Source organism: Mauremys mutica, chromosome 16, assembly GCF_020497125.1.
Source record: "Mauremys mutica isolate MM-2020 ecotype Southern chromosome 16, ASM2049712v1, whole genome shotgun sequence".
Taxonomy (NCBI): domain Eukaryota; kingdom Metazoa; phylum Chordata; order Testudines; family Geoemydidae; genus Mauremys; species Mauremys mutica.
In genome coordinates, this window is record NC_059087.1 from 33,618,505 (window position 1) to 33,684,874 (window position 66,370).

The following is a 66,370-nucleotide window of genomic DNA, read 5'->3' on the forward strand; positions in this document are numbered from 1 at the left end:
CTCGGTGCGGCCTTGAATGCTGGCTGGGGGTATCCAGACCGGGGAGCTCCAGCAGCAGAACACTGAATCTCACCCAGGATTACAGATGACACAACTCCTCACTGATCTGGATTGCACCCCAGCATGTGAAAATGGCCTAGGTTGGTAGTGACATTTCTTGAGACATGCAGAGTCTTGCTCCTATATCACCAGGTGTAATAACAATAACAGGAAAGGCTGAATATGGAAAACTGATTGTTCAGCTTGCTTTTGACCTGCATCATATTTTGCAATATATTCCAAATAAGGAAATTAACGTGCAACGTATGTGTCATTGTTTGGGGTTTTAAGCTTTAAAAGGCTTGTGTGATTTTTAGCTCAGGGGGACAGTATTCCAATAGCTGTTGCCCCCTGCGCACTTTTAACCAAGAAAAGAGCCTCAGGCTGAGCTGATTCAAAATCAATCGTGTGGTCATTTTCCACAACAACTTCAAGTGGTCCCTGTGATGGAATGTAAATGTCTTCTTCCCACCTTCCCCCTGCAGGAGACTGGCTGTTTGACCAGCTGTTTGCCTTGCTGTCTCTGAGGAACTGGTCTGTGGGTGTTCCCCAGAATTGTAACTTTTTCAGTAATATCATACAGTAAAATCTCATAACTTTACATACAGTGTTACTACACGTTTTAACAGGAGGATAATATTCAGTAGGTTATGCGTTTTCAAATGATACCTCACAAGCCATACTGTGTACAAAATTGATCATAATTTTCTAGATGAGGGGTATAGACTGACACAGTGTCTGTGTGTGTGTTCCCAGCAGATATGTGGGTATTTCAATCCCTCATAAGCACAGTGTTCGGCATCTTCAAGGACCTGGGGAACTGGTCCTGGGAATTCACTGGTTTACCAAGTGTGACACTGTATGGAATTGTGAGACACTTTGGTATTAATAATAAAATAATAATATAATCTGATAAAATTGCAATGAATTGTGCTAGATATGCCATGTAAGGTGTCAGTGAAAATCTTATGATTTGCCAAGTATGATACTTTTGTTTCTACGTTTGTATCACCTTTGTATTGTGAGTTATAGATATGTAGGGTATATCTGTATTTCCAGACTTGTGCAGTGTTTCTGGGTGACACCCCCAGACATATTGGCATCAACACTGCCTAGCCTGTTTGATGGCCCATTCAGGGTCATCATCTGTACAATGAGCCCATGGAAAGGACCAAGAGGATACACCTATTGAGTCAGCAAGACATGCCGGGGTATGCCTGTGTAATGAGAACTCCAAGGCTTTTCCATGCCACGTGCTGTGAAGCTTGTGTTTGGGACACAGGAAGTACGGGCCACATGGCAAAAGGAATGTAAAGGGCAGCTGCATCATCTCCATTTGTCTTCAATCCCCCTTCCTACTTCTGGAGCAACTTCTCTACAAACTGAACCCTGGAACAAAGGACTGAATGACCCATCCAAGCTATGGATGCGTTCCAGACGGACTTTCAAGCCAGCAACTCACCAATACTGCTAAGAACCTGATATATCCATTTTGGAATGTATCTGACTGCGTTCCCATTTAACTTCTTTCTGTCTTTCTTTCGTTTAAACCTTTAGTTTAGATGCTAAAGGATTGTCTGGAAGGATGGAATTTTGGGTAATATCCAAACCTATACTGACCTGGTGATGTGGCTGACCCTTTGGGGTCAGAGGAACACTTTGTTTATGTGAGCAGAGTTTTTAAATAACCTCTCACTGTACTGGACCTAGTTGCTGATTGGGAGTCAGAGAACAGGGATGCAATAAAGGGGGCTGTGTGATTTCTTTTTTCAGCTTCTCGATAACCCGTGTGGGGGATCAGAAGCACAGTTGGTGACTGGTCGGTGAGTTTAACTTTAGTGTTAACCAGCAGTTTTGGGAGCATCTGCTCTCCCTTTTTCAGCCTGCCCTAACTTTGGCATTTTCAGTGAGAACTGCCCCTGGCCCACCAGGTCACATTAAGCACTGAAGTTAAATTAATAGAATGTTTTTTTATGACCAAGTCTTATGAAATCAACTGAACTCCTTTGTTTTCTTTCATCTGAGCAGGGTTTCTAGTTTTCCAACTTGATGTGATCTCCCAGCTGGAACAAGGGGAAGAGCCATGGGTCCCAGACCTCCAGGGTTCAGAGGAAAGAGAGATCCTGAGATCTTCCTGCACAGGTGAGGAAACATTAAACCACCTCAGAATCTGTAAGTGCCTGAAGGAAACATCTGGGATGCCCTACAAAGCCCTTGGGGAGGTCTCTCAGTTCATTATTGTCCCTTGCAGGGGTCATATCCTCAGGGTACATATAGTTCATGGCTTCCTATAGATCCTAGCAGACACCAGGCAGTAGCTTCCTCCCTTCCCCCTGCGTATTTGGATGGGATGTGAAGGCTGAATTCATCCCCCTCCTCTCTCCTATTTGGGGGAAGAGTTTGGGGGAGTTCAGCTCCTGATTTTTATTTGACCTGTCTTCAGCACTTGTTTTTGTTTGGTCTTTCCCTTTCCATCCCTGTTTGAGGTTTCTGTCTCTGTCACAGCAGGTGATGCAATGGCATGTGAGAAAGAGGAGCAGAATTCTCAGCCTGAAAATGTCGAGCCAGTGGGTAAAAACAGAGCATTATCGCAAAGATCGAAAAGGAATGTGTCCAGGAGTCATGAGCAGGGAAAATCCTGGGAGATTCAGCACAGACCAAAAACAGATCAAGGAAACCAGCCAGGGAAGAAAGTGGATAAATGTATTTCCTGTTGGGGAACTCAGAAGGTCCTCATGGAAACCACAACACAGCAGGATATCCTCAGGCGAAAGAGAAAAAATACATGCAGGGAGTGTGGAAAAACCTTCTCTCACAGCTCAGCCCTTTCTGTACATCAGAGAATCCACACAGGGGACAGGCCCTATGAATGCCGTGAGTGTGGGAAAACCTTCAATCGCAGTTCGCACCTCATTAGTCATCAAACAATCCACAGAGGAGAGAGGCCCTACGAATGCCGTGAGTGTGGGAAATGCCTCACTAGCAGCTCAGACCTTTCTAGACATCAGAGAATCCACACAGGGGAAAGGCCCTTTGAATGCCGTGAGTGTAGGAAAACCTTCAATCGCAGCTCAGACCTTTCTAGACATCAGAGAATCCACACAGGGGAGAGGCCGTTTGAATGCCGTGAGTGTGGGAAATGCCTCACTAGCAGCTCAGACCTTTCTAGACATCAGAGAATCCACACAGGGGAAAGGCCCTTTGAATGCCGTGAGTGTAGGAAAACCTTCAATCGCAGCTCAGACCTTTCTAGACATCAGAGAATCCACACAGGGGAAAGGCCCTATGAATGCCGTGAGTGTAGGAAAACCTTCAATCGCAGTTCGCACCTTATTAGGCATCAGAGAATCCACACAGGGGACAGACCCTACAAATGCAGTGAGTGTGGGAAAAACTTCAGTCGTAGCTCAACCCATGTTAGCCATCAGAGAATATGCAAGTGAGATAAATGTTGTAAAAATCTCTAGGGCTATCAAGACTTTCTTTTCTTTAATACTTTTCCTGATTCCCACATAGTAACTTTTCAAGCTCTTTGAACTGTGTGCAGCACCGTTATCCCTCAGCTTGTCCAGATGAGTGGCCCATTTTTGCCTTTTGCAGTTCGCCCTCTTTTGAGATGGACCTATTTGTCCTTTCTATTGTCCCACAAGTAATTGGAGTGTGCCCTTCCTATGAGGAACCAGGGAGTGTTACATTTATACCATTCCTCCACTGAGTCACCAGTGATACAGATTGTATCCTTGCCAATTGTTCTCACGTTGCTCTGGGTTGTGCTGAAGAGCAGATATATTGGGAATTTTTCAAATTATATGTAAATGAAGAGGAGCAGGGGCGGGAAAACAGTATAATTTCAGCTTCTGTGACTCTGGAAGGAGATGGGGTGACTCAGAGATTCCCTCCTTCCCCATCACTGCAGAACTGTTACCTTTTGCCTGAGCCAGGCAGAGTTTATCTTCGTCACAGTCTATCCATCCACTTCTCAAAGTGTCATGTGATGAAGCATTCTCCGTTGTCTGTGCTTGCAGATGATGTTTTGACTTCTTTAATCCTATATCAGAGTCGCTATGACTGGAGATGAAAGTGTCAAAGTCCTGGGAGGGGAATTCAAATGGATCCCAAATACAGTGTGATCATTTAGAGTTTAAATCCCAGGTTCCATCTATTGTAAAGCCACTTCTGGCAAGAGGGCTGTTTTTCCCTCATTATGGGGATGCTACGATACTAAAAAATTTGTAAATAACATAACTGACTATGGAGACAGGGATGAGTGAAGCAGGTTTGAATGGATCAGAGGAGAATGTGATGGGAGACTCTCTTGTCCCGATTCTGAATAATCAGATGTAACCTGCTCTGGAATTTCACTTGACACTTTCTTTGTCATGTATTGTCTCTCTGTGATGTGGGTTTCTATCTTTCCTGAAGGCTGTTTGGTCACCCAATTGGATATTAGTTCAGTTTGATAGGATGTAGCTCAGATTTATTGAAGAATTTAAGACAATGACCCTTTGCTAAAGTTACCAATTAAAATGAAATTATAGGTGAAGTTATTGGTTAAAGAGTAAGAGACTGTGTGATAATCTGAATTATTTTGGAAAACTGAAAGTTGTCTTGGTTTTGTGTTTTGTTAGTCATACAGGAAATGATGGCTAATCTTGAAAAGTTAATTTGATTTAATTTACCCTGATTCCTCAACTGTTGCTACAGCTCTAGTACCCATCAATCCAAAGACTGAGAGAAATGGAGAGTTCCAACCATTGTCCTTTTAGTATCTTATTGTTCCTCTCTCTGTTTTTTTTGTGCTGGCCTTTCTATTCTATCACTTTCTGCCTTTGTTTAGTTGGTAACAGTTGGTTTCCATCACTCACGTTTGTTTGTTTAAATCTCTATCCGTTGTTAAATAAATTTTTTGCTTGTTTGATAACTGTACTCAGGTGCTGTGTGAGATACAGTAGCAATGGTCCACAGTAAAACTAGTAACCTGGGATACTTGGGGAAGAGAGGATCTGGGATTTCACCGGGTATCTGGTGATCCAGGCTGGACCCCAGAGGGGGACACATTGAAGGAACTCAAGGGTTAAGGTGGGTGCTGTAGCTCAGAGGAGGGTCCTTGAGTTCCAGCAGGCTGGTGAGTTTGGTCACTAACATCCAGCTGCCAAATGCAAAACTCCCTCTTCCTTGTGGCAGGTGGCAACAAGGAGACTCACAGTCCTCAGCACCCTGAGAAGGGTCACAATGTGTCTCTATGTTGAGCCACCTGTCAAGTTCACACAGGGAAAGCTCCCGATAGCACAAAACTCTGCCCTATGAAATCATGGAACATGTGCTCTTTGCTCTGTGAAAGCATGTAAAGAATCCAAGCGCTGGAGGACGGGGTTTGGGTCCAGAGTGACCTAGACAAATTGGAGGGTTGGGCCAAAAGAAATCTGAGGAGGTTCAACAAGGAGAATTGCAGAGTCCTGCACTTAGGACGGAAGGATCCTATGCACTGCCACAGACTGGGGACTCACTGAGTGAGGGGGGTTTGATAGCAGCCTTCAACTACCTGAAAGAGCAGCAGTGTGGGCTTTCTCCTGGCCACTTTTGCTGGGCTGGGCAGGCAGCCTGGAGGCCTTTCTAGAAGAGCATTGGGAACGGAGTTAGAAAAACCAATGTGAAAACCAGAACCTCAGGTTTAGACTCATTCATTTATAATATTAAATCTTCAATTCTAGTGTCACAGTCAATACAATTGCTTCAGCCTGATAGTTGCCCAAAGGGAAACTTAACGTCTCTCCAAGGAGAGTGGGGAGAAAGCACTTTTCAGAGTCCAAGAGAGACAAGGCGGGTGAGGGTAAGAGCTTGCAGAGGACCAACCTCTGTTGGTGAAAGAGACAAGCTGTGCAGCTAACCCAGCACCCTTCTTCAGGTCTGTGTAGCCTGGAAGGTCGTCTCTTCCATAACCAGCAGTTAGAACATAAGAACAGCCACACTGAGTCAGACCAGTTCATCTAGCCCACTCTCCCGAAAGTGGCCAATGCCTGGCGCCCCAGAGGACCCCTGGGACCAACATGGATACACCACCACAAACAAGGTTAAAAGTCAATGCACAGGGGAGAAGGATCTTGTGTTTCATTCCTTATGTCCTAGTCCCATCATGTGGCCATTTCCTTTTCTTCCTTTCTGTTAAAAGCTTTGGTATTTTGCACAGAAACATTATTTCCCCAGGAGAGACCCAGGAGTGGCAGCTGCATTCCAGTACCAAACAGTCACTGGAAGGGGGCAGACAAAGGCCTTTAGGACGAGGCGTCCGTCACTGTCAAAAGATCATCTCCCTCCTGCAGGTCACTGGCAGCCTGAATTTGTTCCTTATCCTCCCAGAGTCTGGGGGCTGGAATCAGCACTACCCAGCCCCGCAGTATGTAGCAGGAACAAACACAAACCTGGTCTTTAACACAAGCTTCCTTCTCAGGGAAGATTTTTCTGTGATTGAAGTTGAGCTTCAGTTCCCCTCTCCTGGGGCGGGGCTGGTGTGGGGCCAGCTCCCAGTGAGATCTGTTTTCACCTTTGCCCCCTTTCAGTCACTCTGGGATCCTAACTCTGCTCCCAGCTGTCAGGCAGCTTCCAGCCCATCCACCCTGCTCATTAACTCTGTGGTCATATGTCACTCCCTCTGCCAGCACTCACAGCTTGCAGGAAAGCTACTCCTGCCAGATGCATTGGTATAGTGGTGTGCAGGGATGCTTTCTAAGCACTTCATCTGGGTTTGATTCCCAGTCAATGCAATAATGGCTTTTCTCTTTTGTTGTTTCCTCATCTGGAAGTGGTACAATTTCAGTCACATTGTGTTACAATCACATTATCTATAGAATGAAACAATAAATGTGTCAAAGTCCAGCAGGTCATACAGGATGGAGGCATACAAGGGGCTGGAATGTGTCATCTGAGAAAGACAGAACACTTGGAAACCTGCATCTCCCGTCCCCTGGCCTTGCGTGTTATGATTCCAGCTGTGTGAGCTGTTTGTAGGATGTTCCAGCATGATGGGGAAATGAAGTTTTGAGTCAGTTTTTGCTCCTGCAGATTCCTTTGCTGTTACAATTATAATGACATGAACAAAAGGGAGGAAAAATAAACAAATGCCAAGTTGCAATACAGGTGGGGAAAAGGACGATCAGGTTAAGCCAAACACGTCAAAATAAAAATTAATACAAAAAAGGGGAGGGGGGAAGAGATCAGGTATGTGGAGATCCCCTTGATATTTCAACGCACATTGTTAGAATCAAAGTTCAGACTTGACACTGGAAAACCTGCAACTACCTGTCTCTCTCAACACCTGTGATGAGCAAGATGGAGTTGGGACACCTGTTCTGCTTCAATCATTTATTGTCTCTCTGTTCTCTCCTTCTTCTCCCCCCAATTCCTCATCTCCAATGTCTCTGCCTCTCTCCTCTTGCTCCCTCTCCCCTGCCCTTTCCAGGAACTCACAGTCTACAGCATTTAGGACAAGCCAGAGCTCCCATGTTCTGCACATGAGCCTGTGTCAGAGGACATGTGACCCCGTCAGAACCAGTCACCGGATCAATATGTCCCTTTATGGGCAACTTCTCTGCCTACTCTGCAATTTACACACACCCCCACTGAAGGGGGTGTGGTACAGCTCTGACTGAGAGGCCTCACAGGAGAAACTTCAGCCCAAAGACAAATTTGTGTGAAATGCTGAGAAGTGAAGAGCCCCCTTCCCCTCCCCCCAAATCCCCAGAACTCTAGAGTCACCCCCATGGCACCAGCACAGGGAACCCAGTGAGATGGGGTTACAGAATACAAGGGGGAGGGAGCAGGGGAGAGAGGTGACAGGGAGTCTCTCTCTTTCCTTCTCTCTTCACTTTCTGTTCTTCTCTTTCCTTCCAGGAACTGCAGTCACAGCAGGGAGGGGTTTGTCTCTTTATTAGGGATCCCTCTGTGTCACGGACGCTGCAAAAGTCATAGATTCTGTGGCTTCTGCAGTGGCCTCTGCGGCTGACTCCGTGGCTGCCCCAGCAGCTGGCCTGGGGGCAGCTTGAGCAGTGGTTCCAAGTGTGGCAGCAGCAGCCACAGCTCAGTGGCTCCTGGCACCTGTCCCGAGGTGGCCGGAGCAGGGCTGGCCTCTGGGGCTCCCCTCACCTGGCAGCATCTGGAGTGGCCGTGGGTCCCCAGGGCTTCTCCCCCCGTACATGGTGCCACGGGCCCCCTGGACTCCCTGCGCCCACAGCTGGTGCCACGGACCCCCTGGGCCTCCCTCCCCAAGATTCAATGAGGGGTATTTATGGTATAAGTCATGGCCGGGTCATGGGCAATGAGCTTTTGGGTTTTGCCCGTGATCTGTCCATGACATTTACTAAAAATACCTGCGATTAAATCTTCACCTTCCTCATTATCGATCAAATAAATCGAAACGCCTCCACCTGCAAGTGGATTTAGCCCAGGACCCTCAGAGTCAGCAGCTGTTACACCCCCACTGAGCTCTCTGGTCAGGTGTCCTAGCGCTGGAAGCCTCCTGTTTAGATCCTAAAATAGCATTTTTGCACCAATGGGGCTGAAATTTTGGACTGGACATTGTAGCTCCACCGTTCTTTTACTGAATTGCTTCAAAACAGCAAGTCAAGAAAGTCTCCTAAGTGCCAGGCTCTCTGCCTTGGAAACAGCTGCCCCTGCTCTGCAGGAGTCTGTGCGTTCCACACAGCAACGTACACACCTGCCCCACACTGAATGGGGGTCAGACAGTGACAGGGTTGGTAACACAAATACTTCAGACTATTAACTCCAGGTCCCTTCCTTTCTTTAACCCAGGATGTGCCAGTCAACTGGTAACCATGGTGTTATCTTCACCTTAAAATACCGACAGGACATTTTCAGTGAGCCCTGCACCCCATGCCCTGCCTGCAGCCAGCCCCTGTCTGCAGCCAGCCCTGCACCCTCTGCCCTGCCCCCACCAGCTGCATCCTCCCTGCCTTGCCTGCAGCCAGCCCCACACCCCCTGCCCTGCCCGCAGCCAGCCCCACACCCCCTGCCCTGCCTGCAGCCAGCCCCACACCCCCTGCCCACAGCCAGCCCCTGCCACAACCCCTGCCCTGTCTCCAGCTAACTCCTGCCGCACCCCCTGTGGCCCTGCCCAAAGCCAGCCAGCCCCCACACACCCCCAGCCGTGGACACCCTGCCCTGTCTCCAGCCAACTCCTGCCACACACCCCTGCCTGAAGCCAGACAGCCTGCCCCACACACCCCTGTCTCCAGCCAGCCCCGCACCCCTTGCCCTGCCTGCAACCAGACCCTACCTCCAATCAGCCTCTGCCCTGCCTCCAGCCAGCCCCATGGCCACTGGTGCCATGCAGTTCCCAGGGCAGTAACCCTGCACACCTGCTTCAATGAGGGGGGCAGGGAGCAGCTGGGACCCACACATGTGCACACCCAAGGGTGACCAGACAGCAAGTGTGAAAAATCAGGACAGAGGGTGGGGGGTAACCTATTACCTAATCCTAGGTAAGAAAAAGACCCCAAAATTGGGACTGTCCCTATAAAATTGGGACAGCTGGTCACCCTAGCACACCCCCAGGACTCCAGAGTTCCATTGCTGGGTTTCCTATTGGTTCCACTGCTGGTTGGTTTCCTTTTCCTGGGGGACTCTGGGCAAGTTGCTCCCTGCTCTAGGGCTCCGTCCCCAGCAGGCAAATGGGGATTTTGTACCTTCCCGCTATTGGAAAGTGCTGGGAGAATCCCCCAGCCAAAGCTGCTCTGACAGCGCTAAGCAGCATCTGACCATTCAAGGTCAGAGCGCACTGCCCAGGAGGAGGAGTGTAGAGAGAGGGGCCCAGCCATGGGGTTTGGCTCAAGAAGACCAAGTCTCCAATTTGTTAAGGGCGTTTTGAATTCCAGTCCTGTGCTCCAAAGTGCTTGGTGTCAGTTGCACATTTTAGAACGATACTCTCCACTCCACTTTCCAAATCATCATTCATACTGTTTACCCACCTCCACTAGGCCTGGAACCTTGCCAAAGAAGGAAAGAGGATTGGTTTGGAATGATTTGTTCTTGACAAATCCATGATCCCTCGTGCTAAGAACCAAATTATCCTGTAGGTGCTGCTGACAAACTGAGTGTTTAAGAATCTATTCCAGTATCTCTCCAGCTATGGAAGTGAGGCTGGCTAGTCTGTAAGGCCCAGGGGTCTCTTTGTTCCCCTTTGAAAGATAGATCCTGTCTTGTTCATGGATGGGAAGATGTTCTTTTTCAGGGCTCTCAGACGAGAACTGGGGCACAATACTTGGTTTGTTAAGGCCACAAAAATGGAGGCAGGAACCTCTTCTCTCCTGCTGGCAAAGAACCCCAGGTACCGAAAAGACAGGGACTCACACCCCTGAACGGGATTTAGAAAAGGCAGTGGTTAAAAAGTTTGGCCCCGACCATTTCTTGTTTCCACAGACTAGACATTTTAGCAAACTTTAGAATTCCTTGGTGCTAAACACCGTGAAACTCTCCTTTCTCCTTCACAGAGGGCTTTAACGCCCCTTCTCTCACTCAGGCTCACGACTGCCCAGAGTTCAAGAACTGTCCCTGTTCCCATTGGACAGATGGGGAGGAGCCTGAGCTATAGAGAAGGGAAGTGACCTGTCACCAGATGGATCAGACTGAACAGGTTTCAGACCTCGAGGAGGCTCTTACCTTCTAAACAGGGATGGCAGTTTTCTAGTAAAATCACTAAAAGGGAAGGAGAAAACTCAAAAGAGGTTCCTCCTGGCGCTCACGTCCGTGAACCTGAATACTCTCTCAGTCCTCAAAGAGAGACCTGGAGAAGGAGAAGGAGACCTGGAGAAGGAGACTTGCTGCAGCAAAGCCACAGGGGTCTCTGAGGTTTCCCCTGCCCCTCGCCCCTGTCCTGCCTGGCTGATGTCAGCATCTCTCTGTGAGGTCACCACCTCCCCACCAATAGGCTCAGGTCCTGCAAAAGGCCTTTGTGATGTCAGTGCCACACCCCCTCCCTTGCTGGGCTAATGTCCTGCCCCTGGCCAGGCACTTTGCAGGTTTGAGCTACTCCCTGTGGATCACCCCACTCAAGGAGCGTTTGTTCTAGGCAGCAAGCCAGCTAGACAGGAAAACATCAGACGCTGCTCCCAATGCTACACTCAGTTTTTCAGAAATTAGTCGACTTTATGGCCAGAAGAGACCATTAGAGCATCTAATCTGACCCCCTGCATATCACAGGCTTCCTGTAGGACACAAGATCTATTTTTGGGGGAAAACACATTCTAGAAAGGCATCTTGTCTTCATGAAATGACATCAGGAGATGGAGAATCCACCACTTTCCTTGGTAGCTTGTTCCTGTGGTGAATTATCCTGACTGTTAAATATTTGTGCCTTAGTTATAATATGAATTTGTCTCTTTTCACCTTCCAGCCATTGGGTCTTGTTAGGCCTTTCTCTGCTCGATTCAAGAGCCCTTTAATACCCAATCTTTTCTCTCCATTAAGGCACTTCAACACTTTAATGAAGTCACCTTTCAATCTTCTTTTGATAAGCTAAACAGGTTGAGCTCTTTCAATAGCTCACTAGAAGGCATTTTTCTCCAGCCCTCAGAACATTTGGTGGCTCTTTGCTGCCCCAGTTCCAATTTCACATCTTTTTCAAAGGAGGACACCAAAACTGGAGGCTATTCCAGTATCAGTCTCACTGATGCCGTGTCACCTCCTGTGACATTATTGACATAATCTGTAACCGTATAGATTACCGTTGCGACCGCTGTCCTATTTGTAGCCAATATTGTAGAAAGGTTGTAGCGTAAGGGGTCTATGGAGAGGTTCTGATTGGCTGATTATAATTCTGCTATTTCTAGATGTGTATCATTTTTATAGTTGACATTATGAATTCCTGCTCATTTCCCCACTGGCTGGAGCATGGCTAGAGTGTGTCTGTGGTTAATGATGTTGCTATAGATTGTTCAATTCCTGCCTTGGCAATTCAGACAGTCCCTTTTCCCAACATAGCTCCAGCACATCATTAGTTCCAATAACAGGGGCAGCTTTTCTCTGGGGCACTGAGATTTTTTGGGGAGTTGGTGGCTCCTTTCTTTCCTCACCCTGGAGTAAACTCATAAGAACATAAGAACATAAGAAAGGCCGTACCGGGTCAGACCAAAGGTCCATCTAGCCCAGTATCTGTCTACCGACAGTGGCCAATGCCAGGTGCTCCAGAGGGAGTGAACCTAACAGGCAATGATCAAGTGATCTCTCTCCTGCCATCCATCTCCATCCTCTGACGAACAGAGGCTAGGGACACCATTCTTACCCATCCTGCTAATAGCCATCTATGGACTTAGCCACCATGAATTTATCCAGTCCCCTTTTAAACATTGTTATAGTCCTAGCCTTCACAACCTCCTCAGGTAAGGAGTTCCACAATTGACTGTGCGCTGCGTGAAGAAGAACTTCCTTTTATTTGTTTTAAACCTGCTGCCTATTAATTTCATTTGGTGACCCCTAGTTCTTGTATTATGGGAATAAGTAAATAACTTTTCCTTATCCACTTTCTCAACATCACTCATGATTTTATATACCTCTATCATATCCCACCTTAGTCTTCTCTTTGCCAACCTTAGTCTTCTCTTTTCCAACTCAGCTTTTTATTCCATGGTTCATGTTTTATGGAATAACAACATCAGCATGAAGAAAGAGGAGAGTGAATATCTCACTGCCAGGGCTGAAGGTGGCCACGTCCCCTCTGTCTGACCTTTGCCATTGCAGGAGAGAAGGTTTCAATGGAATCGAATGCCCTGGCTCAGACAAGAGACACAGGGAGGTTTTGCTGTTCATGGATCCATGCAAAGGAAATTGTGTCTCTGTGTGAAACTGAGGAGGGACATGAAATGCCCACAGGGTAGCGCAATGCCCTAAGCTAAGGCAGGAGGGTGAAGGAATCGGGCTGAGGAATGACTGACGTGGACTCACCTGGGATTGAAATGACATTTGTTTCTGACAGGCAGTGAGAAACTGACATTAATTCAGATGCGGGGTTGAGGCTTCTTTAGCTCCTTGTAGAACTTGAACTTGATTTCCCAGAAGGGAGAAAGGGAAAGTCTGGGCTGCCTTGAGTCCCTGGCTGGGTCTCCTGGGCAGTGGAAAACATCCCTTGTTTGGCCCTGCCAAGGGGATCGTGGAGGCTGAGACGCCCCTCGGCTTGGATCAAAGCAGGAGTTGGATGGAATTTATCACACAACCCTCCCTGCTCCCCAGAGCCCCACGGGGAGAAGCTAGAGAAGGGGGAGTCATTCCTCCCCTGCGCTCCCAGAAGAGCTGCTAGCAGGGCCGCCCAGAGGCGGGGTCAAGTGGGGCAATTTGCCCCAGGCCCTGGGTCTTGCAGGGGCCCCCACAAGCAGGAGCGTAGCTAGGGAGGAGCAGGGGGGGCTGCTGCTCCCCCACTGAGCACATTCCCCCAAAGTGGCCCCTTAGTAGGAATTTGGAATAAGGTGGAAAGATCTGGAATTTCCCCACACACACACACACACCTCCTGGGGTGGCAGGGGGTGCAGGTGGAGGGGCAGAGCCCAGGGCTGGGGTGGTGGTGGGGGGTGTCGGTGGGAGAGCAGTAGGGGGGAAAGGGCGGAGCCAAGAGCTGGGGCAGCATAGGGTATGTGGGGGGCAGAGCCCAGGGCTGGGGTGGCAGGGAGGTGCAGTGGGGAGCCCAGGGCTTGGGTGGGGGCAGCCAAAATTTTTTTTTGCTTGGGACGGCAAAAAACCTAGAGCTGGCCCTGCCTCCACGCACTGTGAGGTAGGTAGGAGCAGATCATTATTATCCCTACTTGAAAGAGGGAGAAGCTAAGGCTGAGAAAGGAGAACTGACTTGTCTGAGGTCACACAGCCAGTCAGTGGCAGAGTTGGGAATAGGACCCAAGAGCCCTGATTTTCAAACTAACAATCGGATCTTGAATTTCAGACATTGAATGACCTGAATAAAATGCTCTCAGATGAGCTCCAGACCAACAACAGTGCACAGGAATTATTCAGCAAGTATTTGAGGAGAATCATGTTAGAGAGAATCATGAACTGCTCAGAGACCATTAATGCAGAGAAGCAGCAAAATTTGTCAAACATAGAACTGGTTCTGACTTATTTCCTTGGTCTTGAAAGAGAACAAGGACCTGAGTCTCCTCCCTGTCAATAACCCCCTGCTCAGCCAATCAGGGTAGAGACTGAGGACGGGAGGCTGAGGGTTCTCACCAGAGAGCCCAAAGGATGGCCCAGGTCATTGGTGGGGATCAAATAAAATTCAGAATAAAATTCTGCCTCCTTAAGCTCGTGTTTTCCATGCCTAGAATTCAACTCTCACCAGATGGATCAGACTGAACAGGTTTCAAACCTCAAGGAGGTTACCTTCTAAACAGGGACTGCTGTTTCCTAGTAAAATCACTAAAAGGGAAGGAGAAAACTCAAAAGAGGTTCCTCCTGGCGCTCACGTCCGTGAACCCAAATACTCCCTCAGTCCTCAAAGAGAGACCTGGAGAAGGAGACTTGCTGACGCAAAGCCACAGGGGTCTCTGTGGTTGTGAAATTGGAGCTGGGGCAGCAAAGAGCCACCAAAGGTTCTGAGGGCTGGAGAAAACTGCCTTCTAGTGAGCTATTGAAAGAGCTCAACCTGTTTAGCTTATCAAAAGAAGATTGAAAGGTGACTTCATTAAAGTGTTGAAGTGCCTTAATGGAGAGAAAAGATTGGGTATTAAAGGGCTCTTGAATCGAGCAGAGAAAGGCCTAACAAGACCCAATGGCTGGAAGGTGAAAAGAGACAAATTCATATTACAACAAAGGCACAAATATTCAACAGCGAGGATGATTCACCACAGGAACAAGCTACCAAGGAAAGTGGTGGATTCTCCATCTCCTGATGTCATTTCATGAAGACAAGATGCCTTTCTATAATGTATTTGCCCCCAAAGTAGCTATTGTGCTATACAGGAGGCCTGTGATATGCAGGGGGTCAGATTAGATGCTCTAATGGTCTCTTCTGGCCATAAAGTCGACTAATTTCTGAAAAACTGAGTGTAGCATTGGGAGCAGCGTCTGCTGTTTCCCTGTCTAGCCGGCTTGCTGCCTAGAACGAACGCTCCTTGAGTTGGGTGATCCACAGGGAGTAGCTCAAACCTGCAAAGTGCCTGGCCAGGGGCAGGACATTAGCCCAGCAAGGGAGGGGGTGTGGCAGTGACATCACAAAGGCCTTTTTGCAGGACCTCAGACTATTGGTCCAAGGCGGTGGGGAGGTGGTGACCTCACAGAGAGATGCTGACATCAGCCAGGCAGGACAGGGGCGAGGGGCCAGGGAAACCTCAGAGACCCCTGTGGCTTTGCTCCAGCAAGTCTCCTTCTCCAGGTCTCCCTTTGAGGACTGAGAGAGTATTCGGGTTCACGGACGTGCGCCAGGAGGAACCTCTTTCGAGTTTCTTCCTTCCTTTTTAGTGATTTTACTAGAAAACAGCCGTTTAGAAGGTAAGAGCCTCCTGGAGGTGTGAAACCTGTTCAGTCTGATCCATCTGGTGACAGTTGAATTCTAGGCATGGAAAACACGAGCTTAAGGAGGCAGAATTTTATTTTGCACCTGGGATTTTGTCTCTTAGAATCACTGGGGACATAAGGGTTTGTCCTTTTTGATTCACCTCTTGCTCCATCCACTGTCTGATCCCTCTTTTCTCTTCGTCTCTTGCTTCCTTTGTCCTTTCTCCTGTTCCCCTCCCAAAATCAGGTTTTTTTCTCCCGCTGATAACAGCTCACGTTAACTGATCACTCTCGTTATAGTGTGTATGGCAACACCCATTTTTTTCACGTTCTCTGTGTGTATATATCTTTTCCTACTGAATTTTTAACTGCATGCATCCGATGAAGTGAGTTTTAGCCCACAAAAGCTTATGCTCAAATACATTTGTTAGGCTTTGGCTACACTTACACTTCAAAGCGCTGCCGCGGCAGCGCTTTGAAGCGCTAAGTGTAGTCAAAGCACCAGCGCTGGGAGAAAACTCTCCCAGCGCTGTCCGTACTCCACATCCCTGTGGGGAATAACGGACAGCGCTGGGAGCGCGGCTCCCAGCGCTGGGGCTCTGACTACACTGGCGCTTTGTAGCGCCGCAATTTGCAGCGCTGCAGAGGGTGTGTTTTCACACCCTGCTGCAGCGCTGCAAATTTGTAAGTGTAGCCAAGCCCTATGTCTCTAAGGTGCCACATGTTCTCTTTGTTCTTTTTGCAGATAAATTAATGGAGGTTAAGTCCATCAATGGATATTAGCCAGGATGGGTAAGGAATGGTGTCCCTAGCCTCTGTTTGTCAGAGAGTGGAGATGGATGGCAGGAGAGAGATCACTTGATCATTTCCGGTTAGGTTCACTCCCTCTTGGGCACCTGGCATTGGTTATTGTTGGCAGATAGGATATGGGGTTGGATGGACCTTTGGTCTGACCCAGTATGGCCATTCTTATGTTCTTATGAAGGGAAGGGCACAGCCCTGTGACAGAGTTTCTGTAGTGTAGTGGTTATCACATTTGCCTAACACGCAAAAGGTCCCTGGTTCAAAGCCAGGCAGAAACAGGCTTGCTTCCTTTTCTCAGCTCCTAGTGGCCTGTCCCTGCTGTTGTAGGAACAGCAGTGATTTCTATGCTCAAAAGGTCTGTTATACTTCCCCTCCCCCTCGCTTTTGTCTCCTCTCCCTCTCTGAATGCCTGTGAAGTGGCTTTCCCCCTCCCCCTCCCCCTCCCCCTCCCTCCTGCAATGCTTGTGGGATGAAGGGGCTGGCTGAAGATCAGAAGAGCTTCCAGGTACCAAGATGTCTGGACTCTCATTAGGCAGCACTCACACACCCAGAGCATGGACCCTGCATGGACACTGGCTGAGGTGGAGTGTGACCCACCGGATGCAGCCAAGTCATCTCTAGTCGCAGGCCATGAGGTTCAGGTCTTTAAAAGGGGAAGGGGCCCTGTGCTCAGCTGTGCTTTCACAATGCTGCCTAATGAGAGTCCCAGACACCTTGTCTATCTAGGAGCTCTTCTGATCTTCAACCAGCTGTTCAACCAGCTCATTCATCCCACAAGCATTGCAGGAGGGGAGGGGGAAAGCCACTTCACAGGCATTCAGAGAGGGAGAGGAGATGGGGTGGGGGGTATGGGGTGGGGGGAGTGTAACAGACCTTTTGGGCATACAGGTTATATGGAGCACACAGATCACTGCTGCTCCTACAACAGGGTAAGTTCTCAAGCAGCATGTTTCTTACTTTGCCCATCTGCCAATTTTGATAATTATGGATGGAAATATTTTGCCATTGGGTTGTGCGTTTACACAGAAATTGACAATTACCAACAAATATGTAATTCTTCCAGTCCTGCCTAGTCTGCAGTTGATGGGTTTAGAGGGACACATTCACTCTTCCAGGTCCCCATGCCAGGCCTGTGCTCTCAACTTCCCACACTGCTGGGATCCTTCCCTGGTCTCCGCTCAGACCTCTGCCCCCCACCCCCACTTCTGGGATCCCCTCCCCACGCTGTCTAACTCCCCTGCTGGCAGGATCCCTTCCTGTTTCTTTCATTTCCTGTCTCCACTCTGGGCAAAAGCTCTGCACTGTTCCCACACCAGAAGTTGAACCCAGGTCCCATGGATGAAAACCAGGAATCCTGACCACTAGACCATATGGGACTATTGGTGCATCTGACGAAGTGGGGATTCACCCACGAAAGCTCCTGCTCCAATACGTCTGTTAGTCTATAAGGTGCCACAGGACTCTTTGCTGCTGTTATTACTACAACTCTCTAAGCCAACCCCTCGTGAGCGCAGCAGGGACTAGCGTGACCGGATGTCCCAATTTTTGGGCCTTTTTATATAGGCTCCTATTACCCCCACTCCCTGTCCCGATTTTTCACATTTGCTGTCTGGTCACCCTAGCAGGGGTTGCACACAGGGCTGCATTAACCCTTCAGGTGCTGAGGTTTCCCTCACTCCATTCCCAGTGCCTGTGATGAGGAAAGAGACATCAGGGCTCCCAGGTGCTGCACAGACCATGAATGAGATCGGGACCCCATATTGTGCTAGGTGCTGTACACACCCTGGCCAACACTGGGACACCCCGGGGGTTCCCCTCCATTTATCTGAGCCTCTGCTGCCCAACTGCTTCTGACTCCATCTGGATCACCCAGGAGCCTTTCCTTTCCACCTTTCCAAACAGTCCTTCTTTCCCTGCCCCCTAATTCTGCTTTCACACCCTGGGCCCATCTCCTCCCTTCGTTCCCTCCACCCCAGGTGATTAGAGATGGAGGCAACTTCAGCCACTGGAGACAGACCCAGCGAGCGCTGCAGCCCTCCCGGGGGGGTGTTTGCAGACACAGGAAGGGAGCGGCAGGTGCTGGGAAGAAGGAAACAGGAGAACAAATCCCGGGGGGGGCAGCTCCTGGGGGCGGGGCTCTGGCACAGCCCGGGGGCGGGGTAGCTCCTGGGGGCGGGGCTGTGGCACAGCCCGGGGGCGGGGCAGCTCCTGGGGGCGGGGCTCTGGCACAGCCCGGGGGCGGGGCAGCTCCTGGGGGCGGGGCTCTGGCACAGCCCGGGGGCGGGGCAGCTCCTGGGGGCGGGGCTCTGGCACAGCCCGGGGGCGGGGCAGCTCCTGGGGGCGGGGCTCTGGCACAGCCCGGGGGCGGGGCAGCTCCTGGGGGCGGAGCTCTGGCACAGCCCAGGGGCGGGGCAGCTCCTGGGGGTGGGGCTCTGGCACAGCCCGGGGGCGGGGCATCTCCTAGGGGCGGGGCTCTGGCACAGTCCGGGGGCGGGGCAGCTCCTGGAGGCGGGGCTCTGGCACAGCCCGGGGGCGGGGCAGCTCCTGGGGGCGGGGCTCTGGCACAGCCTGGGGGCGGGGCAGCTCCTGGGGGCGGGACTCTGGCACAGCCCGGGGGCGGGGCAGCTCCTGGGGGCGGGGCTCTGGCACAGCCAGGGGATGGGGCAGCTCCTGGGGGCGGGGCTTTAGCTCAGGCCGGGGGCGGGGCAGCTCCTAGGGGCGGGGCTCTGGCACAGTCCGGGGGCGGGGCAGCTCCTGGGGGCGGGGCTCTGGCACAGCCCGGGGGCGGGGCAGCTCCTGGGGGCGGGGCTCTGACACAGTCCGGGGGCGGGGCAGCTCCTGGGGGCGGGGCTCTGGCACATTGTGACGCAGGAGCCCGGGCTCAGCAGCTGCTCCCTGGTGGCCACGTGCTGCCAGCAGCGCTGGAGCCGCCCGGGCCGGAGCGGAGCCGCTGTTCTCAGCTGCAGCAGGAGCTGCCCCCGGCCCCGCTGGGCTCCAGGTGGGGACAGAGCCTGGGGCCCGGTGCTCCCCGGGGTGCGGCTGGCGGGGCGGGAGGGGAGAGGCCGGAGCTGCAGGCGGGGAAGGGCGGGGGGGCAGGCGGGGGGTTGATCGGTCTCTGGGCACCAGGGGAGCCCCGGGGCAGAGTGTGTGTGTGAGTGTCCCGGGCCCAGGCGTGCGCAGGGGGGGAGCCCGGCACCCCAATGCCCTGAGCCCCGGCTGGGGAGGCTGCTCCCCCCCCGTGGGGGCTCCGGGGGGAGGGGGGTGGCTGCGGCGGCTGCAGGCGGGTGCTCGGCCCCCCCGGGAATGACCCGCTGCCGGCAGCTTGTGGTGCCTCCTCCGCTGAGCTTTTCCCCGGGGGCGGCCTGGGCGCAGCTGCGATCAGCTGTTTGCTGGGCAGGCTCCACTCTGCTGCTACCCCCCCGCTCCTGGGGGAGTGAGTGAGACCCCCCGAAACAGCTCCAGGGGTTGGTGGGGGGGCCCAGCAGCAGCAGACCCCCCCGCCCGCTCCCCTGGGGCTGCCCCGCCCCGCTCGGGCTGGTGTCTCTGCCAGGGCCCCCGTGTGAATCGCTGCTCCCTGCCCGCCAGGCTCGGCTCCGGCCACAACAGCAGCGGGTGCCCCGGGGAGCCCAGTTGGGCTGGGGCAGGGGGAGGGTGGGGGGAGGAGAAGCCCAGACCCCAGCAGGAGCTGCCCTGGGCGGGGGATGGAGTGGGAGAGGAGCCACCCTGGGGCAGGGAGGAGAACCCCGGACCCTGGCAGAAGATGTGGGGCTGAAGTCCCCGGCTCGGGAGCCCCAGCCACCTTAGTGGCAAAAGTTGCAGGGCCCAAGCCCTGACCCCCCTCTGTGTGGAGCTGGCCTGAGCCCCTCTCGCTCCCATCCCCCCTGTGGAGCTGGCTCCCGCTCTCCGGCTGTGCAGAAATTCAGCCCAAATTTCCTCATGTTGGTATCTCCATTCCCCCCCATCACCCAGCCATGGATGGATTTAGCCCAGGAGGCAGGTCAGTGTTGGCCCCATTGGGCAGATGGGATCTAGGGCACAACGAGGTGAAGTGACTTTCCCAAGGCTAAACAAGGAGTCTGTGGCAGAGCAGAGACTCAAACCCAGAACACCTGAGCCTGAGTCCTGTGGCCTAACCACTAGGCAACCTTCCCCCTGAAGGAGAGGGAACCTCCTCTGCCACTTTGAGTGTGTGGGTGGGAGCAGCCACTAGACAGAGCTGCCAGGAGGTGGGGAGGGGGGTTGGATAGTTGTGGGGGGTGATTAGCGGTTGGGGAGGCCTGTGGAGGGGGCGGTCAGGGAACAAGGAGCAGGGGGGTTGGATGGGTTGAGGGTTCGGGGGGTGGGGGTGGAGCGGGGTCAGGGCAGGCAGGCAGCAGAGGGAGTTGGATGGGTCGGGAGTTCTGGGGGTCCTGTAAGGGGCGAGGAGCAGTTGGATGGGGCGTGGGAGTCCCGGGGGTCTGTCTGGGGGTGGGGGTGTGGATAAGGGTCAGGACGACAGGTAGGGTCCTAGGGAGGCAGTTACAGTGGGGGGGGTTCAGGAGGGGGCAGTCAGGGGACAAGGAGCAGGGGGGTTGGGGGTTCTGAGGGGGGCAGGAAGTGGGAGGCAGTGGATGGGGTGGGGCTGGGGGGGGCTCCCTGGGTGCACACCCTAATGAAATGTGCTGCACACGCCTATGGCCACGGGGGGGGAGCCACTTGCATCCTTTCCCTGTTTGTGCCATTTCTTTCCGTCTCATAACCTGAGAAGAATTCTCTCTGGTTCTTCCCCTTCTCTCTCCCCTCCCCACATATGGCTAGAAAATCCAAGGAGATTCCCTCGTTTTCCCTAAAATTATTGACTCTCTAGTCTCTTATTTTGCCCTATTTTCTCTGTAATTCTTAAATTCTCCTCAGCTTTGGGATGTGAACCCAGCCTGTTTATCTGCACCAATTTGTCCTTGGATAGGTGGGAATTTGCTGTCCTGTGTCACTCCCCTCAGCATGGGTGGGGGTTAGTAGGTGCTGGCTGGGGGAGCTCAGCAGAGACTGGGCACAGAGGCAGGAGGGTGGGGCCTCCCCGACATCAGCAACCCCCCCTCCCCCCTGCACAGCACAGGAGGCTCCTGGGAGCAGCTTGGCCGGGGGCAGCTCCAAGTGGGGGGGGCAGGGCTGCAGGAAGAGCTGCAGGGGCAGACAGCTGAAGAGAAGTGGGGGGAGGAGGGACAGGACACCCCTGCTGGAGGAACCCCCTCAGCAAGGCCCCCCTGGACCGTCATGTCGTCTGCCCCCCACTGAGTCTGGCCCCGTCCAGCTCTTCACAATGGGAACAGCGCTGGGCTCCCTGCCAGCGAGCTCTCCCTGCACCTGCCAGGGCCTCCATCTCCTGTGCCCGTCTGTGGCTAGTAGGGGGGGATGGATCTGCTGGGAGAGACAAGGGGCTCTCGCTTCGTCCCCTCCCCCTGGTGTTTCCTGGCTGCTCTGAGTGGTGTGGAGGTGGGACTCTGACTGTGAGCCACCCAGAGCTCCCATTTGATTGGCTCCTCTCCCCCATGAGTGTGGGGCTGTGAGTGGGGCAGCAGGTCCTGAGTGTTGGACTCTTGCTCTTTCAGGGGCCGGTGACCTTCGAGGAGGTGGCTGTGCATTTCACCAGGGGAGAGGGGGCTCTGCTGGACCCCACTCAGAGAGCCCTCTACTGGGATGTCATGCAGGAGAACTATGAGAACGTGACCTCCCTGGGTAAGGAGTTCTGTTACCTTGGTCATTACAAGCTGTGGGGTCTCTAAAGAACCTGAGCAGTAATAACTTTATACCTTTATTCATACAAGTTTTGACAAGTTTCCTTGCCCCCACTTTTTTGCCTCATCTCCCACCCACTAGAATAATTTTTAGACATTTGTCATCAGTCATTTTGAAATTGCATTTAATGTGTCCTTATTGGCTACATTAATAACTGTCGCTTTCATGCCTTTTCCTCATTTTAAGAGGAAAATATACCTCCTGTAGAATTCTAAATTGAGTAAAGAGGTGTGTGACCGATGCGTGGCTTGTGTGACAGTCAGATGAGCTCCTGGTTTGACAGAAGAGTGTATAATGTTGCCATTCATGACCCCATGGGTGAAGGGATAAGAGAGCCATGGGAGGGGAGGAGTAGCTAATTCTGGGGTGCCAGGACATGGGGAGGGCATGTGCAGGGTTAGAGCTAAGAAGCAGCAGGGACGGAGGAGGTTGTGAGAGACGAGGAGGGAACACAAGAAGCTCCCAAGGTGCCGGGAGGTGATGCCGGCTGAGAGTAATGGGAAGAAGGGGAGGGGAGTGTGGAGGAAGGGCACCCAGGAAGTGGGCTGGGTGGGTCAGTGGGAGGGAGGAGAGGTTTGGGGATCTAGAGCACTGGGGGATCCCAGAGCTTTAACCTCGAATCCCTACCCAAGCCTTGTTGCTTTAGAACCCACACTCCAGTTTTATTTCTGTTCTGTTTCACTTATATACATGTTTTCCCCAAATATTATTATTTTAACTCTTGACCTCCCTCTCCCGCTCATTACCCCCCTCCCCACATAACCTCCCCATCTCTGAGCACAGAGACCCCGGCCACCGACCCTGAGTCCTTGCTGCATCCTCCCTCCCAGAGCACAAATGGGCACTTTGTTGAGGATGTCACAGGGTGGTGACGTAGCCTGTACAGTTTTTACACCGATAAGATGACGTGTTGGGGGTACAGCTCCCCCTTGTACATGGCTACGCAAAGTTAATGGAGAAGATGAAATCTGGTGAAACACACAGACACTTGATTTCATAGAGGCAGTTATAACTGAAATCATAGGCAGGGATCAATCCACATAACGTACCCGCTGCTGAATCCGCTGGACCGGCGGCCCTCCCGCAGGCAAGTCGCCGAAGGCTGCCTGACTGCCCCCCTCACAGAGACCATCCGGGCGGCCCCCACGGCTTGCCATCCCGGGCACGCGCTTGCCTCTCCTTTTTCACCAGGGTTTGAGGATTGCAGCTTGTCCTCCACTGTGTTCACTGGACTAACGTCCAGCTCCTGTGCGTTGCTTTCTCTCCAAGGGCTGTGAGCAGTGTGTGTGAGAGAGAGGTGGGAATTTTGGTGATACTTGTATGATGCCAATACACATCATAGTTTCCCTCTGTGGTTGGTATTGCCATGATTCTAAAAAGCAGGAGACATGAGGTGTTTTGTCACGTAGCTGTTATGGAGTGATATGAATGGGTCATTAAGGACAGGCTGGGACCAACCTACATCAATGGAATACCCAACAGAGACAAGGGAATGATTATCACCTGTCCATGGGAGGATCTCTGTGGGATTCAAGGACGGGCTAGTTTGCTGTGAGCTGTGATGAGAAGCTGACCTTGATTAGCTCTCATCCGCCAGTAGGCAGTAAACAGAATAATAAATCAAAAGGTTGCATGGAATGGCAATTATCCAAGGAAGTTTCAGCTGTGCTTGTGTGTATTTTATTAACCAATTAGCAACTGCTTGATTGCTTGATATAATTGTATATAAGAGCATGCTGGAAATGAATAAAGTACTCTCTGCTTATGATCACATGGGTTGTCAGACTCTGTCCATGCTCTCCTGCGACGCAACAAATGGTGACCCCGACGTGATTGAATGAGGATAGTGTTGGTGGCCTGAACAGAAAAGAAGAAAAGGAGGCGCACCTGAGTCTCAGTGTTGAGCGGCTAGGAGCCGCAGGGCGTCCGAAAAGAAGGGCGCACCTGAGCTCAGTGTCGAGTGGCGGCCGCAGGGCGTCCGAAAGGAAGGGCGCACCTGAGCTCAGTGTCGAGCGGCGGCCGCAGGGCGTCCGAAAAGAAGGGCGCACCTGAGCTCAGTGTCGAGCGGCGGCCGCAGGGCGTCTGAAAAGAAGGGCGCACCTGAGCTCAGTGTCGAGCGGCGGCCGCAGGGCGTCCGAAAGGAAGGGCGCACCTGAGTTCAGTGTTGAGCGGCTAGGAGCCGCAGGACGCCCGAAAAGAGGGGCGCACCTGAGCTCAGTGTCGAGCGGCAAGCCGCAGGGCGTCTGAAAAGGGAGGCACACCCCAGCCCAGAGGTGAGCAGCTACCATGGGAACCGCTGTATCAGCGGAAGAAAGGACGGTGCATGGATATCTGATACACATCGCGGAGCGGCAGGGAGAGAAGCTCCCCTCTGATACGGTATCCCGTCTGCTGCGGTGGGGATGGAGAAGGGGACTTTCTGTTCAATCAAGTACAATATTTGATAAAACTGTTTGGGAGCGACTAGGCTCTGAGCTTTGGAAGTCGGTGGCTCAGGGCGATAAGGAGGCCTTCTCCCTGAGTCCAGTATGGCATAAGGCGAAGGAGATAGTAGAAACTCTCGCGGTCGAGGCAGAAGTGCAGGCGGCCCTTTCTGAGCTCTGCCGCCCAACGCCCGGAATGCCTTCTGTGTTGCCGGTTGGAGACCCCTTCCCTATGGATGCAATGCAGAGTGGGGTAACTGAGACACCTGTGAAGACAGAGGTAGAAGATACTGTGTTTACCTTGGAATCAGAGCACACTGAAGCGGTTGCAGCTGAGGCCCCCATGCAGAATGATGTAGGAGATGAGCCATCTAACCTAGTATCAGAATGCCCAGGGGCAGTTGTAAATGGGGCCCCTCTACAGAGCGACATATGTCCTCAAGAACTGCCTGTGTGTGGAAAGGGAGACGAAGAGGAGCCTATGGAAGCAAAACAAACATTTCTACTGACTGCGACAAGTTCAAATGACAATCAGCAAGAGATTTTAGCTGTGCAGCTGGCAGATACTGGCTCACCCATTTTTAGTATTGAAAGCTCTGAGGCTCAAAAAGCATTTGTGCCTGTCACAGCTGCAGCGATTGAATTATTGCAGGAACTGTAACGCCTATGGGAACCTCAGCTGACACTTTGAAGCCTTTAGAAGCAGTGCCTGAAAAATTATTTCCTGAACTAGTCCAAGATATTACCACTGCTCATTTGGGATTTGAGGCTGCACATAGTAGGAGTGAAGAACCTGCAATTGTGTCAGTATCAGAGATGTCTGCTGCAATGGTGGATGGAATGACTGAAAGAGCAACAAGATGTACACAACCTGGGCCCCTGGAGGATAGTTGCTTGTTTGCTATGCTAGGATTTTTTCTGTTTGATCCTCCCTGAATGATTTATTAATTGAGATAAAATTTTGCTTTGCCTGGACCCATGATTCTTACTGCAAAAGACCCCTTCACATCAGGAGAATTTTCCTACTGATGATTGGCTTATTTAATTTTTTTTTTAGCTCCATTGTGTTATTGGAATTTTTTTTGTGTGTGTTTTGATAATTTCCCCCGTAAAAGTTGAACCATGACGGTGGTGGAAAAGAAGAAAAAACACTTATGTTGTTGATATTGCCAAAGTCCAGAAATTCCTGACTAAAAAGACATTGAGAACTGACCCTGGTGAAGAAACAAAGAATTGTACACTGGCAGGAAGAAATTTGGGACTCCTGCTGAGAAATGTGATGTTAATTGGATTTTGGGATTTATTTTACAGGCTGCGCCCTGTGTTTTGGATAAATTTTTTAGCATATATTGCCCTCCCTAATTGGATTGTACTGATATTACCCCCCCCATTACTAACCCCAGTTTTTTAGAGTTTAATTGTTTTTTGTTTTTAAAGTTTGAGAAAACTCAGCCAAAAGGTTTGTTGAGTATTCTCAAGGGGGGAGTTGTGGGTTATTTAGGCATAAATTTAGGTAATTTGGGAGGATGGCTTTGAATTTATGTGATCCAAAGCATCTTTATATAAAGTGCTTTTGTTAGCCTTATTAGATTTTTGTAGATTTTGTGTTATGTGCTGATTATTGGTTGTTGTAGACTGCTTGATACTAGATGTAGCCTATATTTAAAATAGGCTGAATGCAGATGTTGTAATTAAAGTTATATGCATGAGAATGTAGCCCCCATGGTGGGAAAGTACAGATAATTGCTCGCAGTAGAGACTAGAAGGGTGGGGGCTAGTTAAGAAGTACACCCTCCTAGCTAAATTGATAGTGGAATAAGTTGGTGTTCATGTAAGGAACGGTTTAGTTAGAGGAAAAAAGGATCGGGCCCAAGCAGGCAGGCAACAGATAGGGACCTTGGAGAGGAAAAAAGGATCGGGCCCAAGCGGGCAGGCTACAGATAAAGGCTTGGAATGCAGCTTGGGATTTTTTGAGGGTGTAGTGGATAGGAAAGGGATTTAAGTTTAAGCTTGGGATTTCAATTTCAGGAGGATGTTTGGAATGGTGTTTTGAGTTAATTAGTGGCTGTTGGAAAATAAGCTAGTGATTTTTTAGAGAAGTGAGAAGTTAATTTTGTGGTTGCTAGAGGGAATAGCAGCTGAATTTTGTAAAGATGCTAGAGAAAAGTTTTTGATGTTTTTGTAAATGAATTTAGGCAAAGAAATTAGTTTACAATTGTTTGGCTATGAATAATTTTGTTGCATTAGCGGCAGAATGTATATAGTGCTATGTATTTGAGCTTGTAGTAGGTTTTATAGGCATGTATGTGGTAAGGAATTTTGAGCTGTGCCTAGCTTTGTATTTAGAAGCACGCTGGGAAGCCATTGCATATGTAAATGCTTTTATTGATGTATGCTTGATTTATAGAGGTATTTGTATGCTTTTAGTAATAATTGATTGCCCAGTAGGAGTAGACCTGTTTTTTGTTTTTTAGATATTAAAGAAAATTGATGTTAGCTGCATAGCATTTGATATACCATGCATTTATTTATAGAGTCAAATTTATGTTATGTGTTTTATGTTTCGTTTTGTGGTGTTTGTTTGTTTGTTTTCTGGCCAGAATTGTTTTTTGCGTTTTATGTGGTTTATGTTGTGTTTTGTTTTTTTTTTAGGACCCCCCGCTCCCTCAGTGTCAGTTTGATCGCCTGACATCTGAGGGATGATTTGGTAATAGAAGTTTGCCACAAGTTGGTGTGCTATAGAGAAGGGGGGAATCCTGCAGAATTTATACCATTTATTTGTTTTACCCTTGTTGGTTTATGTTTGTTTTGTTTGGTGTTGGTGGTGTTATATGTTGAGAATTGCATGGTTATAGGTGAGTTTTGTAGCATGAGATATATTATTTTTTTTGTTTTGTTTTGCATGTCTTTTGCTATAAAGTTTGGAGTAGTTTTTTGGATGTTTTTAATTTTTTTTTGTGTGTTTAAGAATAGGGGGGAGATGTTCGGTTGCATCTTCCCTATGCTGCCTTGGTGGAAAATTACAGCAGCGTGGTTACAAGAATAGAGGGATGAGATAAAGTTGTTATGAGAAAGTAGGGGAATGCCAGGTGGCCTAGCTGAGATTGTTTTCAAGGTCCCAGGTGGATTCCGGCGAAGTGGGTCCGGCCTTGGCTGATTTTGGCGCAGAGTGCCATAAATACAACGGCCTTCTGCCTGCTGCCCCATGTTGCTGCAGTGGAAGCCCTTATTTGGAAACCTGTTTTGTGGGTGTTTGCACCTTGGTGGAACCCTCCTGGTCCCTTGGGCCACTTGCATTACCTGGAGGAGGGATGTAATAGGTGAGAGCAGGGCACTGCGGAAGATATTGTTACGGTTTAGTTAGGCAGCTGGTGTTCAGATTTGTTTTTTAGTTTTGCTTTGTAATAGATTGAAGTAATGTGATGCTATGAACTGGGAATGTTTTGCTATGCCTTCCTTTTTTTTTTATTTTGAGGAAAGGGGGGAAGTGTGGGATTCAAGGACGGGCTAGTTTGCTGTGAGCTGTGATGAGAAGCTGACCTTGATTAGCTCTCATCCGCCAGTAGGCAGTAAACAGAATAATAAATCAAAAGGTTGCATGGAATGGCAATTATCCAAGGAAGTTTCAGCTGTGCTTGTGTGTATCTTATTAACCAATTAGCAACTGCTTGATTGCTTGATATAATTGTATATAAGAGCATGCTGGAAATGAATAAAGTACTCTCTGCTTATGATCACATGGGTTGTCAGACTCTGTCCATGCTCTCCTGCGACGCAACAGATCTCCGCTTGGCTGAGTGAAGCATACATGGATTCGTTACATTTTTGGGAGCAGGAATAACTGGGCTCATAGAAGTCACACTGGGAGCTCTACTGGAGCAAAGACAAATGGACAGGTGCAGTTAAAGGAAACCAAAGCGTTTTCTACAGCAGCTTGGCTCAAGGGCATTGGCCAATATGGACTGTATTGTCGTCTTCGCTTCCCTGTGCTAATCTAAGGACTTTCCAGTGCTGTGTTTCGGTTCATTAATGAATCCTGCTATGTTTTAACAGTCTGCCCAGTGCCACATTAAAAACTTGCTCTGTGCATTGACTGAGGAACAGTCTCTGAAGAGGAGTGTCGTTCAGCTGGACCTGCTGGCAGAGCTCACAGGTTGAAGTAAGAGTGTTGAAGCCAGAGGCTTCCCAAGCACTGTTTAAAAGCCCAGGCATTGCACAGATCCCATGGATCCATGACAGTGCCAGTGTGCCTAATGGGGAAAGGATATAAAACAAGACAAGGATCTAAATGCATATTTTGCATGGTCCCCTCATCAGTGCTCATGGGAATCCCTGATCATTTCCAAAGTGTATTAAAATCTTCCTTAAAAGCTTACCTCTTACTTATCAGGTCATGTCAGTTATGTTAGAGGCCTCCCGCTTCCCTGGTTCTTGTCACGCAGACAGCAAGCAGCAAAAGACCAGAAGTCTGAAGCGCAGACAATGCCACGTTTATTGGGGTTAGTTTCTAAGCAAGCATAATACACCAATAAGGGGGGGAGGGATAGCTCAGTGGTTTGAGCATTGGCCTGCTAAACCCAGGGTTGTGAGTTCAATCCTTAAGGAGGCCACTTAGGGATCTGGGGCAAAAATTGGTCCTGCTAGTGAAGGCAGGGGGCTGGACTCAAGGACCTTTCAAGGTCCCTTCCAGTTCTAGGAGATTGGTATATCTCCAATTATTACCTATTATTATTACCTATATTCCGAAGTCCTTCACACCAGTCGGGCTTATCTCTGTACGCCCATAGAGTCTGTTCCCCAGTGTTTCCTTCCCAGCTCTGATGCCACAGAGCCTTGCCTGTGTTCCTGTTCCACGTTCCCCCCGTTAACAAACATGATTCCAATTTCCCTTCCCCCTCCTGTTTATAGAGTAATATTCTCAGCTATACCTTAACCAATCATTGTACTGAAATTTAATGAACCAATTCTAACAGATTGTAACATAATTCTCTAACCAATTATATCCCACTACCCTAATTAACTTACGCCTAGCAAAACTCATTATACAGCAGAGAGAAGCAATTAGAGAACCAGCCAGATTAACAATAGAAAATTGTGGGACATAAAGAAAAAGCAATACAGAAAAGAGTTTCACAACCGCAACCATTGAGAAGTGATTTCTTGCCAGACAGAATGCTGTCAAACTAAGTTTTCTTTAACCATCTTAAGATCTGTTTCTTTATATGGTGGTGATGGGCACTATCAGGACAGGATCGACTTCCTAACAGCCCAATAGCACCTTATTTCAGTGTGACTGGTTTGTGATGTGAGGATGTGACCCTTCGCTTCCCAAGACCCTTATGGCTGCCCTTGCTGCTTAGCCAAAGGCCTTAGCCTAAGAACAAGACCTCAGACTATCCTAGTGAGAGACGGCCCATACACAGGCAGACAGTGATTTTGATTCTTTGTTTTTATACCCCTGTAACTAGCTAAGTGATAAAAATACACCTAAGTTCTTAAAGTCTAGGCTTTACAGACAGACCTGAATATCTCTATTCTAACAGTGGGTTCTACCCTTTCCCCCATTCTGTCTGTCTTGTCTATTCAGATTGTAAATTCTTCAGGGCATGGGCCATCTACTATTCTGTGTTTGTACTTGGCCGAGCACAATGGGGACTCACTGTTAGTTCGTTCTTAGGCACTAAGGTAATGAATATGATTAACAACTCTCCTGCCACTTTGAGCCAAGGAAGCTGGCCTTGGGATGTTACTGCTTAAAAATGAGCTGGGGGTAAAACCATGGACTATTCCTTGTGACAAGTATCCCACAAATTCCACTCACCTCCCTTGTTTTCTTTGCCTGGAGTAGGGCTTCCAGATTCCACACCTGATGTGATCTCGCAGCTGGAACGAGAGGAAAAGCTGTGGATCCCAGATCTCCAGGGCTCTGAGAAAGAAGTCCTCCCGAGAGCTGCCTGCACGGGTAAGGAATTGGTTAAATCAGCTCAAAAACTGTCTGTGATTTCAGGAAACATTTGGGATGCCCTACAAAGACCCTATGAGCTCTCCAAATTCAGGATTGTTCCCTGCAGGTGTGGAATCATTAGGCAGATGTGACTCATGGCTTCCCACCTATGCTCTGACAAGTGGCAGCAGGTCCCTGCCCAATGTAGCTTTCCCCAGAGTGTTCTGGTGAAAATCAGCACCTGATAGGTTTGATCTCTCCCACACATATTTTGGTTTGTTCATCCCTTTTACCATTCCTCTCTCTGAGATTTCCTTTCTCTTTGGTGCAGGGAGTGACCTATATCTGGATTCGCTCAGTCTCCCATCAGGTGATGGGATGGTGAGTGAAAATAAGGACCAGAAACCCCAGCAGGAAGATGCTGAGCAAGTAGAAACACATGGAACGTTATCAGGAAGACCCAAAGGGAACGTTTCCGGGAGTTGTGCACTCCCAGAAAAAGAAACAGCCTGTGAGACTCAGCAGAGGTCAGAAGAAAACTTAAGTAGCCTCTCAGACCTTATTCCACACGAGAGAATCAACTTGGAACAGACACGCTACACATGCCATGATTGTGGGAAAAGCTTCAATGGGAGCTCAAACCTTGTCACTCATCAGAGAATGCACAGAGGAGAGAGACCCTACATGTGCTCCGAGTGCGGGAAAAGCTTTAGTCGGCAGTCACCCCTTATCACACATCTTAGAATCCCCACAGGAGAGATGCCCTACACATGCTTTGAGTGCGGGAAACACTTCACTGATAGTTCAGCCCTCATCTCACATCAGAGAATCCACACACAGGAGATGCCCTACATGTGCTCTGAGTGTGGGAAACGCTTCAATTGGAGCTCACACCTTATCACACATAGGAGAATCCACACAGGACAGAAACCCTACACGTGCTCTGAGTGCGGGAAAAGCGTCAGTTGGAGCTCACACCTTATCAGGCATCAGAAAATCCACGTAAGAGAGAACTGTAATAAATGCCTTGCTGAGCAAAGATTTTGTTTTTGTTTTTTAAATCACATTTGCTAATTCCCACATAGTGATCTGTGCACCATCTTCACCGTAGTAGCTCAGCTCCCCCAGATGAGTTGCCTGCTTCTGCCTTTTCCAGCTCACCCGTCTTTGGGGTCAGTCCTGTGATCTTTTCTATTGAGCCGTAGGAGTGTATGTCATAGAACCATAGAATATCAGGGTTGGAAGGGACCTCAGGAGGTATCTAGTCCATTCCCCTGCTCAAAGCAGCACCAACCCCAACTAAATCATCCCAGCCAGGGCTTTGTCAAGCCAGGCCTTAAAAATCTCTCAGGATGGAGATTCCACCACCTCCCTAAGTAACCCATTCCAGTGCTTTATCACCACCTTAGCAAAATTAGTTTCCTAATATCCAACCTAGATGGCTCCCACTGCAACTTGAGACCATTGCTCCTTGTTCTGTCATCTGCTCCCACTGAGAACAGCCAAACTCCATCAGCTCCAGGTGGGAGAGAGGTTTGATTCCCAACAAGCTACACTGAGGCAAAAACTACCTGTGCCTGACATCCACTAGGGCTGCACATGGCGTTGGCTGCTCGAGTTAGTGATCTTGGGGTAAAAAGACAATTACAGTTGTAGAGCAGATGCAGCCCAGGTGCAGGGGTTGGCATTAGCTTCCCCCTTGACCTGACCTAAACTCCATCACTTTCCCTAGTCTAAACAAACCCTGAGCATCACGGTTATACTGTTCCCCCAGTACACAGCAATTGTTAGTCATCGAGTTCTCCTTTGGGGAACAAATTGTTTCATTCTCAGTTGCTCTGATGTTGCTTCACGTTGTGCTGAAGAGCAGATATTTTTCCTACCATTTTCCTCACTTAAAATATATTGAACTATAACAAAGAGCAGGAACAGGGCAGGGATAGGGGAAAACATCATTTCACCCTCTGTAACAACAGAAGAAGACAGTGTAAGTCAGAGGGATTCCCTTATTCCCCATCACCATCCCAATCCCCCCTGTTGTTCAATTGGTTAGGTCAGTATTTTTTCTAAGGGGCTAGGAAGATTTATACCCTAGTAAATGAATTGTACATAAGAAAAGTACCCATGCATTGGGCTCCCAAAGCCGTTGTGGCCCAGGCGCTGCAGGTGGTCGCTCCTGAAGATATCTCCTTCCTAATCAGCTGCATGTTGCCTATTGTTTGGGAAATGCAATCCCTAGCTAGGTAGAGATGGGAAAAATGGAAGTGACACTTCTGTTCAGCTCACCCATGGGAGATGCTGCAAATGTGTAGAAAATGAAATCCGTGTTGAATGTGATATAGCTGCAAAAAGATACCTATGTTTAATAGAGACCTGACATTTGGTGTCTTACAGGGACTCTAAGCCGCACCTGAATTTAGTCCCTAATTTAAATCTGTGCCACCAGATTAAAGAAATAAAAGGGCATAGTTGAGGGAGTTGTGCCTCACTGTCGCTACTGATCTGTTGTGTGGTTGGTGAAGAATTCTACACCAGAGAAGTGTCAAATTACTCCAAGGAAGGTCAAAGATTTGACAAGAGCTCAGGTAGAAATTGCAGGTACTAGTGGTTGATTTTCACCCCTGAGATGGAAGCTATGGTGACCTGTGGCCCAGGTAAACTATTTTTAGAACCCGGCTCCCTAGTTAAGTGACATTGGTCACCCTCCTGAAGGACGCCATGATTAAATTGGGAACAACTGTCTTTTACCATTTGGATCCAAAGTTAGATGAAGCACAGAGAGAAAAACAGCTGATTCCTTCACCTCTCTGCCTCCTGCTTCTTTGAAAGGTTAGAAAGTGTGAAAATAGAGCACAGGTGGTTCTAATTCCTCAGCATCTTCCTGCTGGGGTTTCCCCTCCTCATTCTCACTCACGGTCCCATCACCTGATGGGAGACAGAGAGAATGAGACATAGGTCACTCCCTGCTCCTGAGAGAGAGGAAATCTATGCCATTACCTGGTTCCTAAACTGCAGCTACAGTTCCTACTCTGGGTGAATCCAAAGCCCGAGAGGTGCAGAGATCCAACCCCTTATTATCTTAGAAACTCTTTGTTCCCTTTTCTATTTTTTGTCTTTCTTTTTATGAACTTGGAGACCTCCCAGCCTTTCTATTAGATTGGAGTGTAACGATGTCGCTCAGTGGGTGTCAGTGTGTGAACACCTCTGAAATCTACAACGGGAAGATGTTAGGAAGAATAGTTCCCCAAATCTTAATAGCCTTAAAACCCTGCCCTATAGAATCACTGAACGAATGCTCCTCACCTGCGCAAGCAGTGGAAGGACTTGAGCGGTCAGATACGTATTGTTCAGCGAGAGCTGTTTGAACTTTTTACTAATGTCTCTCTAAGGTCTGTATGTGTTCTGGGCCGAGAGGGCGAGGAGAAGTATTAGCTACAGAATAGTGAAATCTAAGGAGAAAACTGTAATTAGCTTTGAGGTTGTGGGCTAAATGTCAGCAATGATTTGGTTTCAGCATTGAAATATTCAGCTGGGTAAATCTGGGTTGCACTGCCTGGGTCAAAATCTCTGATTGGGGTTTTGGCATCACTAAATGTGCACCTGCCTTCTTGGGTTGCTCTTTTAGGATTTATAGGGGTTGGTTTTTCTACTGTATTAATCTGATGGTTGGACTAAATTGACGACTTGATTCCAGCGCAATATCCTTGTTAACTCATTGATTTCCTGATTTGACCTGAACTTTATCACTGTGTTGTTTAACCCTTAGCTGAGTGGTGTCTATAGTCATTTAGCCTTAGTGACGTGCTGCTTTCCCCACTTATTTCTCCTTATCCCCTTTCAGTCTCTCCTCTTTCCCTTTCTTCCTCCTCCTCCTCCACCCTCTGGCAGGGAGATGTGGTCACTTCCCTGCTCCCAGGGGCGCTCACTCTCCCGTAGCTGGATTGGCCCCTGTGAGCGCTAATAGGAGCGAGAGCCTGGGTGCGGGTCAGTCCCTGCAGCGGCTCTGGGACACACAGGGGCAGGAGGAGGAGCAGAGATGGGGCTAGTTCCCACCTCAGACAGTCCCTGGCCCGGTGAGTGCGGCAACTGCAGCCTGGGTTGGGCTTGAAGGAGCCAGGAAGGGGCTGGAGCAGTGGGGGGCTGGTAGGAAGGAAGCAGGAAAAACAAGGAAAAGAGCCATGGGGCAGCTCCTGGTGGCCGGGCTTTGTAAGGTACCAGACACTGCTGGTGCTGCCAGGGCCGGCTTTAGGAAGTGCGGGGCCCAATTCGAACATTTTTGGCGGGGCCCCGGCAGGGATGACTAAAAAAAAAAAACATGTAAAAAAAAGCCTTTCATTTCTTAGCAACCGGTTCCCTGTAAAAAGTTCTGCTTTAAGGGATGTGCCACAGTATGTATTTTTTGTACCAATAGGGTTACCATACGTCCGTATTTTAAAAAATTCCTCCCGGATGGCGATTTAAGAACCAAAAAGCTGGACATGTCTGGGAAAATACAGATGTACGTTAACCAGACCTAAAGTTCTTTTTTAAAAAGATGAGCCTGAACTAGAACTGAGCTCCGTTTCATGTGTGTGGATCCCCGCCACTCCCTGGGGGTGTGCTAGGGTGTCCAGATGTCCAGATTTTATAGGGACAGTCCCGATTTGGGGTTCTTTTTCTTATATAGGCTCCTGTTACCCCCCACCCCTGTTCCAATTTTTCACATTTGCTCTCTGGACACCCTAGGGTGTGCCCATGTGTGGGTCCCAGCTGCTCCCTGCCCCCCCTCATTGAAGCAGGGTTACTGCCCTGGGAACTGCAGGGCAGCAGTGGACATGGGGCTGGCTGGAGGCAGGGCAGGGGCTGACTGGAGGTAGGGTCTGGCTGCAAGCAGGGCAAGGGGTGTGGGGCTGGCTGGAGGCAGGGGTGTGTGGGGTGGGCTGACTGGCTTCAGGTAGGGCTGCAGGGGGGTGTGGCAAGGGTTGGCAGCGCTGGACACAGAGGAGTGCGGGACTGGCTGGCTTCAGGCAGGGGCGTGCGGCAGGGGTTGTCTGGAGACAGGGCAGGAGGTGCGGGGCTGGTGCGGGCAGGGGCTGGCTGCAGGCAGGGCAGGGAGTGCGGCGCTGGGTGCAGGCAGGGGGTGCGGGTACAGGGGGTACCGCCCACCCTGTACGGTAAGTGCCTCCTCCTCCCTCCCCCACCAGGGTAGCAGCAGCAGCAGCCCGGGGTTCGGGGACTATTTAAAGGGCCTGGGGCTCCCCTGCTTCTACAGCCCCGGCCCTTTAAATAGCCACGGGAGCCTTGGCAAAGCAGTGGGGTTCCAGGGGCTATTTAAAGGGCTGGGGCAGTAGAAGCAAGGGGAGCCCCAGACTTTTTAAATAGCCCCCAGAGCTCTAGCAGTGGGGCTCTGGTGGCAATTTAAAGGGCCTGAGGCTCCAGTCCCTGCTGGGAGCCCCAGGCCCTTTAAATTGCCCCCTGGGGAAGCTGGGCCACCCCGGTACAGCGCACTGTCAGGGCTTGTGTGCGGGGCCCTCTTAGGCGCGGGGCCCGATTCGGGGGAATTGGTTGAATTGGCCTAAAGCCGGCCCTGGGTGCTGCTGCCTCCAGTGTGCGCTGGGAGCCGGGGCTGAGCTCCGGGCTGCTGCTGCGGTGCCAGAGGGGCTGCTCCAGGGACAGACGTTCACTGAAGCACTTTCTGTGCCCATCCGAGGTGGGGACTTTCTCCAGCTGGACCCAGTCCCAGGCTCTGCTGCCCCTGGCCAGGGGCTGCAGGCACCAGGGGCCAGAAGGACCCCAGGGGCAGCCCTGGGTGGGCAGAAGAGACTCCACACACAGGTCCCAGAAGCTGAGGGTCTCGCAGCCCCTGGGGATCTGCTCTTGGGTGGGATCTGGACAGCAATGGAGCCCCTGCCTCATGCTGCCTCAGGTGTAGTGTGAGAAACTGCTGTGTGTAGGAATTTGCTACTTAGGGTGCATTGAGCATGCTCAGTAAATCTGCTGAAGCCACTTCCCTTCACCCTGCCCTTTCTCAGAATCATTCTGCAGATTGCTATTTACAGGGTGTCATAAACGTATAGCTACAGGTAGCATTAAATACCCTGTAAAGGGTTAAAAAGCTCAGATAACCTGGTTGGCACATGACCAAAAGGACCAATAAGGGAAGAAAATACTTTCAAATCTGTGGGGGAAGGTTTTTGTTTTCATGTTCCTTTGTTCTCTCTGGGTCAGCGAGGAACCAGGGCATGGAAAATACATCTTCCCTAAGCACATGGCATAGAAAAACCTTAGAGTTCTGTCCATAGGCAGGTCCTTCCATAGCTTGCTGAGTCACAAGGTGTATCTGCCTTCTCTCAGTGGGTCGACTGTAGAGCTGATGGTCCGTAATGGGCCATCAAGCAGGCTAGGCAGAACTGACACCAACTTGTCTGGCTGGGGTGTTCCCTGGAAGCAGAGCACAAGTTTGAAATACGGGCAGCATAGAGCCAATATTCATAACATCAACTACAAAAATGATACACATCTAGAGATAGCATCATTATAATCAGCCAATCAGAACCTCTCCATAGACCTCTTACACAACAACCTTTCTACAATATTGGCTGCGAATATAGAACAGTGGTCGCAACAGTGATCTATACAGTTACAGATTATGTCAGTAATGTCACAGGAGGTGACACGGTTCTGAGGGCTGGAGAAAAATGCCTTCTAGTGAGCTATTGAAAGAGCTCAACCTGTTTAGCTTCTCAAAAGAAGATTGAAAGGTGACTTCATTGAAGTGTTGAAGTGCCTTAATGGAGAGAAAAGATTGGGTATTAAAGGGCTCTTGAATCGAGCAGAGAAAGGCCTAAGAAGACCCAATGGCTGGAAGGTGAAAAGAGACAAATTCATATTACAACTAAGGCACAAATATTCAACAGCGAGGATGATTCACCACAGGAACAAGTTACCAAGGAAAGTGGTGGATTCTCCATCTCCTGATGTCATTTCATGAAGACTAGATGCCTTTATGGAATGTGTTTGCCCCAAAAGTAGCTCTTGTGTCCTACAGGAGGCCTGCGATACGCAGGGGGTCAGATTAGATGCTCTAATGGTCTCTTGCCATAAAGTCGACTAATTTCTGAAAATCTGAGGGTAGCATTGGGAGCAGCGTCTGATGTTTCCCTGCCTAGCCGGCTTGCTGCCTAGAACGAACGCTCCTTGAGTGGGGTGATCCACAGGGAGTAGCTCAAACCTGCAAAGTGCCTGGCCAGGGGCAGGACGTTAACCCAGCAAGGGAGGGGTGTGGCAGTGACATCACAAAGGCCTTTTGCAGGACCTCAGCCTATTGGTCCAAGGTGGTAGGGAGGTGGTGACCTCACAGAGAGATGCTGACATCAGCCAGGCAGGACAGGGGCGAGGGGCCAGGGAAACCTCAGAGACCCCTGTGGCTTTACTGGAGCAAGTCTCCTTCTCCAGGTCTCCTTCTCCTTCTCCAGGTCTCTCTCTGAGGACTGAGAGAGTATTCGGGTTCATGGACGTGAGCGCCAGGAGGAACCTCTTTCGAGTTTTCTCCTTCCCTTTTAGTGATTTTACTAGAAAACAGCCGTCCCTGTTTAGAAGGTAAGAGCCTCCTGGAGGTTTGAAACCTGTTCAGTCTGATCCATCTGGTGAGAGTTGAATTCTAGGCATGGAAAACACGAGCTTAAAGAGGCAGAATTTTATTGCGCACCTGGGATTTTGTCCCTTAGAATCACTGGGGACATTAGGGTTTGTCCTTTTTGTTTCACATTTTCCTCCATCCCTTCCTCCCTCCTTTCTCTTCTTCTCTTGCTTATTTTGTTCTTTCTCCTGTTCCCCTCCCAACACCAGGAGGGAGGGGGGGGGTGTTGCGGGGGAGGGCTCTGCAGCTCCCACTGTAGGAGGTCCACCCAAAAATGTGAGGCTGAAATAGTGCTCAGGCAGTCAGGACCGGATTAGCCTTTTGTGGGTCCCGGCACCAAACATATTTGTAGGCCCCTATGTAGTCACTGTGGGCTCCGAGTGTGGGCCTGGTGGGGCAGTGCCATTGGTGCCATAGGATACCCGGTACTGAACCTCAGAGACATTTTTCATTTTGATCACACACCCCTACATGACTGTACGCCTTGCCATACACAGCTCCCTCAGCCCCCGGGTTTTCTTATTGAGCTGTACACCCATGTGGGTTTACCAGTGTCCACAGTGAGCAGAACTTTCATAGTGATCAAGGAAACTCCCCACAGATTTATCTCCTTCCTCATTCAGACCTTCTCTAGCCATGTCTCCAGTACCCCCCATGTCACCAGTCACGGCAGGTGGTCCTAGTCTCAGCTCAGAGTTCTAAAGCCAGCAGATACCTGATCAGTTCTGACAGATCCCCCCCCCCAGCCCCCATCCTGCCATGTGAACCAGCCACCTGCAAACACCATCTCCCCAAAGTCAGGACTGAGCCCTTGGGAATCTGAAGCCACCAGCCTCTCTCCCTCTGCTCCCATCTACATGCTGGTCTGCTACCTGGTCACCACCACCTCTCCCCATACTTGTTTCCTTTCCACTTTGGAAATGCTCCCACCCAGCTGGAAGCTCCCTCTGCCAGCCTGACCTGCTCCCTCCTTCCCTGCTCCCCTTGACATTCCTGTCCTACTGGTGCCCTCTGTTCCTTGAGGTGAACTCCAGTGTCTTTAGCTGCTCTAGCTTAATGGCCCCAGTAGTCACAGAGCCACCTGCAGCTTCTCTGGCTACAGCCATGGGGCCAGTTCCCAGAGGCCAGCCTTAGCCAGCTGCAGCTACTAGCCGCAGGAGGGGTGGCAATGCCAGGGCTGAGCGTGCTTGAACCTTGCAACGGCAGCACTAGGGGCTCTAAATCCTCAGCCCTGGCCCTAGGCAGCTGCAGACTCTGGAGTTAGGCACTTCCCTCCTCTAGGCCATGGCTTTAAATACCTGCGATTCCCATCACCTGCAGCAGAGGCCACCAATTCCCACGCCCCCCTCAGCCAGCACCTAGTCGTGCAGAAAGTGCAGCCTGAGTGATTTTGGAGGCTGGGGTGCCAGGAGGTTCCCATCCCTGAGCAGCAGCTCTGCAACAAGCTCACGTGCGTCCCAGTTGGGACATTAGCTGTTACTGACAAGGCTTGTCTGTGTTCTTTTTTTTATCTCATTGTTAGGTGTGAGAAGTATGAACTGTTGAATAGGTTCCATTAGTTGGTTAATAAGATGTCTACGAAGTAAATCACTGGCTTTAAAATAAGATCCAATCTGGAGCATATGAACTATTGACCCCTGGACTCCATCTCTGAGAGGGGACTTGTTTACCATCAGGGGACAGGCTCAAACCAGTCCAAACCGGTTTTTCCCGCCAAAACCAGCCCTCAGCGTTCCATCTCCTCAGCCCTTTTCCCGCCACAGAAGTGATATAAGGACGTGCTCAGCGCCTGCGCGGGGCCGTCCCCCCCCCAGCGACGGCCCCTCCACGGTCGGGTCTTCCCAGTGCTCCCGAGCCGGAGAGCGACGAACCCCCTGGGTCCCGCCGTGAGACTGAGGAACAGGAGGCCTGTCACCCCCATTCCTGCCGTCCTGCATCCCTGGTGTCCAGCCTCCCACGGAGCCCCCGGGGAGTGAGAGACCCCGGGGGGGGGCACTGGGGCTGGGCAGGAAAGTGACTCTGCCCCGGGGAACCCGGGAGAAGCCTCAGAGCTGCCTCAGCCCCAGTGGAGCTGCAGCAGGAGCTGCCCCCGGCATCGCTGGGATTTGGGGGGCAGAGACTGGGGCCTGGCGGGGGGGGGGATCCCCTGTGGTGTGGGGGGAGATGGGGGGTGTCAGGCAGGGAGGGGAGAAGCTGGAGTTGGAGGGGGGGGAAGGTCAGTGGGACGCGGGGGGGAGGGGGGGTTGAACTGTCTCTGTGCAGCCAGGAAATTCCCAAGTGGGGGGAGAAGTGGTGGGCGGGGGTAGGGGGGAGGGGGGTTAATTGGATCCTGTCCCTGTTTGTGCCACTTGGCTCTCGCCCCCAATACAAATTCTCTCTAGTTCTGCCCCTTTTCTCGCTCAGTGTCTCACACGGGGCTATAAAATCTGGGGCGATTTCCCCCCTTTCCCCTCCAATGATCAGCTCTCCCGTCTCCCCCGATTTCCCCCGTTCTCCCCATGAGTCTCAAACGTCAGTTTAAAATCTTCTCTCGTGAGGGGCATTTTCCACCCGTGTTATCTGCAGCGATTTGTCCTTGTGTAGGTGGGAAATTGTTGCCCTGCGTCATTCCCCAGCACATGGCTGCCCCTGGAGTGGGGGTGGGATGGCTCAGTGGCTTAATGCTCAAATAAATTTGTTAGTCTCTAAGGTTCCACAAGTACTCCTGTTCTTTTTGTGGATACAGACTAACACGGCTGCTGCTCTGAAACTATGTAACTGTACTCTCTATGCCAGGATCTAAATCATGAATGAAGATATTGAACAGAACTGGACCCAGAGCTGAGCATGGTGGGACCCCACTCCTTATGCCCTTCCGGCCTGACTGTGAACCACTGATAACTACTCTCTGGGAACAGTTTCCCAACCAGTTATGCACCCACCTTAGAGTAGTTCCATCTAGGTTGTATTTCCCTAGTTTGTTAAGGAGAAGGTCATGTGAGACTGCATTGAAAGCCTTCCTAAAGTCTAGATAAACCATATCTGCCGCTTCCCCCCATCCGCAAGGTTTGTTACCCAGTCAAAGAAAGCTATCGGGGGCTGGTTTGACACAACTTGTCCTTGATAAATCCAAGCTGGCTATTGCTTCTCTCCCTATTATCTTCTAGATGTTTTCAGATGGATTCCTGAATTGTTTGCTGCATTATCTTCCCTGGTGCAGAAGTTAAGCTGACTGGTCTGTAACTGCCTGGCTTGTCCTTATTTCCTTTTTCATATATGGGAACTACATTTGCCCTTTTCCAGTCTGCTGGAATCTCTCCCATCTTCCATGACTTTTCAACTATAATAACCAAAGTAAAACTAGCCCATTGGGTCTGTGAGCAGGTAAATCGCCTCCCTCGCCCAGCAGCTCCCCCAGGGCAATGACCCAATGCCTCCCCCCACCACAGGGACAGAAGCTGAAAGTCCATCTGATGGCAGGTCAGGGGCTAGCGTGGAATGTGCTGGGATCTCGGCCTGGGCCCTAGTGGGGTAGGTGACCCCGTCACCCGTAACCACACCCAGCAAGGCCTGCACCGATTTTCTCCCTGTCTGTGAGTCCCAGCAGAGAGACCAGGGACTCATTGGTCCATGGAGAATGAGCTTTCCCCCAGCTGGGGGCTGCAAACCAGTGATCAAGGGCAGCGGGTGAGGGGAGCTTGCACTAGCGCTCCTGCAGGGTCCATGGTGTGGGGTGAACAGAGAAATCCAGTGTCCAGGGCTCTCAGGCCACGTGTCCATTCCACTGCAGGAGGGGATCTGGGAGCAGCCCGAGGGGACTGGGGCAGGAGTCGGGAAAGCAGCCGTCTGGGAGAAGGAGGGAATTCAGCTGTGCTGGGGAAGCTGGGCTGAGCAGAGATGCTGCTGCAGATGCTGCTAGTTCCCTGAGTACGACGCTGCAGCACTTTAACTACATGGTTAATATAGAGGTTGCAGCTCAGCTGAGTAGTGTGCTGCACTCATTTTAATGGTGTTAGTGGCTTTGCCAGGGTATAAAACCAGGGCCGCCCAGAGGATTCCGGGGGCCTGGGGTCTTCGGCGGCAGGGGCCCCCACTTCGGCGGTAATTTGGTGGCGGGGGGCCCTTCCGTTTCATGACCCGCCACCGAAGTGCCCCGGAGACCCGTGGCGGGGACCCCCTGATGCCGAATTACCGCCGAAGACCGGGCTGCACGTCGGCGGCGGGTCCCGCTTCGGCAGTAATTCGCCAGCAGAGGGTCCTTCCACCCCAGAGCGGAAGGATTCCCCGCCGCCGAAGACCGGGAGCAGAAGAAGCTCCAAGGGCCCGGCCCCGCAAGAGTTTTCCGGGGCTCCCGGAGCGAGTGAAGGACCCTGCTCCAGGGGCCCCGAAAAACTCTCGTAGGGGCCCCTGCGGGGCCCGGGGCCTGGGGCAAATTGCCCCTCTTGCCCCCCCCTCTCGGCGGCCCTGTATAAAACTGAGGTGCAGCTTCACCCTGGTCACACCCCTCTATCCCTGCTCCACCCCCTCCCCCTCCAGCCTGTCCATGCTCCCCCCTCCCCGAGCACTCCTTGTGCCTACAGCTGCTGGGGGGAGGCACAAGTGGCACCTGTGTGGGAGGAATTTCCCAGGGTGGGGGAGGGCTTTACCCCTTCCCTACAGCCCCTTTGGCCCACCCTGGGCCGCATGGGAGGCAGAGCACAGTGGTGGGCTGGGGCCAGATTTCAAGAATGTCTCTTGATGTCAGATCCAAATATGGGATCCTGCCTTTACATGCGTAGGGGCTGGACACCTGCAGTGCCCAAGGACTCCACATGCAGCTGTGGCTGCAGTTGGAACAAGTTCCCTGCAGTCCTGTAGTTCAAAGGGAGAAACTGAGGTACCCAAAATTAGGCCATTGTTGTAAATTGAGGCCTTTCCGCCTTGCCCGTTAACAACAGTCGGTGGGCTAAGGCTCATTGGAAGTCACTGTTTAGACTTGATCACGGCTGACGTAGTCCTGGTCATAAGCAGAAGCCTGGCAGTGAAAGGTCCTGATTCCATCCCCAGCCTCCAGAGGCAGATGGTCCCCCAGGGATGGAACAACCCTGGGGAATATTTTACACTCACAGTCTTTCCCACGGGCTGGGTAATTCCACAGTCTCATTCACAGGGCTGAGAACCTCAGGGTTAAGTTGCACAAAGTGAAACTAACTGAAATGTGCCCCCTGCGCTGCACGCTGTGCTGTGCTGCCCTGGGGAGATGTGGCTTTAAGCTGCTGTCCCAGCCCCTTCCCACTCTCAAGAAGGACTGGGCCAAAAGAGATCTGATGAGGTTCAACAAGCGTAAGGATTTTTATCTCTCTAGGCCGATCTGATCAGAAGATCTCGGGGAGCCTTACAGTTTATCTCCCGCTGAGTCCCCCTTTTAAGGCCATCTATCAGAGCTGACTTTAATGAACTCCACACACACAAAGCTATAAAATAAAACAACAACACTTTATTTGCTAAGGGGAGAGGAAGGAATGGAAAGGGGAATGGATTAATGATTCTGGAGATTCGGAATAACACACAGGCACTTATAATACAAGATGTTCTATCTTTACAGACATCAGCGATAAAGGGGTGCAGGATCCAGAAAAGAGAAGCCAGTAGTGAACACTGACCGTGGACAACAGATGAAACAGACAGGTACGTATCCCTATCTTAACTCCCACCCTAACCCGCTTTGCGTCGTCCTGAGTGCACGATTGATCTAACTAATCGGACCAGGTCAGTGTATGCAAGTTTGCTTTCCCAAAACAACAAACAAACAACCCCAACTTAATTAGTAAGTAGCTATTGCAGGCCCATAGCCAGTGGCAAGATTGTACCGCACCAGGAGAGAGAGCAGCCACCTGCACCTCTGACAGCTCAAAAGCTCAAGAGCCAGTGCCCCTGGCCCCTCCCCTCATTGGTCTCTGTAGGGAGCTGTTGCTGGGCAAGGTCAGATTCCTGCTCTTCCCACTTTCCCGCCTTTTCTAGGTACTGAGGAACAAGAACCTGACCCCCAATGGAGGTCGCCTTGTCCTTTTACCAAAACAAAATGGCCTTTTGATTTACAGAACTTATTTTAACTTTTATACAGAATAATTCGGCAAACATGTATACTGAAATTAACATTTCCCCCTCTTGTCGGTGTTACACCTGTTTTAAAAAGATGTAACTGCCGACACCTGTGGCTTTGCCAAATTATGACCCACCCGATGAATAAATTGTCACATGGCGAAAAATTTGCATTGAACCCAAATACAACCATAGTATTACAGAGGGGGTAGTGCTGATTAAAACATTCCTTATCGCAGACTGGGGATGTGTAATAACTGTTTGATTTGCTTCTTCCCTAATTACCACGGGACCAGTTAAACTAGGAATAGGAGAAGGAAGAACCAAAACAAATTGGTATACTCTTATTCCATACGGACCTACCATAGACCATTTACCAGAGTCTGCCGTTGTAACATTCATTTTAAACCTCCCTATACAAGTCTAACTATTTACGGGAAAATTTAACCTTGATCTTACTGCAGTAGAAAGTTTTACAATGAAAAGACTCTTCCTGCTTTACATCCATTTCCCTGCATAGACGAACTATCGCAAGAAGGTGTGGATACAACAGTACATTGAGAGCCGAGAAGGAAGGACTGTGCTGGAGTACTAATTCTGAACATGGCACTAGGTCTTTCATGAACCCAAGGAGCTGATATATTTCCAGAAACCCACCCCATGGTACATGCTCAGGTACTTCCAATTTAATGCAACCGCAAATCTGAGAACTGTTGGGCACCCTAAGTTTGGTACAATTCCCAAAAGAGGTTTTACTATATCCCACTTACATGCCATTTCTGTTTTTTCTCTGCATCCCACAGGTGCAGCCTGATAGTTAAGGCACATTTCTGAAATTACTGCTTGAAATATACCTGCCTTGTTCGATCTTTCTTTGACCCACTTGAGCACACAGCACGGTTCTTCCTTGATCATTAAAACAGAAATGGGGTCATTTTGTTCCAAAGGATCCAGGGTGGCCATGGGATCCTCTGTGGCATAATGACTCCCTGTTATACAGAACAGATGGTCACCTTCAACCAAATCAATTAACCAAACCTTAACAAATACAGTGCAACCTATATACATAGAGAATAGGATGATGGCGGTCATGTCGATCTAGGAATGGAAGAGAAAATATGATTGGCACAGTTAAATGGGTTGATTTCCTTTCCATTCCTTTACCTGGCTGCTATGGAATCACTTTAATTTGATCCCCTTCTTTGCTGGTATTTGAACCTGATATACAGAGGCACTTGCTCCGTTTGTTATGATAACTGGACCCACCCAACGAGGACTAAGGACATGGCCTTTTTCTATATAATACCTAAACATTACCTTTGTACCAACCACCCATCCTACATCATTAATGTGGCCTAACCAAGCACTAATGACTTGGTTATTAGCTTTTAGTTGAGGAGCTACTCGATGTTGAAGACTGCTGATGGTGTCTAGCAACTGTGACATGTATAAGTCTATTTGCACCCTGGGAAGGTACTCATCCGGTGGAACTCCTCCCACCCACTAAAGTTCAGGGGTGTGCATAATTCTCCCAGTTAGCATCTCGTGCGGTGAAAACCCTCACACAGTTCTAGTAGATCGCATGGCCGCTAGGATATATGGGAGTTTGCTATCCCAATCCCTTCCTTGCACATCTATTACTTTTCTAAGAGCAGTTTTCATGGCTCTATTAGCCTCTCGACGATAACAGACTTTGCGGGTGAGCAGCTATGTGCAACCGCTGTTTGATGTTTAAGGCCGCACACAGCGCTTTTGTGACTTCACCCACAAAGTGTGGTCCTCTGTCTGAATCTATTTCTGATGGGATACCAAATCGAGAAAAGGTTTGTTCCAGTATTTCCTCCTTTATGTTAGGCAACCACGCCACTTAGACACCCGTTCCAAAGTTTTGGACGCAGCATAGTGTCCCTGGCCATGAGCTACAGTTATTAGTTCTTTTTGTGGAGTTATTGGCATAACCAGTACAGGTAATTCACAGTTTGGTGATGTTGCTATAATCAATCCGTTTTTGTCCTTACATATCCTTGATGTTTCCCTGCTGTTAAAAGGGCTTGGAGATCATTATCCTGTTTTTGCAGGGTCAAGATGCCATGGCCTGCTGACACATCTGGAGACGGCATCTTAACTACAGCAGCTGAAATTGGGTCTTATCCCATGTATATGCTGATCCTAACCTAGCAGCTTGTTTTGCTAGCTGATTGGCCTGATTGTCAAGCGTGGCCAGAACCGACCCCCTTCGTATGGGCTTTTACTTTGAACTCTTTTCTTCCAGATGGGAAGGGCTTGAACCACCCAACTAGAAGCAGAACACAGACAGATGTTTTCCTCAGGTGCTACCCCAGACGATACTGCCAGGACCGCAATTCATTGTGCAGCTTGTGCTGACGGCGGCCTCACCGTACCCTGCACCACTTGCTGTGTCCCCTCCTGGATTGCAGCAAACCCTGCAACAGGATGCCCTTCGTGGTGACAAGCACTCCCATCAACTGCCCAGAGTGTTAACCCTTTTCCTTGTACTTCTTCCCAGGATGTTGCTAAGAAGAATGGAGATAGTAAGTCTAAATCAGGATCTGGCAACGGACATTCGTGCTCATCTCCTGCGGTAATCGGAGCATAGGGAAGGATTCTCGTATGGGGGGGGATCTTCTCAGTACGAATATCCCGATTGACCAGACTTAGAGTCCATCCCGCCAGCCGGGGAGAGGATACCCTTCCCTCATTAATTCTTCCAGAGATGACATATTTTACTGGAGTATGGCATGTCCTCACCACAATGAGAGCTGTGCCACTTAAATATTCCCAATGTGTTAGGGACCATACCAGGGCGAATACCTCACGTTCGCAAGCTGAAAACCTCGCCTCCACCTCACTGAGAGTTTTGGAACCATAGGCCATCGGTCTCACCTGGCCAATTTGTTTTTGCAGCAAAACAGCTCCAGTGCTTGCTGGAGTAGTTGCCAGGTGCAAGTAAAATGGCAGGCCTTGTTTAGGAGAGGCTCGCGCTGGTGCAGCCGCTAGAGCCTTTCTAAGATCATTAAAAAGGCACCTTTCACAATTGGCAAGTCAAATCCTAGTGAGGAAAAGACAAAGAAGCGTAAACTCTGGCAAGTCAAATGAAAAGTATAGGGCAGAGGCCAAAAATGAACGTGAAGAGCAACTAGCCAAGGCACAACAACTAACAGCAAAGGGTTGTTAAGTACATGGGATCAGGGCCGGCTCCAGGCACCAGCCTACCAAGCACATGCTTGGGGCGGCACCTTGGGAGGGGGCGGCACTCGGGGTTTGTTTTTATTTTTTTTTGTTTGGCCAGGCGGCGCTGGGGGGAGGCGGGTCTTAGGAGGTGTGGTGCCGTGTTGGGGGGGGCTGGGACTTGGGCGGTGCTCGGCTGGGGTGGGGACTTGGGCGACGTGCCGCTCGGGGGGCGGGGATGTGGGTGGGGCGCCGCTCAGGGTGGGGACTGGGTGGGGCGCCGCTTGGGGGGCGGGGCTTGGGTGACGCTCGGGGGCGGGGCCTTGGGCGGCATGACGCTCGGGGGCGGGGACGTGGGCGGGGCAATGCTCGGGGTGGGGACTGGGCGGGGCAATGCTCGGGGGGCGGGGCTTGGGTGACGCTAGGGGGCGGGGCCTTGGGCAGCATGATGCTCGAGGGGCGGGGACTTGGGCGGGGCAATGCTCAGGGTGGGGACTGGGCGGGGTGCCGCTCAGGGGGCGGGGCTTGGGTGACGCTAGGGGGCGGGGTCTTGGGCAGCATGATGCTCGAGGGGCGGGGACTTGGGCGGGGCAATGCTCAGGGTGGGGACTGTGCGGGGCGCCGCTCGGGGGGCGGGGCTTGGGTGATGCTCGGGGGCGGGGCCTTGGGCGGTGTGACGCTCGGAGGGGGGGCGGCGCTCCTTGTTTTTGCTTGCGGAGGGGGTACATGGGATGCAGGAAGTCTGCCAAACGGTCAGCAAAGCCACTAGGCAATCGGTGCTAAAGGAGCACTCCAGGAAGACCAGGCCACTGCGGCGAAGCTAAAAAAGTTCCTTGCTTCTGTCTTCACTGCAGAGGATGCGGAGGAAATCCAGACACGCCAGCCCTTCTTTTTAGGTGACAGATGCTAGAATCAAAGAATTATAGACCCATCAGGTTAGAAGGCACTGCAAGGTCCAGGGAGGGTGTTTGGGTGAAGAAGGGGGTTTGGGGTGTAGGCTCTGGGAGGGAGTTTGGGTTCTGGGTGCAGGGTCTGGGCTGGGACAGGGGGTTGGGGTTTGGGTGCAGAAGGGGGTACAAGCTCTAGGAGGGAGTTTGGGTTCTGGGTGCAGGGTCTGGGCTGGGACAGGCGGTTGGGGTGCAGGAGGGGGTTTGGGTGCTAGGTGCAGGGTCTGGGCTGGGACAGGGGGTTGGGGTTTGGGAGCAGAAAAGGGTACAAACGAGGGAGTTTGGGTGCTGGGTGCAGGGTCTGGGCTGGGACAGGGGGTTGGGGGTTGGGTGCAGAAGGGGGCACAAGCTCTAGGAGGGGGTTTGGGTGCTAGGTGCAGGGTCTGGGCTGGGACAGGGGGTTGGGGTGCAGGAGGGGGCTTGGGGGCTGGGTGCAGAGTCTGGGATGGGACAGGGGTTTGGGGTGCAGGAGGGGGTTTGGGGGGCTGGGTGTGAGAGGGGGTTTGAGTGTTGGGTGCAGGCTCTGGGCTGGGACAGGGCGTTGGGGTGCAGGAGGGGGTGCAGGGTGTGGGTCTGGGCCAGGGATGAGGAGTTTGGGGTGCAGCAGGAAGGCTGCCCTGGGGCTGGGGTGGGGGGCCAGAGGGGAGGATTCCCCCCAGGGACAAGACACTCACCCAGGCCCCACCAGGCTGCTGCTCAGGAGGTCCAACCGGGATAAGCCCCTCCCCTCAGATTCGACTTGGAGTCACCTGGTGGGGGCGGGGAGGCTGCCATGCGCCTCCTACTTCCACAGGCGCAGCAGCCGCCTCAGCCTGCCCCCAGCGCCGCTCCCCTGTAGCCTGCAGTGGCAGCGGCCAGTGAGGGAGCACAGTGTGGAGATGCAGGGGGCAGGCAGAGACGCTTGGGGGAGGCACGTGGGGGTGGCAGGCAGGGCCGGGGGAGGCACGTGGGGGTGGCAGGCAGGGCCGGGGGATGCTCTGGGGGTGGCACGTGGGAGTGGCAGGTCGGGCTGGGGGAGAAACCCTGCCCTGAACATTGGTGGAGCCGGGCCCCTCGAGGCCCTGAATTTGCTGGAGCCCGGGCACCACAGGCCCATATAACTCGCCGCCTCTGGCAAGGTTCATCTAGTCTAACCCCTGCCAAGATGCAGGACTTTGTGTGTCTAACCCACCCAGCTTCTCTCTTCTGGCTGGGGTCCCTTGACTGCAGCAGCTCCCCCGATCTCCTCGCTCTCCTCTTTCCCTTACTTCCTTCACTTCTCTGCCCACTGGTTTGCTGCATCTCTGAGTCCTCTCTATATGCCCTGGCCCAGCAGCTAGTTGCCCAGGCTACACTCCCATTGCCATCCGTGGGGGCAGCCTGGGCTGTGAGGGCTGCAGGTTTTGGTCCCTGGTCAATGCAGGTGCTATGGCTGCTGCACAGCTACGTGGTGACTCCTGCAGCCCATCACCAAACTGCGGGGCCATATTCTGCAGGGTGGCCTCCCTGGCTGAGATTCTGGGAGCAGAGAACCCCTGGGTCAGAGAAGGAAAATGGCCCACACAGAACACACTGTCAATGGCTCCCACAGACGTCCCCGTGACACCCGACTGTGCAGCCCAGAAGTTCTCCTGCTCCTTCATTGTCACCGCGGGCAAGAGTCTGGCAATGGGAATGGATTATGCATCTGGGCAAGGAGGAATTGGCCATGGAGGTGGAGGAGGACTTGGCTTTGCCCTCCTTATCCTCCTCCTCATCCAAGTCGTCCTCTTCTGCTTTCTTCTCCATGACCACGTGCTCCATTCCCATGGCCAGGTCCTCCCCCTCCTCCACTTCCTCCTCTCTGGCCAGATCCTCCCTCTCCTCTGTGGCCAGGTTCTCCTCCTCCTTTTCCTCCTCGTCCTCTTCTCTGGTCAGGTCCTCTTCCTCCTGCTCCTTCTCCGTGGCCAGGTTCTCCTCCTTCTCATCTTCCTCTCTGGCCAGGTCCTCTTGCTCCTACTCTTCCATTGCCAGGTCCACCTCCTTCTCTTCTTCTTCCCCCTGCATCGGCAGATCCTCATCCTCCTCCATTCCTGGGTCCTCCTAGTCTATAGTCAGGTCCTCTACCTCTTCTTCCGCCTCTTCTTCTTCCCCCTGCATGGCCACATCCTCGTCCTCCTCCATTGCCAGGTCCTCTCCCTTCTCCTCCTCCTGACCCAGATCCTCCTTGTCCTCCTCTGTGGCCTGGTCCTTCTCCATGGCCAGGTCTTCCTCTTTCTCCTCTGGAGCCAGGTCCTCCTCCTCTTCCTCCTGCTCCATGGCCAGGTGCTCCACTCCTGTGGCCAGGTCCTCTTCCTCTTCCTCCACAGGCAGGTGCTCCTCTTCCTGCTCCATGGCCAGGTCCTTCTCTTCTTCCTTTTGCTCCATGATCAGGTGTTCCTTTCTTCCTCTTCCTTTACCTTCTTCTTCCTCCTCCTTCTCAGTGATCAAGTCCTCTTCCTCTTCTGTGCAGAGGTCCTCCTCCTCCTCTTCTGCTGACAAGTTCTCTTCCTCCTCCTCTCCTCTGCTGCAGACACATTCTCCTCCTCCCCCTTTCCTCTGCTGCAGACACATTCTCCTCCTCCTCCTTTCCTCTGCTGCAGACACGTTCTCTTCCTCCTCCTCCTCCTCTTCTTCCTCTTCTGCAAACAAGTTCTCCTCCTCCTTTTCCTCTTCTGTAGTCAGATTCTCCTCTTCCTTCTCTTCAGACACATCCCCCCCTCCTCCTCCTCTTCTTCCTTTTCTGCAGACACATTCTCCTCTTCCTCTTCCTCCTCCTCCTCTTCTTCCTTTTCTGCAAACAGGTTCTCATCCTCCTCCTTGTTCTCTTCTATAGATATTTCCTCCTCCCCCTTCTCCTCTGTGTCCAGGTCTTCCTCCTCCTCAGTGGTAATGTTCTCCTCCTCTTTCATCACTAGCTCCTCCACCTCCTCCTCTTTTTCACTAATCAGGACTTGCTCTTCCTGCTTCTCCTCCTCCTCTGTCTTTAGATCTTCCTCCTCTTCCTCTCTTTCTGTGTCAGGGTCTTCATCCTCCTCTGTCTTTTCCTCAGGGGCAAAGTCCTTCTCTGACTGGTCTGTGGGGGTCTCTGCATCAGAGAGACAAGGGCAGAGGGTGACTCTTGCTGGGGAGGGGGGAAGAGAAGGACAGGGGTGAGAAGGGATGGGGAGAGCAGATTTAATGTTTCTCCCTCCCATGTAAGCATCGAAAGGCAGAGAGATCCCCACAGTGTCCCTCTCACACACCCCTCAGCCCCAGGACCCATTGCAGAGAGATCCCCACACTGCCCCGTCCACAGACCCCTCAGCCCCAATGACCCATGGCAGAGAGATCCCCACACTGCCCATCCCACAGACCCATCAGCCCTATGCCCCCATGGCAGAGAGATCCCCACACTGCCCATCCCACAGACCCCTCAGCCCCATGCCCCCATGGCAGAGAGATCCCCACACTGCCCATCCCACAGACCCCTCAGCCCCAGTGCCCAATGGCAGAGAGATCCCCACACTGCCCATCCCACAGACCCATCAGCCCTATGCCCCCATGGCAGAGAGATCCTCACACTGTCCCTACCACAGACCCCTGAGTCCCAGAGCCCGATGGCAGAGAGATCCCCACACTGCCCATCACAGACCCCCCCACTACAGGGACCCATGGCAGAGAGATCCCCACACTGCCACTCCAACAGACTCCTGAGCACCAGGGCCCCATGGCAGAGAGATCCCCACACTGCCCCTCCCACAGACCCCTCAGCCCCTGGAACCCATGGCAGAGAGATTCCCACACTGCCCCTCCCACAGACCCCTCAGTCCCAGAGCCCCATGGCAGAGAGATCCACACACTGCCCCTCCCACAGACCACTCAGCCCCAGTGCCCCAGGGAAGAGAGATCCCCACAGTGCCCCTCCCACAGACCCCTCAGCCCCAAGGCCCGATGGCAGAGAGATCCCCACACTGCCCCTCCCACAGACCCTAGCCCCAGGGCCCCATGGCAGAGAGATCCCCACACTGCCCCTCACAGACCCCCCACTACAGGGACCCATGGCAGAGAGATCCCCACACTGCCCCTCCCACAGACCCCTCAGCCCCAGGGCCCCATGGCAGAGAGATCCCCACACTGCCCCTCCCACAGACCCCTCAGCCCCAGAGTCCCATGGCAGAGAGATCCCCACACTGACCCTCCCAGATACCCTCAGCCCTATGGCCCCATGGCAGAGAGATCCCCACACTGCCCCTCCCACAGACCCCTCAGCCCCAGGGCCCCATGGCAGAGAAATCCCCACACTGACCCTCCCACAGACCCATCAGCCCTATGCCCCCATGGCAGAGCGATCCCCACACTGACCCTCCCAGATACCCCTCAGCCCCAGTGCCCCATGGCAGAGAGATCCCCACAGTGCCCCTCCCACAGACCCCTCAGCCCCAGTGCCCCATGGCAGAGAGATCCCCACACTGCCCCTCCCACAGACCCTAGCCCCAGGGCCCCATGGCAGAGAGATCCCCACACTGCCCCTCACAGACCCCCCACTCCAGGGACCCATGGCAGAGATATCCCCACACTGCCCCTCCCACAGACCCCTGAGTCCCAGAGCCCGATGGCAGAGAGATCCCCTCACTCCCCATCCCACAGACTCCTCAGTCCCAGAGCCCCATGGCATAGAGATTCCCACACTGACCCTCCCAGATACCCTCAGCCCTATGCTCCCATGGCAGAGAGATCCCCACACTGCCCCTTCCACAGACCCCTGAGTCCCAGAGCCCGATGGCAGAGAGATCCCCTCACTGCCCATCCCACAGACCCCTCAGTCCCAGGGCCCCATGGCAGAGAGATCCCCACACTGCCCCTCAGCCCCAGGGCCCCATGGCAGAGAGTTCCCCACACTGCCCCTCCCACAGACCCCTCAGCCCCAGAGCCCCATGGCAGAGAGTTCCCCACACTGCCCCTCCCACAGACCCTCAGCCCTATGGCCCCATGGCAGAGAGATCCCCACACTGCCCCTCCCACAGACCCCTCAGTCCCAGGGCCCCATGGCAGAGAGATCCCCACACTGCCCCTCAGTCCCAGAGCCCCATGGCAGAGAGTTCCCCACACTGCCCCTCCCATAGACCCTCAGCCCTGTGGCCCCATGGCAGAGTGGGCCCTTCACTGTCCCATCCTCCCTGGGAGTTGCTCCAAATCATCAGGGACCCACTTCCCAGAAGCTCCCCCCATGCCCCATTGCAGGGGGTGGCTCTGCAACTCCCGCTGATGTCATTGAGCTCACGTGGCTCTGGCCAGACCCCTGGGCTGGGATCCCCACAATGACTGGGACAGAGCGACTGGGTGTTAATGGCCCTTGCTCCTCCCCATGCCCAGGGGGTCTCCTCACCTGCAGTGGAGGACCACTCAGCCTCCGTGTTGCAGAGAACCTCCAGAGAGTAGCTGCTCTCCTCTCCGGCAACAGTTAAGCAGCTGAGGCAGCGATCCCCCAGCTCCTGCCCTGGGAATGCTTCCTGCTGGCCCACGCAGCTGGGATGAGGGCAGGCCTTCCAGCAGAAGCAAACCCAGAGCTGCGTTGCCTGGCTCCTGCCATGGGCTGAGTCCTGCCTGCCCAGATTGAACTTAGGCCACCTCCATCTCGGCCTGGATGTTGTCTCTCTCTGCTCAGCACCAGCCCTGGGGGCTGGTTTCCTCCCAGTGAGCAAGGCCGAGCAGGACCATCTCCTGGGGTGGCCGGGGCCTGCTTCACATGCCATGCGGATGGAGGGGCAGCTCTCTGTCTGGGGACGCTGGCAGCTGCTCCCCTCTGGCTCCGGGGCCACCTTCCTCCTGAGATACCTTCTCAGCACGTCCATCCTGGAACTGAGCAGGGAGCAGCCGTGAGTCTGGGGCAACAAAGCCTCTCAGCAATGGGCCTGTCTTGCCTCAGGGGGGATGGAACCTGGGTCCTTAGAATCATAGAATCTCAGGGTTGGAAGGGACCTCAGGAGGTATCTAGTCCAACCCCCTGCTCAAAGCAGGACCAACCCCAACTTAATCATCCCGGCCAGGGCTTTGTCAAGCCGGGCCCTAAAAACCTCTGAGGATGGAGATTCCACCTAGGGAACCCATTCCAGTGCTTCACCATCCTCCTAGTGAAATAGTGTTTCCTAACATCCAACCTAGACCTCCCCCACTGCAACTTGAGACCATTGCTCCTTGTTCTGTCATCTGCCACCACTGAGAACAGCTGAGCTCCATCCTCTTTGGAACCCCCCTTCAGGTAATTGAAAGCTGCTATCAAATCCCCCCTCACTTTTCTCTTCTGCAGACTAAACGATCCCAGTTCCCTCAGCCTCTCCTCATAAGTCATGTGCTCCAGCCCCCTAATCATTTTTGTTGCCCTCCGCTGGACTCTTTCCAATTTCTCCACATCCTTCTTGTAGTGTGGGGCCCAAAACTGAACACAGTACTCCACATGAGGCCTCACCAATGTCGAATAGAGGGGAATGATCACGTCCCTTGATCTGCTGGCAATGCGTCTACTTATACAGCCCAAAATGCCATTAGCCTTCTTGGCAACAAGAGCACACTGCTGACTCATATCTAGTTTCTTGTCCACTGTAATCCCCAGGTCCTTTTTTGCAGAACTGCTGCTTAGCCAGGCGGTTCCCAGCCTGTAACGGTGCATGGGATTCTTCCGTCCGAAGTGCAGGACTCTCTTGGCCCCTGCTGACTCCACCCCAGGGGGCCCCTCCTAGTGCCTGAGTCACAAGGGCTGCTGTGCCCTGGGGAAGTGTTTGGTGCCCAATAACAGACTAGGATTGTCATCCAGGCACAAGGGTACAAATCTATCACAATCTCCCAGTAACAACACAACAAGTGAGGGAGCTTATTGGGCAGAGGGAAGAAAGGCCTGGGGTTAAGGAAAGAACAGGAGCAACTAGACTAGTAACCCATCAACAATCACAGCATTGACAAGGGGCCCGCCCCGCCCCAACCAGCTCCCTCCCAGCCCCTGCGCAGCAGAATGGGAGTTGAGTATCAGTTCTCTAGGGGCTGATGCTGCCCTGTGCTCCTTGGCCGGCTTGAAATTCACAAGGAAAACAAGCAAAAGGGATTCTTACCGGGTCTTCGGTCTGAGTGTCAATGGGCACCTCCCAGGCTGTGACGCGTCTCCCTCAGCTCCACTCCACCAACAGCCAACAACCGAATGGAAACCAACCCCTTTGTCTCCGAGCGCTGGCTTCTGATTGGCTCCCTCTGCTCCACTCCCCCAACAGCCAACAACCAAATATAAACTGACCCCTTTGTCTCCGAGCGCTGGCTTCTGATTGGCTCCCTCTGCTCCACTCCACCAACAGCCAATAACCAAATGTAAACTGACCCCTTTGTCTCCGAGCGCTAACTTCTGCTTGGCTCCCTCTGCTCCACTCCACCAACAGCCAACAACCAAATATAAACTGACCCCTTTGTCTCCGAGCGCTGACTTCTGATTGGCTCTGGTGGTAGCTCCCCGCATGTTCCGTCTCCGCCCGGCATTCCAGGCATGCTGGGAAGCGGTATCCTGAGCCCTGCAGCCATTGCAGTGGCGGCTTAACGCACAGGGGGCCCATGCCCAGGGGCCTCGGGCAACTCGGGGGGCCCTGGGAAAATCTCACCATGCTCGGGCAGCATGATTTCGTTGGTGATTGTCTTGCCTGGCATCAACAACGCTTCTGCTCTCACTCGTTTTCCATCTCACCACTGGGCTGGACTCTTTCCCCTCTTCCCCTCCCTCTCCACCCCCACATTTCTTTCCCCTTGGTGCCAAACACAACACAAGAGGGAAAAACAAAAGTTATCATCACAATCTGCCGTGATGGCTAGGCTCTCCTTCTCGCATCACCCACACCCCAGGGCTTACCCTGAACCCCCTTTGCATGATGTTGTCACAGCTACAATTGGAAAGCACCCCACTGCTCCTGCACCCAGCATAGTCACGCTGCACAAGAGACTCTTGTCCCTTCCACTGGTATTAACCCCACAGAGCCCCAGGTCCAGCTAGGATGCACCTTATTTTTCTTTAGTACTGGGGTTCTCGTCCTCTCCTTCCTATCTCTCTTGGACTCCATCTGTGGGAGTGGACAGGGAAGTGTTACAGACACACAGACCCTCCCCCAGCTCTCTCTGCACCCTGGGCTCACACCTGGTTGTCTCCCCAATCCTTGGCGCTGTCCAGCATGCCTCCCCCCGCAGAAGTCATAGAATCATAGAATATCATGGTTGGAAGGGACCTCAGGAGGTATCTAGCCCAACCCCCTGCTCAAATCAGGACCAATTCCCAACTAAAGCATCCCAGCCAGGGCTTTGTCAAGCCTGACCTTAAAAACCTCTAAGGAAGGAGATTCCACCACCTCCCTAGGGAACCCATTCCAGTGCTTCACCACTCTGTGAGTGAAAAAGTTTTTTCCTGATATCCAACCTAAACCTCCCACACTGCAACTTGAGACCATTACTCCTTGTTCTGTCATTGGGTACCACTGAGAACAGTCTAGATCCATCCTCTCTGGAACCCCCTTTCAGGTAGTTGAAAGCAGCTATCAAATCCCCTGCTCATTCATCTCTTCTGCAGACTAAACAATCCCAGTTTCCTCAGCCTCTCCTCATAAGTCATGTGCTCCAGCCCCCTAATCATTTTTGTTGCTCTCCGCTGGACTCTTTCCAATTTTTTCACATCCTTCTTGTACTGTGGGGCCCAAAACTGGACACAGTACTCCAGATGAGGCCTCACCAATGTCAAATAGAGGGGAATGATCACATCCCTCGATCTGCTGGCTATGCCCCTATTTATACAGCCCAAAGTGCCATTAGCCTTCTTGGCAACAAGGCCACACTGTCGACTCATATCCAACTTCTCGTCCACTGTAACTCCTAGGTCCTTTTCTGCAGAACTGCTTCCTAGCCATTCGGTCTCTAGTCTGTAACAGTGAATGGGATTCTTCCGTCCTAAGTGCAGGACTCTGCACTTCTCCTTGTTGAACCTCATCAGGTTTCTTTATCTAGGTCCCTCTGTATCCTATCCCTACCCTCCACTGTATCTACCACTCCTCCAAGTTTAGTGTCATCAGCAAACTTGCTGAGAGTGCAGTCCATGCCATCCTCCAGATCGTTAATGAAGATATTGAACAAAACCGGCCCCAGCACCGACTCTTGGGGCACTCCACTTGAAACGGGCTGCCAACTAGACATGGAGCCGTTGATCACTACCTGTTGAGCCTGACGATCTAGCCAGATTTCTATCCACCTTATAGTCCAATCATCCAGCCCACAGTTCTTTAACTTGCTGGCAAGAATACTGTGGGAGACCATATCAAAAGTTTTGCTAGAGTCAAGGAATAACACATCCACTGCTTTCCCCTCACCCACAGACCCAGTTATCTCCTCATAGAAGGCAATTAGGTTAGTCAGGCATGACTTGCCCTTGGTGAATCCATGCTGGCTGTTCCTGATCACTTTCCTCGCCTCTAAGTGCTTCAGAATTGATTCCTTGAGGACCTGCTCCATGATTTTTCCAGGGACTGAGGTGAGACTGACTGGCCTGTAGTTCCCTGGATCCTCCTCCTTCCCTTTTTTAAAGATGGGCACTATAGTAGCCTTTTTCCAGTCATCCAGGACCTCCCCCATTCACCATGAGTTTTCAAAGATAATGGCCAATGGCTCTGCAATCACATCCAGCAACTCCTTTAGCACCCTTGGATGCAGCGCATCCAGCCCCATGGACTTGTGCTCTTCCAATTTTTCTAAAAAGTCCCGAACCACTTCTTTCTCCACAGAGGGCTGGTCACCTTCTCTCCATACTGTGCTGCCCAGTGCAGCAGTCTGGGAGTTGACCTTGTTTGTGGAGACAGAGGCAAAAAAATCATTCAGTACATTAGCTTTTTCCACATCCTCTGTCACTAGGTTGCCTCCCTCATTCAGGAAGGAGCCCACACTTTCCTTGACTTTCTTCTTGTTGCTAACATACCTGAAGAAATCCTTCTTGTTACTCTTAACATCCCTTGCTAGTTGCAACTCCAAGTGTGATTTGGACTTCCTGATTTCACTCCTACATGCCTGAGCAATATTTTTATAGTCCTCCCTGGTCAATTGTCCAATCTTCCACTTTTTTTAAGCTTCTTTTTTGCGTTTAAGATCAGCAAGGATTTCACTGTTAAGCCAAGCTGGTTGCCTGCCATATTTACTATTCTTTCTACAGATCAGGATGGTTTTTTTCCTGCAATCTCAATAAGGATTCTTTAAAATACAGCCAGCTCTCCTGGACTCCTCTCCCCCTCATGTTATTCTCCCAGGGGATCCTGCCCATCAGCTTCCTGAGGGAGTCAAAGTCTGCTTTTCTGAAGTCCAGGGTCTGTATTCTGCTGCTCTCCTTTTTTCCTTGTGTCAGGATCCTGAACTCGACCATGTCATGGTCACTGCATCCCAGGTTCCCATCCACTTTTGCTTCCCCTACTAACTCTTCTCTGTTTATGAGCAGCAGGTCAAGAACAGCTTTGCCCCTAGTTGGTTCCTCCAGCACTTGCACCAGGAACTTGTCCCCTACACTTTCCAGAAACTTCCTGGATTGTCTGTGCACTGCTGTATTGCTCTCCCAGCAGATATCAGGGTGATTAAAGTCTACCATGAGAACAAGGGCCTGCGATCTAGTAACTTCTGCTAGTTGCCGGAAGAAAGCCTTGTCCACCTCATCCCCCTGGTCTGGTGGTCTATAGCAGACTACCACCACGACATCACCCTTGTTGCTCACACTTCTAAACTTAATCCAGAGACTCTCAGGTTTTTCTGCAGTTTCATACTGGAGCTCTGAGCAGTCATACTGCTCTCTTACATACAATGCAACTCCCCCATCTTTTCTGCCCTGCCTGTCCTTCCTGAACAGTTTATATCCATCCATGACAGTACGCCAGACATTTGAGTTATCCCACCAAGTCTCTGTTAGTCCAAGTCACCTGGTCTCATCTTAGACTCCATCTTCATATTGCTCTTCTCCTTCCCAGAACTCCGGCTCTGCTCCTCAGACCTGTCTGTTGTGTATTTGGTTGTCATGGGTTTTGTTACTATGGCAACTGAGTTAGACTATTAAGGGATAGCTCAGCCTGTTTCAACCGGCTGAGTGAGCTCTCTGTATATCTGTAAATAAAATGGAGGTTTTGGTTAGCGGCCTGCTCTCTGGCCTCAGGTGATTGCTTCCTACACCGGCTGCCCCAAGGATATAACACTGGCGACGAGGATGGGATTCCGGTGCTGCTCCAGTAACAGAAGGAAGTAGAAGTTAAGGTAAAGAACAAACAAACAAAAAAGCTGCTTGTTTGCACTGACTGTGAAAGTGAAACTAAAAATCATGGCTACTCTGACCAGGCCCCTGGAGCCTTTTGATGAGAATACAGAGCAGTGGCATGTGTATACTGAGCGTTTTGAGCTTTTTGGTATTGCAAATGACATTACAGAAGCGAAGAAGGTGCCAATATTCTTAACTGTTGTAGGGGCTAAAACCTACTCTCTGCTACGCAGCTTACTACACCCTGTTAAGCCTGAGACTAAATCTTACAGTGACATTGTGGAAATCCTGGGGTCTCATTTCTCCCCAAAACCACTGGTAATTGCTGAAAGATATAGGTTCCACAAAAGAGACCAAAAGGAAGATGAAACAGTTGTACAATTTGTAGCCATTTTAAAAAAGCTAGCAGAACACTGTGAATTTAAAGAGATGTTAAATGATGCCCTGCGTGACAGGTTAGTGTGTGGCCTCTGCAGTGAAGCTATACGGAAGCGCCTACTGACAGAGGCTCAGCTTACATTACAGAAGGCTGTTGATATTGCTGTCTCCATGGAACTGGCTACAAGGGAGGCACAATACATCGGTGTATCCCCTAGGGTGCAAAAAGTGTCACAAGAACTGACCCACAAAACGGTGCAGAGTCAAGAATGTTACCGCTGTGGTAAGCTGGGTCACCAGGCATCAGAACGCTGGTATAAGGACCTGGTGTGTCGACACTGTGGCAAAAAGGGACACATTGAGTATGCCTGTAAACAAAAGAAAAAGAGGCCTGTGGTCTGGCCGACAAAAAGAGGAACCTTGCATACCCTAGAGCAGACCCAGGATGATCAAGGTGACACCTCCTCACAAGAGGAAGTGCCACTGCATGTTTTGTCTTTGGCAGCGGGCTCACATTAATACTGGGTAACCCCCTTATTGGAGGGCAAACCTATACGCGTGGAACTAGACACCGGTGCAGCTGTCTCACTGGTTCCTGAGACTGTGTATAAGGAAAAGCTACAGCATCTTCCGCTTAAGGCAACAAAAACTGTTCTGAAGACGTATACAGGTGAAGCTGTGCCCATGTTGGGCACTATTGATGTTAAGGTGGAGCTCAATGGACAGGCGGCTAAATTGCCACTGTTTGTGGTGAGAGGTGACTACCCAGCCTTAATGGGTAGGTCTTGGCTTGGGAAGATTCAGCTGAACTGGGCAGAAGTGCACCGGATGACTAAAGAAGAAACCAGTCTAACCCCTATACTAAGGAAACATGCTGCTGTTTTTGGAGATGATTTGGGAAGTATGAAGGGAATCACTGTGACATTGAACATTAAACCTGGCAGTCCACCAAAATATCTGAAAGCCCGAACTGTGCCATATGCCATCAGGCCAAAAGTTGAAGCAGACCTGGAGCGCCTGGTCACCAATGGAGTCCTAATACCAGTTACCCATAGCTCATGGGCCACTCCTATCGTTCCAATAGTGAAGAAAGATGGCTCTCTCCGGATTTGCGGTGATTTTAAAGTCACTGTCAACCCAGTGTTGTGTGCAGAGCAATACCGCTTCCCCGCATCGATGACCTCTTCGCAGGCCTGGCTGGGGGACAAAAGTTCAGTAAGATTGATCTGAGTCAAGCATATTTACAGATGCACGTCGATGAAAAGTCCCAAGAGCTGTTGACTATTGTGACTCATAAGGGGCTTTATCGATACTGTCGCCTACCCTTCGGAATTATACTTCCAGAGCTAAATGGGTCCCGGCCACAGTCATCACTCAAACAGGACCTGTTTCCTATACAGTCTGGACTGCAGAGAATCTTACCTGGCGGCAACATGTAGATCAGCTGTTGCCAGGTCATGCCAGTCTTCAGGACCCATCTGCAGTTGAGGGGTCTGACTTCACCCCTCCTGGTGAGACACCGAATCATGAGTCACCTGTTCCTGACTGTTCTCCTCCATTACTGCCTGCAGCTGAGATACCCCTTTGCCCAGCACGAGCTGATACCACCTCCTCACCTATTCGTGCTGCGGACCCTGAGCCCCTAGTACTTTCGGGTGCAACAACACCAGAAGTTCGCCGTAATCCACCTAGAGACAGAAGGCCTCCTCATCGGCTGGATCTTTAGTTAGGGCGAACCCACGGTTATGGGGCAAAATAATCCCCAGGGTTTAGCCGGGAATGGAGGCAGTCTACCTTCCTTCTCTAGTTTAGTGTGTGTTTTATTTAGGGGATGTTCTTATTGGGGGGGAGGAATATGTTGTGTATTTGGTTGTCATGGGTTTTGTTACTATGGCAACTGAGTTAGACTATTAAGGGATAGCTCAGCCGGTTTCAACCGGCTGAGTGAGCTCTCTGTATATCTGTAAATAAAATGGAGGTTTTGGTTAGCTGCCTGCTCTCTGGCCTCAAGTGATTGCTTCCTACACCGGCTGCCCCAAGGATATAACACTGTCTGTCCTCAGCTCTGCAGGCAGAGGGGAAGGGGCATCGTGGAAACACACACGCCCCATTCCAGACACCACATGGCATCCACAGGGCTACCAAACCGTGTCACCTTTGGCCAAAAACCACACCCCACTCCAAGGGAGCAAAATGCCTTTGTGAGCCCAGCACACACACCCACACCAAGCCCAGCCAAACTGGGAGCTTGCCCCCGCTTCCCTGGGCTCACGGATGGAGAAGTTTGGTGGGTAGTGGGGCCCCGAGGGCCTGGCTCAGTGTGTGAATGAGTGACTGGTATATATGAGGGGGGCCGGAGTGTGGGGTTGGGAGTCCAGGAGGACCCAAGGGAAGGGACTAGGGGGATTAGGGGTAGAGGAGGGTAGGGTTACCAAGGTGCACTGTGGGAATGGGGGATTTAGAGACCCCAGAGAGGATGGGTGGGGTGGGTTGAAGGGCCCCACGGGGGCTGAAAAGGGGACCCTGGCAGGTTGGGGGGAGCAGAGAGTGGAGATGAGGGACTCACACACTGGGGATGGAGGGGGCCGTGGGGTGACAGGGACATGGGACCCAGCCCTGGAGAAATGGGTTGGAGTTGATGGGGGCGGGGTGGGAGGACGACACTCGGGGAGGCAGCACATTGACAGGGCAAAGGAAAAGGCCACAGAGAGAAGACAGGGTGGGGGAGGGTGCGCTGGGGATGAGGGGGAGGCTGGGGGGTGAACTACGGGGAGTTTGGGTAGCAGGACTGAGGGGTTCCCAGGGGGGCAGGGCAGGGCTGGGGGAGGGGGTGGATGGGGGGCTTGAAGGGACCCAGGGACAGGGCAGGTTGGGGGGTTGAGGGGGATGTCAGGGCCCTTTTCTGGAGGGCCAAAATCTCAGTATTCTAGTAGCTTGTTTGCTGACCAGATGTATTTATTATTTGCAGGTTCTTTGTGCTGCTACTTATGGGCAGTTTCCTCCTTCCCTCCCCCATCAGCTAGGTAATTTGCATTCACACAGAGGCTTTCTTGGCTTGCCTCTGGATCCAATGCTATCAGCAGCTCAGAGACTGTTTTAAAAGGGACAGGTTCCACTTCCTCCAGAGTTCCGATTACTTTTCACTTTCATCTCCTGCTCCGAAACACACAGAGATCTGAAAAAGAAAGCACAATCTATTCTGGCTCCTGTTGGAGCCCTAACAGGATTTTAATGAAGTACCATGTTTTGTTTGCATTTCTTTTACCCCTTCTCCAATATACACTGCACATGTCCTGGGAAATCATTTAACCTCCATTATATCAGCCATATTAATTTTACACAAGCTGTGACTGCCTCCCCATGCCCACAGAGTTTTCATGCACCCCCAAAGTGACAGTCAGATCCCCCAGAGCCACCCCAAGGCTCAGTGTGCCAATCATTGCTCCCCTTTTCCTTTTCCTGTGCGCACACAATTCTATTTGGTCTAACATCCCTTGCACTGTGATTACTCTTTTTACACAACTGTACCCCGATTACCAGGGGCGGCTCCAGACCCCAGGACGCCAAGCATGTGCTTGGGGCGGCATGCCGCGGGGGGCGCTCTGCCGGTCGCCAGGACGGCGACAGGCGGCTCCGGTGGACCTCCCGCAGGCGTGCCTGCGGCGGGTCCGCTGGTCCCGCGCGGCTTCGGTGGAGCTGCTGGACCAGCGGACCCTCCGCAGGCATGTATGCGGGAGGTCCACCAGAGCCACGGGACCGGCAACCGGCAGAGCTCCCCCCGCGTCATGTCGCCGTGCTTGGGGCAGCTCAATGTCTAGAGCCGCCCCTGCTGATTACACTCCCATCTTGTACAACTAGAGACAGCCGGGGCAGCCAAGTTAAGTTCCACTAGAAACCCCTGACATTCCTTTAGTGATTTTGATTAAATTACCCACTAGTCAAATAATTTTGATCAGATTAATCCTCCGCTTGCTGCCTGCAGGCGTCCCCTATAGACCATTTCTGTGGGAAAAGGGCCCATCCCCCCTCAAAATACCTGTAAAGGCTTCTGGGGACAGAAGCATCCTGGTGGTAGTAGCCACTCTACCTGACCCCCCGATACAATTTAATTACCAAGCTTCCATCCAATATGACTGCACGGAGCTGCACATACAGTTACATTTATATAACTGGGTTCTATTATTAAACTAAAAACTTGCTTCTTGTAACACCACAACTGTCGCCTTTAACATCTTCACAACTGTTACCTGTACCATTTTCACACCTCCCAAACTTTTACTTTCCTCCAAGCCCTGTATTATCACTTTTTGCAAAAGGTATTTGTAACTTTTCCACTTACTTCTTTAAACCACTTACTCCTATATTTAGTTCTTTAAGGTGGTGCACTTTGTCCCTAATAACTCAGCCACCAACTACGATTATTGCCACACAGCTGCCGTAACCTGTGCTGTCTTTACCTTGAGACTGTTGAAAAGGCAGAAAACATTTGTCTCCATGGTTGCCCATGGATCTTTTACTCCAAATATTCCAGTGGAATACAGCAGACCTTCATCATACTTTGTCCCAAACAAAACAAAACGAACAACCCCCCAAAACATTTCACATCATTATCCAAAGTACCCTCCATTAAAGCTTCAGAAAAACAAAAGTGTGGAAAGGCAGGGGCAGGGCCGGCTCCAGGCACCAGCCTACCAAGCACGTGCTTGGGGCGGCACCTTGGGAGGGGGCGGCACTCGGGGTTTGTTTTTATTTTTTTTGTTTGGCCAGGCGGCGCTGGGGGGAGGCGGGTCTTAGGAGGCGTGGTGCCGTGTTGGGGGGGCTGGGACTTGGGCGGTGCTCGGCTGGGGCGGGGACTTGGGCGACGTGACGCTCGGGGGCGGGGACGTGGGCGGGGCAATGCTCAGGGTGGGGAGTGGGCGGGGCGCCACTTGGGGGGCGGGGCTAGGGTGACGCTCGGGGGGGCGGGGCCTTGGGTGGCGTGATGCTCGGGGCACGGGGCCTTGGGCGGGGCGCCGCTCAGGGTGGGGACTGGGCGGGGTGCCGCTCGGGGGGCGGGGCTTGGGTGATGCTCGGGGGCGGGGCCTTGGGCGGCATGACGCTCAGGGGCGGGGACGTGGGCGGGGCAATGCTCGTGGTGGGGACTGGGTGGGGCGCCGCTCGAGGGGCGGGGCTTGGGTGACGCTCGGGGGCTGGGCCTTGGGCGGCATGACACTCGGGGGTGGGGATTTGGGCGGGGCAATGCTCAGGGTGGGGACTGGGCGGGGTGACGCTCGGGGGGCGGGGCTTGGGTGACGCTCGGGGGGCGGGGCCTTGGGCGGCATGACGCTCGGGGCGGGGACGTGGGCGGGGCAATGCTCAGGGTGGGAAATGGGTGGGGCGCCGCTCGGGGGGCGGGGCTTGGGTGCCGCTCGGGGGGGCGGGGCCTTGGGCAGCATGACACTCGGGGAGCGGGGACTTGGGCAGCATGACGCTCGGGGGGCGGGGACGTTGTCGGGGCAATGCTCAGGGTGGGGACTGGGCGGGGCGCCGCTCAGGGGGCGGGGCTTGGGTGACGCTAGGGGGCGGGGCCTTGGGCGGCATGACGCTCGGGGGGCGGGGACTTGGGCGGGGCAATGCTCAGGGTGGGGACTGGGCGGGGTGCCGCTCGGGGGCGGGGCTTGGGTGCCGCTCGGGGGGCGGGGCCTTGGGCGGCATGACGCTCGGGGGGCGGGGACTTGGGCGGGGCAATGCTCAGGGTGGGGACTGGGCGGGGCGCCGCTCAGGGGGCGGGGCTTGGGTGACGCTCGGGGGGCGGGGCCTTGGGCGGTGTGACGCGCGGCGGGGGGGCGGCGCTCCTTGTTTTTGCTTGGGGCGCCAAAAATGTTAGAGCCGGCCCTGCTCGCTAGGCAGGTGTCACCCTTCTGCCTGGGGAAAAGGCAACACGCCCTCCACTCCCAGCTCTGTGTGGGCGGAGAGCCAATGAGAACTTCTATTAAATGGGAAAGAGAATCAAGCCTAAGTTTGGGAAAACCCCACAACCACATTCAAATCTACGCTCATCAGCAAACCCCCCACCCCAGAGTACACTGGGCAGTGCCCTTCGCCTCAGTTTCTCACCTTGCGGTGTGACAGGCCAATCCAATATTCCTTTAACAGACCCCTCCGCTCTTCTTTCCCGCAACCCCCACCCACTCCCTTGGGCAGCAAAGCCCCAGGGGTGGAGGAGGGAGGGGAAGGCATCAAGAGAAACCTCAGCTTCTGCTGCCGGCACTCCCTCAAACTGGCTCTCAGTTTGCCCTGTTCACTCTGCATCGCTGCCAGCTCCACGGCATTGTCCCTTCACCCTGCTGCTGAGAGCTCCTGTGTCACCACTTCCCCTGCTGTCACCTGCCCGTCTCCTGCAACCTCTGCGCGGCCACGTAGTGGGGGAACCTTGCTACAAGTGCAGACTGGGCA

General features: G+C 52.1%; 1 protein-coding gene, 1 long non-coding RNA gene and 1 other non-coding gene across 5 annotated transcripts; 2 read left to right on the plus strand and 1 right to left on the minus strand.

Moving 5' to 3' along the window:
* Positions 1-16,534: 16,534 nt before the first annotated feature.
* TRNAV-AAC lies at positions 16,535-16,607 on the plus strand. The gene has a single exon. It is a non-coding gene; the product is annotated as a tRNA-Val (tRNA).
* A 21,394-nt stretch (positions 16,608-38,001) lies between these two features.
* On the plus strand, positions 38,002-48,343 carry LOC123351165. Its single transcript, XR_006573941.1, has 6 exons — positions 38,002-38,049; positions 41,236-41,303; positions 43,653-43,735; positions 44,670-44,824; positions 46,422-46,751; positions 48,193-48,343. It is a non-coding gene; the product is annotated as an uncharacterized LOC123351165 (long non-coding RNA).
* A 2,610-nt stretch (positions 48,344-50,953) lies between these two features.
* On the minus strand, positions 50,954-56,483 carry LOC123351164 (chromo domain-containing protein cec-1-like). Of its 3 annotated transcripts, none has more exons than XM_044990377.1 (4): positions 55,664-56,483; positions 55,368-55,420; positions 53,651-54,123; positions 50,954-51,406 (listed from the first exon to the last, which is right to left on the minus strand). In XM_044990377.1, the coding sequence occupies exons 1-4, from the start codon at positions 55,760-55,762 to the stop codon at positions 50,964-50,966; spliced, it is 1,068 nt and encodes a 355-aa protein (XP_044846312.1). In that variant the 5' UTR covers positions 55,763-56,483; the 3' UTR covers positions 50,954-50,963. The 3 variants fall into 3 exon arrangements, with proteins under 3 accessions (XP_044846312.1, XP_044846314.1, XP_044846315.1); XM_044990379.1 differs by having other exon boundaries at positions 50,954-51,370; positions 55,664-56,482; XM_044990380.1 differs by lacking the exon at positions 55,664-56,483 and adding an exon at positions 55,502-55,655.
* Positions 56,484-66,370: the final 9,887 nt, after the last annotated feature.

Bases quoted from the DNA above. Each gene is read 5' to 3' on its own strand.
- LOC123351164 (XM_044990377.1), bottom strand. From the start codon at position 55,762: ATGCGGGGAGCTACCACCAGAGCCAATCAGAAGTCAGCGCTCGGAGAC. The intron at 55,421-55,663 runs GGAGCCAAGCAG...AGTGGAGCTGAG, and splicing joins GTTGGTGGAGTGGAGCAGAG to GGAGACGCGTCACAGCCTGG. The intron at 54,124-55,367 runs GTAAGAATCCCT...CTCCCTGCTCAG, and splicing joins ACACTCAGACCGAAGACCCG to TTCCAGGATGGACGTGCTGA.